At 41.5% G+C, this 72,089-nt stretch overlaps 1 protein-coding gene and 6 long non-coding RNA genes across 10 annotated transcripts; 4 read left to right on the top strand and 3 right to left on the bottom strand.

Moving 5' to 3' along the window:
* Positions 1–48,388: 48,388 nt before the first annotated feature.
* Positions 48,389–51,484, bottom strand: LOC120955523 (probable myosin light chain kinase DDB_G0271550). Its single transcript, XM_049611122.1, has 4 exons — positions 51,434–51,484; positions 50,304–50,532; positions 50,152–50,243; positions 48,389–48,849 (listed from the first exon to the last, which is right to left on the bottom strand). The coding sequence occupies exons 1-4, from the start codon at positions 51,482–51,484 to the stop codon at positions 48,463–48,465; spliced, it is 759 nt and encodes a 252-aa protein (XP_049467079.1). The 3' UTR covers positions 48,389–48,462.
* A 2,395-nt stretch (positions 51,485–53,879) lies between these two features.
* On the top strand, positions 53,880–60,149 carry LOC125906484 (uncharacterized). Its single transcript, XR_007451855.1, has 3 exons — positions 53,880–54,093; positions 58,893–59,543; positions 59,614–60,149. It is a non-coding gene; the product is annotated as an uncharacterized LOC125906484 (long non-coding RNA).
* LOC125906482 (uncharacterized) lies at positions 54,377–54,962 on the top strand. The gene is made up of 2 exons (XR_007451849.1): positions 54,377–54,748; positions 54,819–54,962. It is a non-coding gene; the product is annotated as an uncharacterized LOC125906482 (long non-coding RNA).
* LOC125906483 (uncharacterized) lies at positions 55,164–56,669 on the top strand. 2 transcript variants are annotated; one of them, XR_007451854.1, is made up of 3 exons: positions 55,164–55,847; positions 55,942–56,005; positions 56,079–56,669. It is a non-coding gene; the product is annotated as an uncharacterized LOC125906483 (long non-coding RNA). The 2 variants fall into 2 exon arrangements; XR_007451853.1 differs by having other exon boundaries at positions 56,076–56,669.
* LOC120949265 (uncharacterized) lies at positions 57,233–58,214 on the bottom strand. 2 transcript variants are annotated; one of them, XR_007451851.1, is made up of 3 exons: positions 58,086–58,214; positions 57,928–57,990; positions 57,233–57,857 (listed from the first exon to the last, which is right to left on the bottom strand). It is a non-coding gene; the product is annotated as an uncharacterized LOC120949265 (long non-coding RNA). The 2 variants fall into 2 exon arrangements; XR_007451852.1 differs by having other exon boundaries at positions 57,233–57,854.
* Positions 60,150–60,170: 21 nt separating the features above from the next.
* On the top strand, positions 60,171–61,845 carry LOC125906481 (uncharacterized). Its single transcript, XR_007451848.1, has 2 exons — positions 60,171–61,028; positions 61,104–61,845. It is a non-coding gene; the product is annotated as an uncharacterized LOC125906481 (long non-coding RNA).
* A 621-nt stretch (positions 61,846–62,466) lies between these two features.
* Positions 62,467–63,186, bottom strand: LOC120948831 (uncharacterized). 2 transcript variants are annotated; one of them, XR_005750986.2, is made up of 3 exons: positions 62,842–63,186; positions 62,681–62,746; positions 62,467–62,610 (listed from the first exon to the last, which is right to left on the bottom strand). It is a non-coding gene; the product is annotated as an uncharacterized LOC120948831 (long non-coding RNA). The 2 variants fall into 2 exon arrangements; XR_007451850.1 differs by having other exon boundaries at positions 62,467–62,746.
* Positions 63,187–72,089: the final 8,903 nt, after the last annotated feature.

The following is a 72,089-nucleotide window of genomic DNA, read 5'->3' as shown; positions in this document are numbered from 1 at the left end:
TCCATGTCCGCTGAGCACCTGCGAGAGATGGAAGTCCACCTCTCCATGCCTCCGCCCCATCCACCGATGCACGTCGGGAATCATCCTGTGCGCCCACGTCAAGTAGCGGCTGGCCGATGGTGTTGCCGCCGCACGGTCCCACTCGTCCTGCCACTCGGTCATCGTGGCCGCTCGCTCCGTCGCTCGTGCCTCCTTCCTGCTGGTGTCAGGTTCGGCCAACAGCCTACGGTGGCACCTTGCGTCTTCTTGGATGATAAGGCGGTAGGGTACCAGACCGGCCATCACCACTGCCACCTCGTAGGATACTGAGCGGAAAGAACTCGTCACTCTACGAGCCAACGGCCTCTGGACTTGGGCGAGTTTCCTCCGACACCACTGCAGGTCCGTTGCCTTTGCCCAGATGGGCGAGGCGTAGCGGATGACGGACTCAGCCACTCCAGCCAGCAATCGCCGCTTGGCTATCTGGGGGCCGCTGTGATTCCTCATCACCGAGGTGACAGCCGCCACCGCACGGAGGGCCTTGTCCGCGGCCGCTTCCACATGCGGTCTCCACGATAGCTTCGCTTGAAGCTGGACACCCAGGTAGCGGATCGACCTCCTAGTCATGCAGGTGACCTCGCCGACGCGTACCGGAACCTCCATTCGTCCTCGTCGCAGGCTCGAGATTAAGACCGCCTCGGTCTTGTGGGGGGCGAGACTAAGATGACGTTCCTCGAGCCACCCCATCACCGCGTCGATCGATGTCTCGGCAACCGTCGTCGCCTCCTCTGGTGTGCAGCCCTCGGCCAGGATGGCGATGTCGTCCGCAAAGCCGACTACACTGGCCCCTTCGGGGAGCTGGATACGCAGCACGCCGTCGTACATGACGTTCCACAGAGTCGGGCCAAGGATTGACCCCTGTGGAACGCCTGCCGTTACCCGACGTGACACCGGGCCATCATGGGTATCATACACCAACTCCCTGTCGGTAAAATAGTCGCGGAGAAGACGTTGCAACTGCGCTGGGACCCCTTTCTCGCGCAGGGCCATCGCCATCGCCTGCCAACTGGCAGAGTTAAAGGCGTTTTTTACGTCCAACGCCACAACCATCAAGCAGCGTTTATCCCGCTGGTTCGTCCTGCCGAAGGACATCGCGCGTTCGCCTGCTTCCACCACCATCTGAATCGCCTGCAAGGTGCTTCGATTTCTCCGGAAGCCGAACTGATTCTCCGCTAGCTGAGGCGACTCCGGATTCTCGAGATGCTTGTTCAGCCTGTCGAGTATCGTCCGCTCGAAAACCTTCGCTAAATTGTTGATCAGGCAGATCGGGCGACAAGATGACGCGTCACCCGGTGGCTTCCCTGGTTTAGGCAGCAGCACCAACTTTTGCTTTTTCCACTCGCGTGGAATAACGCCCGTGTCCAGGCATCTCTGGAAGATCCCGACGAAGGACTCTGGATACTTGAGGATGGCAGCCGTCACAGCAGCGTTTGGCACACCATCCAGGCCAGGCGCTTTCCGCGGATGCAGCTCGCTCGCTATCGCCTGTAACTCCGGGCGACTGATCGGACGGACTGAAGTGTCCCCTTCCGAAGGCTCGACGTCCGGCCACTCTACCGGTGGATGCTCCGGAAACAGCTCCTCCACGATCCGCTGCAGCACCGCTGGGTCACGTTCTCGCGCCGTCCAGCTGCCCCGAAACCGCAGAAGGACCTGCCGGAACCAATGTCCCGTCTCGTCCGCAGCTAAGGCCCGCAGCCACTCGTCGAACTGCTGCGCTTTGCTGGCCTTAATTGCCGCCTTTAAGGCAGCACGCGCCTCCTGGTGCTCCTCCGAAGCTAGCTCGACTGATGTCTCGTCCGAGGCCATGCTCTGCCTTTCTCGTGCCAACCGACAGCGCTCGGTCAGCTCCCCAATGGCTGGGGTCCACCAATAGACGTTGCATTTCTTCCGCTGGGAGTGCCCGATCCTCGCCATGGTAGCATCGCAGGCCTGTGTAAGCGCCCTTCCCAGGCTTGCCGCATCAAATACTCGATCTGCAAAGCGGGTTGCCTCAAGCGCTAGCTTGAAAGTATGGGGGCAAAACTGGCGAGTTCGCCAGCGAGTACCCGCCTCCCGTGCTTCGACGCCTTCCAGCCCCTGTGTGCCCCGTCCGGGCCGCTGGCCAACACGAGACTGCTGCCCGACCGCAAACCGTATATAGCAGTGGTCGCTGTAGGAGTAGCAGGCAAGGGTCCTCCAGGAGCTGATGACCTCCGCTGTTCCATCCGGTCGGCAGAGCGATGGACTTGCGAAGGCAACGTCCACCCTGCTGGGCCGAGCCACGCCCTTACCCAGGAACGTCGGCTCAGTACCGCTATTCAGGACCTCCAATCCGAGGCCCGTCGCCGTCTGTAGGAGTGCCTCACCCTTAAGGTTGGCCCGCTCGCTCCCCCAGGCTCCATGCCATGCGTTAAAGTCTCCGGCTAAGGCGACACAAGGGTGACCCCTCGCTAGCACCTCCACCCGGTCCATCTGCCGCTCGAAGTCCGGTAGGCCAACCGATGGCGGAATGTAGCAGCAGATAAACACGATACCAGCTACCTCGGCCGCCACAATTCCGGGATGCTGGACGCTTCGCACCCGCTGGATGGGGAACCGTTGGCCGCTGGTGACAATCGCCACCTTAAGTTCCTCATCAGACGCCCAATTGCCGTTATTGACCGGCACTGAGTAGATCTCCGTCACAAGCATCACGTCGACACCTTCCTCTCTCATACGCTGGAGCGCAAGATCTTGGGCGCTCCTGCTTTTCCCAATGTTAATCTGCAGCACTTCAATCATTGTTGGGCTGTAGCATTGCACGAGGCGGAGGCAATCGGGTGCGGGCCGCCACACTTCAGACAACGAACTTTACCGATGCAGGTTGCTGCTCTGTGGCCTTCCACGCCACACCGGATGCAGACCTTGCTGCGGTCCTCCCCCGAGCATTGCCCGGCGAAGTGGCCACGTTCCAGGCACCGGAAGCACCGCTTCTCCGCCAGCGACGCTTTCGGGACCTCCCACACGCAGCATGAGGTGTACCCTAGGATTAGGCGCTTCCCGGTCAGATACTCCGCTTCCGATCGAGGCAGAGTGACGCGGGCACGTTTCGTGCCGTCTCGCCGCTCCCACATGTCGATGGTGGCCTCAACATGCTCTTTGCCCAGCGCCGTCAGCATTGCCTGACGCAGCTGATCCTCGTCCGCCAGTGAGTCGATGTTAGTGACCATCACCTGGGCCATCTCTGTGCGAACGATCGCAACTCCCTTTTCTCCTATGGCAACGCGGATGCGTTGGCACAGTTCCGCGCTGTCCACGTCGCGGCTGATCGGAAGTCGCATGGTGTCCTTTGGCGTCCGCTTTCCAACGCCAATTTTTTCCTGCAAACCGTCAAGCAGAGGGCTTCTGCGGATTGTCCTGTACATGTCAGAAAAACTGACACCCTCCGCTGGCGTCACCACAATGGTGTCAGGCCGCTTCCGTGCCTTCTTTGCCGCTGCTGTCGTCGTCGTGCGTGGCTGTTGCTGTCTCTGGTTGCGCAACAGCTGACCCCTCAGCTGCCACTGCTGCTGGTGCTGCCCAGCCCCTCTGTAACTTGGCTGATTCGTCCGCGGCTGCACCTCTTGCGGACGTTGCTGTTGCCGCTGCGTCGCCTGCTGGCGAGCCGGTTTACGGCGCACCACCTCGGCCCAGGAGCCACCTTCCTGGTCCTGATCCGGAGACGTCACCACCGTAGCCGTCGTCGCACCTGCTCGTTGTTGTGGCAGCGGCTGCTGCTGCTGTTGCCGCTGCGATTGCGTATCAACCAGTTGCTCCAGCAGCCCGGAGACCTTCTCTCGCTCCAGGCGCTCCTTACGGTTCTCCTCTCGCAGGTGCATCACCTCCTTACGATGGTGCTCCTGCATCGTCGCGATGTCTTTCCTAAACTGTTCCGCCTGCTCCATGAGTTGAGCTCGGATAAGAGACAACTCATTCTCCAAACGCTCGACGAGTCTTTCCATGGACTGTTGTGGCGCCATCGCTGCTGTGGCCATACCAATACCACTTGTACCAGCAGCACCACTCGTGACCGTGGTCTGCCCCTCCGTCGGCTTGGTCCGCACTACGATCGGCTTCGCAATCACCGGTGGTCTGGCGTCGATTGATCCCGACCTCGGGCGCAGGATACGATTCGTGGACATGGTGGAAGCCTTTTCGTTGTTCCACTTGTCGTTTCCGATTTTTTTTCCACGCACCTCAACTAAAAACCGGAAATTCGAGCATTTTTGAGCTGCTCGAACTCGTCGAATCGACCAGATTCGGGCTGCCGACAACACTCCTCAGCTTCCCCGAATTTTCTGCACAGTTTCCCGAATTTTAGGATTTTTTTTTTTTTAATCGAGCAGTTTTCGAGTAGAAACGGTCACTTCAAATTTTTTGTCCCTTGGGACCTGCTCCCCGAACAAAAAATTTGTCACCTGGGTAGTGGTTGTCACTCAGATGTCACCAAGAACTAAATAATAGTTTTCACCACAAACCGCGTTGCGAAAGACCTATTTATCTTATCCCCTTTTTTTGCGTTATCGCACCGATTTTCACGCGGTTCCTACTCGTATTGCCCAACTGCACTCTTATAAACGATTTACAGTCCAGTTCGAGTCTCTCTAAACGACTTTTACACAAAAATTTGTACTCTCACTGTGGAGCAAACACACCATGACCTTACACCCATTCATTCCAGTAGAATATACAGGTGGGCTTATCCCAACGTGTATGAATTTAGAAGGCTGATTTGTATCGTTTCTGCTTCTGAATGAAAATTTTAAGAGTACTTTGAGTATTCGTCAAGTCTCCAAAAAGCTCGTTGGAGCAAAAGTTTTCACTCGTTCTGTCAAAAAGTGATGTTCAAAATCGGTTACAAAAAAATGTTATGAGACCACCTGGACTACATAAACTTTGATTCTAGATTCCACCACGTGATCTCTTTAATGCACCTTGGGGTAAATGTCTACAACGCCGTGTTTTCGAGCAGGTACTCGTATCAAATTCTAGCTTTGTGGCTAGAATAATCTAGACTGAAAATTGCAGGCTAGTTTTTTGTGTGGTTTTGTATAGAGTGTTTACAAGATTTCAGCCTCCAACTATCAAACTCCATACAAAAAACTAACTAGAATCGTGAAGGCCCCCATTGTCGGTCATCGAAGGGATAAAACAGTTGACGTCACATGGTGAAGCGATCCAGGAGAGAGATGGTTTGTTAAAATCTCCCAATAGCAGCTACAAATCAGTCGGTTTCATTCTCTCCACAATTACACTGACACTCTCATGCAGAGCGTTTAACGTATCGTCACACTTACTCCGGTCCGGTGGGATGTAAACTACTCCGATGTAAATGGACACATGATTAAGCTTGATACACGACCAGACCAGCTCCAGAGATGCATATGTATATGTTATCTGTGTACTAGAGAGCTTAGAAGAGCATGCGATCAGCACTCCTCCGCCGCGAGAGCGAACCCGCACGACAAAATCGAGCAGTTTTGTAGCTCGGGTTTTCGATCGCTTTCCGCCAAAAGCGATCGAAAAAGCGAGCAGAAATGTCAGGGAAAACGCTTGGATTCAGATCAAAGAAATATTTCAATTCAAAAATTTCAGCGCTGAAAATGTTCAAATATTTCATTTATAAATTTGCAACAAGTTTGAATGCGAAATATTTCACAGCCATGCAGACCTATTATATTGCGTTCGGCATTCGAGAAAATTTACTCGCACATTCATTCTCCCGTTCGACTCGAGGGCTTCCGACGGAATCGAATGTCATTCGAGTAAAATAATAGGCCTGATGGGCTGTGAAATATGTTTGTAGTTTGAGTTTGAGAAGTTTTCGATCGCTTTGCGCAGTGGGAAAACTGTTCTTGCCATTACGATCACATCGGTAAATTGAATAGGAATCATCAGAGATGAGAGAGTATGGTATTGACTCGTCGAGCCACGTTTCTGTTAGTGCAATTATATTATATTATATTATATTATATTATATTATATTATATTATATTATATTATATTATATTATATTATATTATATTATATTATATTATATTATATTATATTATATTATATTATATTATATTATATTATATTATATTATATTATATTATATTATATTATATTATATTATATTATATTATATTATATTATATTATATTATATTATATTATATTATATTATATTATATTATATTATATTATATTATATTATATTATATTATTATTATTTTTTTTTTAAACATATGTATATTTGCGAGTAAAGTCTAATGCTTATGAACTAATTTATGTACAAAAACAGAATGACGCAGGGAAAAAAAAATAACATATTTTATAACGTTAGACAACAATTGAGTACACCTAGATCAATCATACCATCGTTGTTACCAACGATGTGGATGATATAGTTTGCAAACAAACGCAAAACACCTATTCTCTGTTCAGTACTAACTCCGGCTAGTACTGGGAATTGCAAACAGTTAAAAGAACGAGCACAACCTGGAGCTAACGCAGTAATTTTCTGTTGCAGTAGCTCCCAAGCCGCCGAAACTCTTCTGCAACATGAAAATTTATGCTCCAGGGTTTCCACGAACGGACAAAACAAACACGAGTTGGTCACAATTCGCCCCATTCGGAAAAGAAGATCGCATGTTGGAATTTTTCCGTTGACCAACAGGAAAAGTGTCGAACGTTGAAGGGATGATAAGGCTGGACAATTGACGTTTCTCCAGATCCTTCTCCAGCTGTATTGTCGTGTCTCACGCACTATCTTAGCGTCTAGTAATCTGCTCGTAAGCATACGCCGCAACAGCCGAGACGATGGCCTTTGACCGTACTCTGGTGGCACGTACGCAAGTTGTTTAATCACGTTTCTCAGGCAAGGATATGTAGTCGGAATGCTTGAGAGATCCGGTGGATTACCGGCCCTGATGATGTGTGGCTCACCGATTGCTAGGCACTCTCGTTCTGCAAGATACCTGTTCGTCAAGAGAACATTAACTGTAACTGCTGGTATGTGCAGGTTCAGACCACCTCGCTTCCGTGGTAGTGCCAGCTGATGAAGTGGGATCCGGATTCCTCCAGTGCCATGCCACAGAAAGGAACCAATAACACTAGTGACCTTCGCAATGTCCAATGCTCTGGCGCCACATACTGACGCCACGTACCACAGCTTCGGTAGCAGGAAGGTGTTGAGAAGATATACCTTCTGCACAAGATTTAAATCTCTCATGCGATGCAGCCACACTAGAGATCTAAAGTGCTGGATTACGACGTCCCAATTCTGTCCCATGTCATCTCGGATGTTATTCGAAAATAGAATTCCGAGCAGTCGAAGCCGTTGAACACTGTGTAGCCATGGGACAGATACTATTGTGGAAGCACTAACGATTCCTACGTCGAGTGCGTTGGTTTTGTCCACGTTGAGACGAGCACCAGAGACACTTCCAAATTCCTCAAATAGTTCTCGCACACGCTCGATTTTGTCAGGAGAGGTTGTCACCACATAGATGTCGTCGGCATATGCATTGACCAGGTCATCCTGATCGCAACAAATACCTTCTAATCTTGTGATGAGGGGTTAAAGGTAGAGGATAAAAAGGTGCATGGAAAGGGGATCTCCCTGACGGACGGAACGAAGGATCGGGAAGGAAGGAGAGAGGATTCCATTGATAAGGATACGGGAGGTGGACCGTTCACCAATTGTTGTCAAAAGCCCCACTAGCCCCGAATTGAAACCCCAAGAGAGCATGTTGTTGAAGAGAAAGTCTCTATTGACGCGATCAAAAGCATGTGAAAGATCGAAGGAGACAAGCTTACCACACTTTCGTTTCCTCTGCAAATCTACCACCCTCTCCTTAACGGAAAGAACAGCCTGAAAAATGTTGCATGGTTTATTACAACACTTTTGCGCTGTCGAGACTATCTCCCACCTACCGATGATGCCATCGATTCTGTGTTTGACAATCCGCGACAGAAGCTTGTAATCTACGTTAAGGAGTGATATAGGTCGAAATGCAGACATGGTAGTCCCACCTCCCCTTTTCTTAACCAGCACTATGACCCCGTCAACGAAACTTGGAGGAATCTCTCCTAAGAGAGCCTCATTGAGCACGAGCAGAAGCTCACGCTGAATGGTGCTGAAGGCGCGAAGATAAAACTCTCTTGGTATTCCATCCGGGCCGGGGGACTTCCGCTAAGCTGATCTTTTAATTGCATCGAAAAGCTCACAAGAAGTGATCTCGTCCATGCAACGATTGTTGGTTTCACAGTCCTCGGGAATAACGCGTGTGCTTGTGAATGTGTTGTCTGTAATTGTGTTGGGTGTATCGTGTGTTGTGTACAGATTTCTAAAGAAGCCCTCAATATGAACATTTATTTCATGAGGCTCAGTTAAGTGCGAACCGTCATCTAATGTAAGCTTGTCGATCACCGTTCGCCTTTTCCTCTGCTCCTTTAACTGGAAAGTTGAAATACTTTCGCCACATAGACGTGTTTCGTTTATGCGGGCGAAGTCCTCAGAAAAACGCCTCTGGAGCATTAGCATTTTTCCTTTCACACGATTGATATCTACTAACTCACATGGGTCAGAAAGATATCTCTCGTATGCGGACCTCAACTCTCTGTAAAGGAGTTCATGATGCAAGCGGAAACTTTGATAGCGTTCATTTGTTTTCCACCGGAAAAACGATTTTATTATAGGCTTCGCGAGCTCAACCCACCACTGCATCCACGAGCCGTAATTTCTTCGCTGTCTGGTCCAATAGTTCCACTTGCATCTGAACTCCCCCAGATTTTGTTCGGATAGCACGTGTGGTCTCAGTTGCCAATAGCCGTTGCTGCGCATACGACTCGGCACGATTGGTAGGCAGAGACGAACGGTGAGAGCCTTGTGATCCGAAAAGGAAAGGACATGCATACCGGTCGCTCTTAACTGTGTTTTCAGTGAGGAAGAAACATAACACCGATCGATACGTGATCCAGAACCACTGGTGACATAAGAATACTCCACCTCGTTTCCTCGGAGAGCCTCCCAGCTGTCACACAAACCCATGTTATTAACCGCGTTTCGCAAAGAAAGGCTGAAATTTCTCGCGCCCGTCACATCCTTCGATTCCAACACACAGTTGAAGTCGCCCGCGAGAATAACATGATCACATGCATTCCGCAGATAGAATGGTAACGTTTGTCCGAAAAAATCCTCCCTCTCCGCTCTCCGCTGACTCCCTGATGGAGCGTAAACATTGCATAGGGTGGCATTACTCTCAAGCCGAAGACAAATTAGACGTGAATCCAAGCTGCGTTCAACATGAGAGAATTTTAGGTGGTCACGTAAAGCAATCGCCGTACCTCTCTCCACCACGTTAACATTGCTAATAACATTGTATCCAGGAATCGAGAGATCTGCACAACACACTTCCTGAAGAAATATGATGTCCAAGTCCATCGTCCGAATAAATGTCCTGAGGGCTTCTAATTTTGTCGCATTAGATATTGCATTAATGTTAATAGTTGATAAATTATAGCTACCATTAACAACACGATTTGTTTTGTTTGTATCCATTGCGACAAAATTAAAATCATGGTTGTGTAGTGGTGAGCCGCTTGGGAGGCCGACCAGGCTTGCGCTTGGTCACGCTCGTAAAGCTAAGTGTTGATGAACTTGAGGCGTCACTCTCGTTATCCGTCTCCGGAAATTGTTTGCGTTTTACCGCAAACTGTTCATCTAATGAGCAGATGGGAAAGGAGGAGGAAGGAATTATGAGCGGTGCTTTGAACATTACCGCCGTGCAGTCCACTCTCATGTGTTCGTTTGCCGTGGCGGCTAGAACGGTGGCATCAGTAGCGGCAGCGGCAGCAGAAGCAGCAGGTGCAGCGGCAGGAGCAGCGGCAGGAGCAGCAGCAGCAGCAGCTGCAGGAGCGGCGACAAGAGCGGCGGCAGGAACAGCGGCAGGAGTGGCAGCAGGAGCGTCGGCAGGAGCAGCAGTAGGAGCGGCGGCAGGAGCGTCGGCAGGAACAGCGGCAGGAGCGGTGGCAGACGCTGTGGCTGACGTAACTGCAGCATGCATAGCAACCACCGTAGTGCTTGAAGCAGAATAATTAATATTCGCTTTTCCTTGGGGTTGCTCTTCCCTGGCTTTTTTGTTCGGTTTCGGGCTTGACGGCCGAACGTTAGAAACCGGCACGATCGGGATGACCAGTCGGTTAGCTATTTTTGATGCGCCTGCTGGACGTTGCGGTGCTGTGTTTTGAGCAGCACTTGACGAGGGCGGTGTTGTATTAGTAAGCGTAGTGATTCTTACCTTTCATCTACGTCCGCGTCCTTTAGTGTTAGTGCCTGCCACTGATGGTGAAGTTGTAACTTCTGTTGGTGTGGGAGTCTGCCGTACGGCTCCAGCGTATGATTTTTCGTTGTTCCGAAAGTGACACACGCGGTTTTGGATGCAGCTGAGACCGTGGTGTACGGCTTCATTGCAGTGACGACACGTTTGTTGTTGTCCTCGATAGATCACCCCTGTCACCTCTCCGCACACAGTGATGAAAGATGGTATGGGCTTAGCCAGTTTAATGCGGACAATGCGCACACCCGACGGGATCCCAGCTAGCCGCGTTTCTGCGCCCCAAACGCCGGGAACAATCGTGAGTACCTCACCAAAACCGCCCAGTTCAGCAACAACATCTGCGTCGGGAATCCCTGGTGGCAGATCGCGCACTTTCACCTCTGTCGCATCATCCACCATCTCGATTGCGATCTTGTGCTGCTTCCCCTCGTGCGTGACGAAGTGTTTCCCGTTGTGCTCGTTCACTATGGCCAATGCACGTTCGAGTGTTGGCATGGTAACATATACTGCACTTTGTGCAGTGTTCCGTTGCACCATCGAGACATCCGCGCCAGTTTTAAGAACGGTAAACAGAAAATCTGCCGTTTCGTCTAGCGTTGGTCTAATAGGAGCTTCCGAATAATCGATACGGAAGGTGTTACTTCCGTACCGCTGAAACTTGCTCATGATGGCTTGCAAATTGGTCAAAACACGTCCTCTCACTTTGACGTTTACAAGCGTACTGTATTAAATTATATTATATTATATTAAATTATATTATATTATATAATATTATATTATCTTATATTATATTATATTATATTTTATAATATTATATTCTCTTATATTATATTATATTATATTATATTATATTATATTATATTATATTATATTATATTATATTATATAATATTATATTATCTTATATTATATTATATCATATAATATAATATTATATTATATTATATAATATTATATTATATTATATTATATTATATTATATTATATTATATTATATTGTAGACGTATCATAAATATGAACCTTGGTCAACCTCACCTCAAAATGTATGTATACCTTATCCTTAACTGTCAAAAGGATATGACAACGTCTGTCATTCGAAAACGGAATCAGAAATAAACAAGTCGGAAAAACCTTGCTCCGTAAAAAACTCGTTTGGAATAAAACCTTAGTTTACATCTCAGAAGTGGGATTAATCTACAAGTATGCCTACAACAGAAGAAATAAAATGGTCATTAGACGCAGCTGGTATTGAATACCCAGAGACGGCAAAGGCGACGCAACTACGACAATTGTTTGCAGACAACGTGAAGAAGACAACAAGTCAGGAAATGGCGGCTGATAAAACACGTGGAGATGGTGATGACATAACCTCAAATGACGAAGCCGCTGCTATAGCCTCACTCGAAATGAAAGTAAAACGCCTGGAGCTAGAAAAAAAACTTTTATCTTTAGAAGAAGAAATAGCTGAGCTTCAACCAACTCACCTTAAACCAATATCGATGAATACTATTCAATATATAGAAACAATAGTGCCAAAGTTCACCGGAGAAGGCGATGAAGATGTGTGTGCTTGGATTCGTTCCCTTGAGGACATTTTCGTTATGACAAACGTCCCAGAGCCTCAAAAACTGCCGCTTTTGCGTCGATCGTTAACGAGCACAGCTGTTTTATTGGCACAAACTACTAAATCAAAAAATTACGAGGAGTTGAAGGGCGAATTGCTAAAAGAATTTAACAACAAGCCTTCTAAAGAAGTCATCTATAAAAATCTTAGAGCACGCCATCTGAACGCTAACGAAACAACGCTTAGATATTTGTTAGACATGCAACACATTGCAGCGGCAGCTTCAATTCCGGAAAACGAACTGGTGCATATCATCATTGACGGTCTCGGTGACCCCATACATACTGCATCCATGCGATTCATGGCAAAATCGATCGAGACGCTGAAACCTCTATTGAAAGAGTATGAATATATACGAACACGTGTACAGACAACGGTCCAGAAATCGTCTGTTCAACAACCACGAGTCCAGATTGCGCGAGCTGAACCAAACCAGTCGACTCCCAGATGCCTTAATTGCCGGAAATATGGACATTCGGAAAACTTCTGCCGCATGCCGATTCGACTTCCGGGGTCCTGTTTCAAGTGCGGTCAGACTGATCATGTCTATCGAAATTGTCCTCAACGGGTTCAGCAGATTGCCGTTACTACAAATGGTCCTGAACATCTAGAAACAACGCCTGTGACGGAACCAGTTTTTACTCTTAACGCCAACCAAGAGGTAAGTGTTGCCTATAAGAGTCAAGATGTATGGAGCAAATCACTAAAATTAGTTTCTCTTTTGGATACTGGTAGCCCTAAAAGCTTCGTGAATGAAAACGTTCTCCCTAAATCTCTTGTTGGAGAACCTAGGACGTCCATGTTGCGAGGAATAGGAGGCCCAAATTTATTAACGTTAGGATTTGTGGAGATGCGAGTACAACTTGCCAAGACCACGATACGTCACACCTTTATCGTCCTTCCAAAAATATACATGGAATGGCCAATGATTCTTGGTAGAGATGCATTATCCAAGTTAAATATTCAACTCAATCAGATACAAAATACGTACACTATAAACACTTTATTGAACATGAATAATATGAAAAAGCTGCCTTTAATAAAAACGAATTTATATCAAAAGCTCCATACACTTGACATTGTAAAGAGGTCAGTCGCACGTCGGGAGGGAGATTGCTCATTTTCTGCTTTAGCTCATGAGTCGATCGATGTGTTTACCGATACATTTTCTTCTTTGTGTATGATAGATGTTGTTGATCAAACAAATCCCATTGATATTGGTAAAAACCTTACAAAATACCAAAGTGAAGCTGTAATTGAATCGATAACAAAAAATTATTTAGAGTTTCCTACAAATGAAATCGTACCCTCAACTTATACTATGAAAATAAATCTCTTACATGACACTCCTATTTCTACCAAACCAAGACGGTTGTCATTTGCTGAAAGAGAAAAGGTAAAAGTAATAGTAAAGGACCTGCTAGAAAAAAATATCATACGCCCAAGTAACTCACCATACGCGTCTGCCTTAGTCCTGGTTCGAAAGAAAAATGGCGAAGTTAGAAAATGTGTTGATTACAGACCATTAAATAAAGTAACAGTTCGTGATAATTTTCCATTGCCTCTTATAGACACCTGCCTAGAACATTTGGGACATAAACAATACTTTACGTTACTAGACCTCAAAAGCGGATTTCATCAGTTAGTTATGGATGAAGAATCGATTAAATATACGGCGTTCGTTACACCTGATGGGCAGTACGAATATACCCGCATGCCCTTCGGATTGAAAAATGCTCCGGCTGAGTTCCAACGCTTTATTAATTCGGTACTTAGAGAATTTATAGAACGAGGGGAAATGGTAGTGTATATAGACGACATTTTGATTGCTTCAAAAGATTTTGACCAACATCTTGAACTGATCGGACAAGTGTTAAACGCGATACGCAAAAATGGTTTGGAGTTACGACTGGACAAATGCAAATTTGCCCAAAGGGAATTAGAATACCTTGGTTACAATGCAAACTGTTTAGGAATACGTCCGAGTGAACATCATATTAAATCAATTAAAAACTACCCCTTTCCTCGTAGCAAGAAACAAGTTCAACAGTGCTTAGGCTTATTTTCATTTTTTCGGCGGTTCGTTCCATCTTTTTCAAGTATTGCAAAACCACTAACAAACTTATTAAAAGAAACAGTACCATTTGAGTTTACTAATGAATGCATTCAATCATTCGAAACCTTACGAAATAAACTTATTCAATCACCTGTGCTGTCAATTTACGACCCTAGTAGAGAAACCGAACTACATTGCGATGCAAGTTCTACTGGTTTTGGATCGGTTTTACTACAAAAACAAGATGATGATAAGTTTCACCCAATTGCTTACTTTTCAAAAACAACATCGGACGATGAATCCAAATTACATAGTTATGAGCTGGAGACACTTTCAGTAATTTACGCACTCAAAAGATTTCACACTTACGTCCATGGCATTCCCATAAAAATAGTGACAGATTGTAACTCATTGGTCCAAACACTGCAAAACCGCAATTTATCAGCAAAAATCGCTCGTTGGTCATTATTCCTAGAAAATTATGACTATTCAATGCAACATAGGCCTGGATCATCTATGCCTCATGTAGATGCATTAAGTCGAATAGAACACGTAGCAGTGATAGATGATCTGGATATAGATTTCCAATTACGGATTGCACAAGCTCGTGATGTAAATATTCAAAAAATAAAAACTGAACTACAGTCTAGGTCAGTAAGTGATTTCACTCTTCGTGATGGAGTAGTATACAAACAGTCTTCACCAGGTCGATTTAAATTCTATGTACCATCAGAAATGATTAACAATGTAATTCGATATATTCACGAAAAATAGGACATCTGGCAGTCGATAAATGCTATTTACAAATCAATAAGAATTATTATTTTCCACAAATGAAAACTAGAATTCACAATTACATTAAAAACTGTATGAAATGTGTAATATATTCCGCCCCCGTGAAAACTAATCATAAAAACTTATACACTATACCTAAAACTGCCAATCCCTTTGATACATTACATATCGATTTCATAGGTCCTCTTCCTTCAATAGATTCAAAGAAGAAACATTTGCTAGTAGTAATAGATAGTTTCACAAAGTTTACAAAGTTATACCCAACAATATCTACAAGCACCCGTGAAGTGTGCAATGCTCTTAAATTATACATGTCATATTACAGTCGCCCTAAGCGAATAATTAGCGATAGAGCAACATGTTTTACGTCCGATGATTTTTCAAATTTTGTATCATCTCGAGGAATTACACATATACTAAACGCAACAGGATCACCTCAGGCAAATGGGCAAGTAGAACGGGTCAACCGCGTCCTACGACCTATTTTAAGCAAACTTACGAATCCGACTAATCATGCTGATTGGACAGTTCAAATTCCATCGGTTGAATATGCGCTCAATAATACAATTCACGCATCTACTCACTTCTCTCCATCTGTACTTTTATTTGGAACAGAACAACGAGGACCGATTCTAGATGAACTGACAGAATACCTAAATGATCAAAATCAAGCTTCACCTAGGGATTTCAATACAATACGAACCATAGCATCGAATAATATTACCTAGCATCAAGGGATTAATGAACGACAACATGCTATCAAATCTAAACCAGCACCTGTGTTTACTGAAGGGGAATTTGTGGTCATACGCAATATAGATAACACCGTCAATTCAAACAAAAAATTTGTTGCTCGATACAAGGGCCCCTATGTTATACACAAAATACTTCCAAACGATCGGTACGTCGTCCGTGACATTGATGGGTGTCAAATGACTCAAATAGCTTATGACGGAATTTTGGAAGCTGATAAAATAAGACGATGGATAGTCCCTCTCCCTGGTGGCGATTGACTCTTTACAAACAATTTTGGGCAACACTAATAGCATAGGAATTGAGGGCAATTAATGAAGCCAGGAAAGGCCGAGCTGTAGACGTATCATAAATATGAACCTTGGTCAACCTCACCTCAAAATGTATGTATACCTTATCCTTAACTGTCAAAAGGATATGACAACGTCTGTCATTCGAAAACGGAATCAGAAATAAACAAGTCGGAAAAACCTTGCTCCGTAAAAAACTCGTTTGGAATAAAACCTTAGTTTACAATATTAAATTATGTTATATTATATTATATTATATTATATTATATTATATTATATTATATTATATTATATTATATTATATTATATTATATTATATTATATTATATTATATTATATTATATTATATTATATTATATTATATTATATTATATTATATTATATTATATTATATTATATTATATTATATTATATTATATTATATTATATTATATTATATTATATTATATTATATTATATTATATTATATTATATTATATTATATTATATTATATTATATTATATTATATTATATTATATTATATTATATTATATTATATTATATTATATTATATTATATTATATTATATTATATTATATTATATTATATTATATTATATTATATTATATTATATTATATTATATTATATTATATTATATTATATTATATTATATTATATTATATTATATTATATTATATTATATTATATTATATAATATTATATTATATTATATTATATTATATTATATTATATTATTTTATATTATATTATATTATATTATATTATATTATATTATATTTAATTATATTATATTGTAGGTGAATGTGGATCATAAACGTCAACCTCATCAACTGTCAACCGAATAATGTCCAAACCTTGTACAAATGTAAAATCTTGGCAACCCGGCCGAGCTGTCAGAAAAAGAGAATAAAAAGGGGAATTCACGTTGTGTACGCAGTTGGAAAAGCACGTGTAATTCTGTGTCTTATGTCCTTCAGTCCTTAAGAATATTTTATATGACGTTGTTTACATCTATCCCACTTCTGAGATAACATATGATATAAATGAAACATATGATATAATGTTTTTATATGTTATCGTAAAGGAGTTTCATTTTCATTTTCAGCACTCCTTTTTTAAATTAAAATATATGTATTTACATTAACACTGTAATATTTTTGGTTCTATTGGGTTTATTTTTTAAAATGGCCAGTCGTTCATAACTTATTTGTATCTGCTTGTTCGCTCTTGCAGATTTTAATTCTAATTTCTTATTAGCTATTTTCATCATTAGCTCTAATTTCTTATTTGCTACTTCGCGTTTTTGGTCCAACAGCTATAGATTTAACGCTAACTTCTTATTCGCGATTTCTCTTGTAAAACTAAGCTTTTCTTTTTGAAAATTAGTTCTTCTTTTCTAACCTCTACTTCCTTCACTTTGAGATCAAAAATTTTCTGCTGCATTTAATTATACTTTGGAATGTCTAGCGATTTCAATTGCGGCAGTGTTTTCTTTCTCGCAAGATTTAAGAAGGAATCTTGCTTTTGATCATCTTGGTGCTCTTCATTTGCTACGCTGTTTTTACCAGATAGCATTGTAGGAGTTGAGAGGCGTATAGCAGGAATTAAATATCCAAGCATCGCGGAAAGGTCAGAAAATAGGAGACGGGAAGAAACTGTATTACCTAACGGCCAGCGCATAGAAATTTGAAATAAGGCGAAAGACGGAGAGAGAGAGAGAGAGAGAGAGAGAGAGAGAGAGAGAGAGAGAGAGAGAGAGAGAGAGAGAGAGAGAGAGACCAAACAAAAGGAAAGAGACCGTGAGAGAAGCGAGCGAAAACAAAAAGCGCGGCATGCGTAGAGGAAGGATTGGCAAGTCTGTGTGCAAGCGAGTAAAAAATAAATTTGTAAAAATGAGCGAAAATCACGAAAAGCATATCATCAATTAGTGGTGGCAAAAAGCTACCATTTGATAGAACAGGTCGTTTTTCATTTTCTGTTGTTATTGTTGTTGTTGTTGTTGTTGTTGTTGTTGTTGTTGTGATGATGTTGTGTCATAACGCCTGACAGATTGACTCTACCTTTCGTTAGTTGTTAAATGTCATTCCTTGTTTCCACCTTATTAAATTCGTTTTGTTACTTTTTGCATCAACTCCTTAAACAAACCTCATGTGAACATTTCTACCTAATAAAGAGAATTAAATACATAACAATGATGTTGGTGATGATAAAACACCCATCACATGACCTTGCGTCCCTGTGGTACACATAAGCATGGTCTAGCAAATCGATAACATGCTGCTCTAAGGGAGAAAAAGTATGCAGATTGCAAGGCCCCCCTCCTGTCGCTCGATATTCTTGATGGTTGAAAGATAATTTTGTTTGAATGATGACCTGTAATCAGACCAGACCTGGAATTGAATTTAAGATTAATTAGTTTTCGAGTCACATGCAAAAAATAAATAAATAGGTCTTTCCTCCTGAGCCATCCTTGGTCGGTGGACCTAATGAATTCAATTCCTTCGACACTAATTCCCAAAATTTTGGGCTCCCCTTTGACAAATCCTTGACCACGTCAGCATTCTACTCTTTTAAAGCAACTAGTCGTTCAAACTGCTGCTTGGTTGATGTTTTACGTTCGTCCTAGAAGGGTTTAAAATGTGTCCCGATTGTCTTCGGGAAATCAGATGACCACGGGACCTCATTCGACCATCGAGCCGCCTATGCGACTAATAACTGGTAAATCAAAACGGAAATTCTATATTATAATTTTGAGCGTGATTAAAGCTTCACAAATTGAAACAATTTTAAACTAACTCAACCAAAATTGCCAACCAATTGAAGCAACTATACATTAATATTTTATGATTATAACTAACTTTATTTATTTAATTTAATTTTCCCGCTACAATTTAACCGCTCTGAACACACCCGAATTACATGCAAGCCGTCACCGAAGTGCCGCTTCTCTCCGCGATCGCTTCTGTCTCGATTCTCCGATCTCTCTCCGCCGTTCCACGATGTCTCTTTCCAATCGATCTGCGCCGATCTCTCTCACTTCATTCCCGCTTGGCAAAGAGTAACTCATTTTGATGCCTCTCGCTACCCCTGGCCTTAGATTTAAAGGAATCATGCGACACACTCGCACTCCACTATCCCATCCCATGGAAAAACGCTCCCACCATCGAGGTGTTGACCAAAATTTCGCTGTGTGCATGAGACACACACTCGCACTCCTCCAGCCCTCCACAGCTGAACGCTCCCACCCTTGCGAAGATGGGAGAAGTTTTGCTCTGAGCGTGAGACCCTGAAGCACAAGAGATGACACTATGTGTGAAAGACAGTCATAATTCGATATGGTCAAAATGCGCCGATTGTCGTTTCATTTAACTGGTAATGATGTTTTCACTTCATCCAAATTTTAAACATTAACAACCAGGCTGATAACAATAGTTGAAATGTAAATCAGAATAAAATCAATTCATTTGAAGTAAAATAAATTACATTATACTCTATTTTGACCATATCATCAACACTTGTACATAGTGCCATTTACTTTGTGTTCTTCGCTCTCGCGCTGTGTGGTGATCGTTCGAAACTCATTGCCAGAACGAATGCAAATTTCATTTTGGAAGGATCGGTGCCGGAAGATGCAGCGAAAATTATGAAATTATAATAGAAAATTGGTTAAGTTAATCGTGACAGATGTCAACGCAGGCATAAATGCAGTATGTTTTGTTACATGATCTACGGGTAAGTGCATGCATAAGAAGAAGAATCTTCCAAATGATGTTTGTGTTCTAACAATCGTACTGCTTTTAATGTTTGTTTATTCTTCTTGTTGTGTCCGCACAGAACAAGCATGAAGACGGTGTGTACGGCACAAACAGAATATGTATTTATTCTACTCTTTGGTATGGGAAATATAAACACGGGTAATAAATAACATAAACACAACACACACACACACACACGCAATGCGGGGAGAGGACGACTGGTCCTGCTCGCGCCGCGATCCTCACTGAGGACGTCACAGGATGACAGCCTTGCTGTCAACAGTGAGCCCTCAGGATGAGGCAGCGGTCTGTCCACAACACTTCTATTATTTTCCATCACACCTAGCTATTTCATTACGAAAGCACCTGATAACCGATCAAAGAAGGTGAATCGGGCTTACAGAGTCGCCGTTTAAATTCATATATCTTCGTGATCGGTAAGTTTCAAATAGTCCTAGTTTTGTTCATCATTCTAATGCTCGATTTATCTTTCATTCCTCAAGCAAACGCATCAAACAGCAAGTGTTTCTCTTCCAACAGCACGCGCTATCGGTGGAGAAAGCAGCCAACGATTTGATCGCCAGTACGCGCCATCAAGAATTGAAATATTCCCGAATAGCTCTGGGAATAAAAAACTGCACACCTACTGTCCGAATTTCCTGGAATTTTTTAATCGGCCTACGCTCGCGGGAATGGTGTGTCCGTTGAGGGAAGGAAAGAAAAGGTGGGAACGAGGATTAACCAAAAACGCGGCATTGAGAATGAGGGGAGGTGCGCTCAGCGCTCATGCTGGGACACTCAAGATGCTTGAAATAAAATGTTAACAAGCATCGATTTCAAGCATGCATGTCGCGCGACATTTTGCCAAGCGGGTTGCACAATATAGGCTAATGTTGCGTGACCGTATTGATGCCACTGTTTGGGTTGCCGAGGTTGCCGGGGTAGCTTTTTGGGTTTAGTCCCTCCACGTCGCTGAGTGTTGCTTACCACCTCGCCGGTTTTAAAGTACTTTTGTATAATTTGTGATATCGTCCCAACTTTGTGTCCCATTACACGTGCAATTTCGGTAACCCGAATTTTGTCGTGATATGCTTGGACGATTCTTAATTTCTCTTCGTGAGATATTGTGCGTCGTTTATTTGTATTCATTGTGTTAGTATTCCAATACAACAGACCAAAAAACTGATTTGTGCTAGATTTGTTAGACTTAAAATTCGTTTGGTATCACCGAAACGCACCAGGAACCTAAAACAGAAGCACGATGATAGTATGTAAATGCGATGGTATGTGTGTAGAAATAGCATGAGGCCTGAATTTAATCAGCGAATCCTACGCATACCATTGATTGATTGGATGAAATTACATGTGAAATGTTATGCGCACTAATGGGAACCAAAGTGAAAAAAATACGTACATATAAACGGGTTTCGGTTCTTCAAACTACAACACAACCGAACAATTATATAGCACTGTCAGACAAGTCTATGACAATATCCGAACAATTCTATATCTCGCTGAAAGAGTCTATTATAAGCCTGAACGAATCTACAACTCGCTGAACATGTCTATATAATCCTCGAAAACCCTGTAAGGTATATACAAAGGTATTTCTATGATCAGGTATTTTTATGTACTAAGCTCAGGGATCTCAGGGAACATATGGAGGAGAGGAAAAAAAACAAGTGTATCCGAAAGAATCGGGGATCCGACGTGGTGCCTGGCAAGAGATTCGGAAGGTAGATTCACGGATACTAATTTACATTTTATGCTATGATGTGAAAGCTGAATCCCACTACGAGGAGTGTTTTTTTTAATTGTATATGAAAATATCGCTAGACGATAACTGTATTGGGAAATTATCAACCGTTTTACGCAGATTGAACAACTCCTCGTTCGATTCGAACTGTGATCCTTCTATCGTGAAATAAGAATTAGAAACTTCTTTAGCTGATAAAAATTCTACAACATGGTTATCTGTAGTAAGAAACCATGCGTTTCTGAATCCTATCATCAGATAAAAATCGCTTTTCAAACGTAAGCCAGACCCAGTTCCTATAAGCTTCGGAAATTTTGGTGGAACAATATTTGTTGCTTTCTTTAAAGTTTCGATTTATTTATTTATTTATTTATTTATTTCATATATATAACCGACGGACCATCGTGTCTAATCGGCAAACTTATAATTAAATTAAGGAGCATATAAATAAACCTCTAGTTATAAGCAAACATTAAATGTGACGTAGACGCAATTTCTCCTTGAACGTGGAAGTAGACATACTAAAATCGAACAAATCTGACACTTCATTGAACTCGAGAGACATACGTATGATAGGGTGTCCCTGGCTATGGTTGTTGCGGGTACGCGGTACACGGATATGGAAATTGGATCTAAGAATCTGACAGGGAGCGAACGCGGGGCGTTCTAACGTCGAGAGCAGAGTGGTTCAAGTCCGAGAAGCAGACACCGCTGATGGTAGGAGAGCCGAGCGTGGTGGGATTGCCATGTAAGGAGTCGAACCGCGTACCTGGTGAGTCTCCGTTGAATGACTTCGAGGCGATTGATGTTACCAACGCCAAGCGGGCACCAGATCGGGCAGCAGTACTCCAGGCACGACCTTACGATGGCACAGAAGATCGACTTGACGTACATGGGATCGGTAAACTCGCTACAGGTCCGCGTAATTAGACCGAGTAGCTGATTTCCCTTCGCAACAACGCTGTCAATGTGAGGGCGAAATGACATCTTCTGGTCGAGTAGCACCCCCAGATCACGAATACATGTCGTGCGAACCAAAGCCATGTTGAGCATAGTGTATGTAAACGAGATAGGGTAACGAGCTCTGCTGAATGATATACACTGACATTTATCAGCACACACTTGGAGCGCGTTTCTGCTGCAACAGCTGTCGAGATTCTCAAGGATCATTTGAAGGCGTACACAGTCACTGTCGTTTCTAACTGGAGCGAATATTTTTACGTCGTCGGCGTACATTAGGTGTTGGCCTGGCGGTAAAACAAAAGATAGGTCATTTATATAGATGAGGAAGAGTAGCGATCCCAAGTTACTCTCTTGAGGCACTCCGGAGGAGCTGGTGAAGGAGTGAGAGCGATGAGATCCTATGCTTATGTAGTACGAACGACTAGTTAAATATGAACGCAGCCAGGTGATGTGCCAGTCGAGGAAACCGAGTTTTTTTAGCTTCGAAAGTAGAATATCATGAGAAATACTATCGAACGCAGCCCTGAAGTCGATATATACTGCATCAACTTGAGTACCACGATCCATGTTGTCGAAGCAGTAGCCAACAAATTCAGCAAGATTTGTGGTGGAAGATCTCCTTGGGAGAAATCCATGCTGACTAGGGCTCATATAGTTTTGAACTGCTGTGAGTAGCGGATTGTATAGAATGAGCTCAAACACCTTTGCACAAGCGCATAGGGAAACAATGAAACGATAATTGCAAGCATGAAGTCGACTGCCCTTCTTATGGATAGGAACCATTCGCGCGTGTTTCCAGGACGCAGGATACGTGCCACGCATAAGGGATTCATTAAATATTTTGGCAAGAATGGGTGCGAGTGATTGACGGCAGTGCTTCAAAATGTATGCGGGAATATTGTCAGGTCCAGATGATGTAGATGGTTTTATATCGTTGAGTGTGCGCGCAATTAATGCTTCGTCAATTGTGGGTATAATAAAATCGATAGCATCCGATGGAGTATTGCGGGTGGCCTCTGCTAGTGTGTTAGGGTTGTGAACAGGAAGGGTGAATGCATCAGTGAAACGATTGGCGAAAGTGTTGCAGATATCGGATGTATCGATACTAGTTTCGCCATTGTAGCTCATTGACGGAGGGATACTACTTATATTGCGCCGTTTGTTCCAGAAGCTCCAGAACCGTGTCGGCGTAGAAAACAGTTGCCTTTCAGTACGGCGAATGAAGGAGCGGCAGAGCACACGATTTTGTCGACGATAATTGTTCAGTGCATCGAAAAAAATCTATTTCTCTTGATCTTGTAATTACCTGTTCGGTACATCTATTACCCGAACGCATTAAACGCTTCAGTAATTGTAAATGATTTTCAAAATCATACGTTGAAATCTCCTCCATGGAGCCAAACCTATCACAATCGTCATAAATATGAATGAGATTATGAACGTTGCTTTTTATGTGTTCACGACCGTAAATATTTGCGAAACCTTTGAGGAATTCTTTAAACATCATTTTAGCTTGAGGCCAAAGGTGTTTATGAGCTTTTGTGGCAAAAATTGTATGTGCACAAAAATATAGCAAATAATGCTGAATCGCTTTTTCCCACATAACATCCTTGTATATAATAACACTAGCGTAAAACAAAAATGATCTATATTCAGTTCCTTTTCCAAAAGCCACTGAATTTTATATGTCGAAAACGCCTTTGAATTTCCCCTGGAAGCTGGATTTTCATTAGAAATGAAGAAACAGTTTCCTTTTGCGTATCCGTCCATTTACCGCATTGAGCAAAAGTATGATTAAAAATCCCTGTAGCAATTTTCTTTGACACTCCTAAATCTCTCACATGTAAACCATCGGCAATGATTATATCCTTTATCATATCAAGCTCATCTATATCCTCTAGAGGCGATTTCCAAGCTTTATGATGTTTCTGGTCCTCTCTTCAACGAAAACCTAAATCAGTACGCAACTGAGCATCTGCATCTTCAAAAACGATCTTTCTTCTTACTTGTGTCCCTTCACAAGTACATTTCAAGCAGCTGTTTCTGCCAACGTAACTTATCGTAGCTAAAATGAAAAATGAATGTACATATTAAAAACAATCATTAACCTAATACTTCACGATATTGAAATTCATACCTTTGGCAAAACAACGAGCAGGGGAATCGACAACAAACATGTGTAATTTAAAATCGCACATTCTTTTCACCGAACTGCAATCCTCTTTTTTGTAGGTCGTTAGCTTCTGTTACCAGGGGCCGCAAAAAACCTTCCACATCATCCGGCTTCTTGTGACCGCAAAATACACCTAGTAACATAACCGGTGCTTCCGGTAATTCCACCACCTTCATTAGGATTGGGCAAAGCTGCCTAGCTGAACTATTAAATAATGGGAGCCCATCTATAAATATCTGCGCTCTAAACCGGTAGTGGCTCTAAACCGTGGAGTAGTATTACTGTAAGGATAAAGAGTATTAATTTAATAGGAAGACTTAGTTGAAAAAAGAAAAAAAATAACAAATTTTACTTACTTAAAATGTGTTATCAGCACATATTTTATTCCCTGGTACCAGAAATGCCCGCCCATGATAGGTTTAATTTCTAAGCCTACTTGGGTTGGCGTTTTCGATAAAGTCCGCGCATCTGCTGGAAGTATAAACTTAAGCTTTCTGCGAAGCAGTGCCAACAGCATGTTAATCGTGGACCGAGGTAGATTTTTCGTTAAAGCAATATAACGCAGACATTCCTTGAGGATGATATTGTCGAAAAAACTGTATGTGCTGTCTCTCTCTACATACACATCTTCCACGTAGTCATCCGCGATTTCGACGTTATCATCCAGCAAACAATTCTCAGCATTTGCATCCAATACTGTATCACTATGGCCAACATCTTCACCACCACAGAATGCATCTTGAGATTGATGTTCTTTTTCGGCAAAGCTGTTAGAATCTATTTGAGCTGGGCTGTTGCTTGATGGTTCGTCAGTGAAATATTATTAGTTTCATAATATGTTTGCAAAACAGTATAATATTAGTGACGGGTGGGTAGATTCAAGAACAAGCGGATAGGTTATTAGGAGCCGTCGTAGTTGTTCAGAACCGGCAGCAACAGCCGACAAACGGCTCCGAACGGTTCCAAATGGCTTCAAACGGCTTCAGACGGCTCCCACGGTTCTGACGGCGACAGCTACAATCTACCGGCATAGCTGCCCACTAGCGGCTTCACCCGGCTCAGACCGGAACTGTCAGTTTGATACAGCGGGAATCAGGGCCGGAATGGAAACGTTCGGAAGCGCTTCGCAGTCCTCGGGATTTGGGGAACTATTCACTAATTTATGTATAACTTAAGTAACTAAGTAACTTTCCTTCAACGTTTAGATTCAGCATAGCAAATTTTCCACTTGGACCAGCAATTTGAGCTTGCCGCCACTCCTCTTCAGCTTTGCGGTCCAATTCTTCCATAATTTTCCTGCTTCTTTTCGAGAGAGTGCCATCTCGACGCATTTTTTCGAGGCCATATCTGGATCCTATAACAATGTACGGTTTATAAACTGAAAAAGAAAAAATCACCAGCAAAGCACTTTACACAACTTACCTGCTAGTTTAAACCAATTTAACGCCTTTACGCTTGCGCACACACTGACACTATAAGTCTTAATAAGCCCTTTTAAGGTTAACTGCACTTATATACGCGGTAAGCACAAGCAAATGAAACTATTCTTTACTGAAATAATATTAGTTTAACAGCATAAATCACTCCAGAATTTCACCAAACCAAACCAAGCTAATTTTTGTCAACACTGATATTTGTCAAACGAGGGAGGCGAACCGCAGATGAAGAAAACAACTTTTATCACTATGGGACAGCTTCAATACTTGTCCAAATGTTTAGAATAGTTTTGTGTACAACTTTAAATTGCCTGGAAAAAAAAATAAAACACAACACACATTTATTGAATCATTATTACTCTTAAACTAATTGTAAATTATTGTGTGTTGTATTAAATATCATTAAATTATGCTTATCTGTTTTATTTCTGTTTTGCCAAACAGAACTATGATTTGCCCATAGTTTCTTTCGCTCTCTCATCAGATTGAAAATTTTACCAACACCGCAAATGTGGAAGCATTGCGGCACGAAGTAGGTTGGCATGGCGGAGTGACCCTACTAGCAATGAGAATGAAAAAGTGTGCGACTTTCAGGCGAGGGGCATGTAGAAGCATGGGGAGACGGTTAGAAATACGCGGAATTACGCGGAGGCGCGAGCGTGTTTTGGTTTCTACACAGTTTTTGCACTCACACAACTACACATGTGTGAATGGGTGCGTTCACTTTCAGCCTGCGCGCTCAGTTTGGTTTTCTCGCAGCGGCATGCGGGTATCGGTGTCTCGCTCGCACTAGTGCAGCGAGTGTTCCTCTGTTCGCTCCCTTTCTTGCCACCACACGAAATCGTCAGTTCAGCTCAAGCGTTCGTCGAGAAAGGCCGCGCGCGTTTTAGCCTAAGTCCCAGGCGATCGAAGTTTCGCTAAGTGTTGAAGTGTTGTGCACATTGAAATGAAGCTGCGCTTATTTTTTATCATTTATCCTAAATGTGTGATTTGCGTTGCTTCATTTTAATATTTGTTTGCTGTATTGAACATCAACAACGGTATCCATGCAGTTAGACCACCGACAAACCGACGTGACACTTCGAACAAAATGAGCTTCAAAAGTTGTCTCCTTATTTCAAATGAAAATACGTTAAAAACTAGCGCTATCTCTATAATGATTCGCTTAATACACTGACACAGAAAAGAAACTGCTAAATCCCCTTTTTGGTTTTCTTCGCAAATTCCAATGCGTATTGTTTTATGTACTTCTCACATCGTTTGCATTGATTTGGAAACTTATAAAATGATTTTCCTGGGTGTTTTGTCTAATAATTCTCACAAAATCGTGCCTCACACTTCCTTCGCAATTTGTATTTAGAAAAGTTGTTTACATCGAAGCAGCAGTGAACAGAGCTTACTTTGACAAAAGTGATCGCCTCACTAGTAAATGACAGTACTTTCGTATGGGACACTTTTGTAACGCCAGTGTCACGTCGGTTTGTCGGTGGTTAGACGGCTATTTGAAAAACGATTATTTTTTTATCTAATGAATGTGTGTGGTTTGCAGCAAGATTGTGTGAAGCTATGTGTTAAAATGCCTGCAAATTTGCAATAAAAGTGATAAAATATAAACCAAGTTTGATGTGTTCAAGTTTTTGTTTTGATTCGGGTGCACCAAGTCCGAATGAAGGGAAGCGCACAGCGCGCTACGAAAGAAACGAGCGGGAGGGGGTGTCAGTCCAGCGTAGCGCAATTCGCTGGAATCAAGTGGGAGGGGGTACCAGTTCAGCGCAGCGCAAGCCGAAAGAAACGGGAAGGAAGGGGTATGAGGAAAATACGATGAAACCCCGACAGACAAAGAGAACGAAATTTTCAGGCGAGGGGTAGGTAGAAACACGCGGTGGGGGCCCGGCCCAAGATCGGATCCAAAGTCCGTTGTTTTGGGCTCGAAATTAAAAATGGCGGATGGAGCGCTCCCTGGGAGAGGAGCGCGCTCTCTCGTTTGCATTCAAAATAACCGGTACGCTCTCTCGAATTCGCGAGGTTGTTTTCTTTCATTGTGTGAGTGAAACATCGCGGATCTTGCAATGGTGTGCGTGTCGTAGCTTGCTACGTTTATTCAACCCGACAGACAAAGAGAACGAAATTTTCAGGCGAGGGGTAGGTAGAAACATGCGGTGGGGGCCCGGCCCAAGATCGGATCCAAAGTCCGTTGTTTTGGGCTCGAAATTAAAAATGGCGGATGGAGCGCTCCCTGGGAGAGGAGTGCGCTCTCTCGTTTGCATTCAAAATACACGGTACGCTCTCTCGAATTCGCGAGGTTGTTTTCTTTCAATGTGTGAGTGAAACATCGCGGATCTTGCAATGGTGTGCGTGTCGTAGCTTGCTGCGTTTATTCAAAGCTGTCAAATCAAACTTTGTTTACATTTCATATCGGCCAAATAGTTGAACGCGTCGGAGTTATTTGAATAGTGGAACTGGAAAAGGAAACAAAAGTTAGTGAAAAACATTACAAATTATTTTTAGTTTAATGGTTTACATGGAAGAATGTTGACTAACCTCTAATATAGTATTTTACAGCCGTGCATCGTTTGTGTGTTTGCCAAACAGTGATATTGTCCTGGAAAGTAAGAAGAAGTAAAAGTGAGTAATTTTATTTGTTACTATTAGAAGGAAGGAAATGAGTTAAATATGTTAATTAAACATTCATTTACTACAGATGTCGACACCCGCAAAGCATTTGTTTTGTGACCAAAATATGGTGGAATCGCAAAATGAACCGCTGGAACCTGCTGTGCCAGTTATAGTGCATGGACCAACTGTTATGCCCTTATCGAGCGTACCAACTGGCCGACCAAGATGCAAAGTGAATCGAGCTAATCGAGAATCATCCGTAACAAGTGTTGCTGAAGTTGTGTCTCCTGTTACTACGCATTCTATCGGTAACATATACGGAATGCAGCCATCGACGTCGGCAATCAATGTGAATTCTGCTGCCTCATCCGTTGTTCCTTCGATTAATTTGAATACGGCAGCTTTGCTTCCTTCTGGGACCGTGATCCGGACCATTGCACCATCCACGGCAGGTGCTGTAACATCCGTAGTAGCATCGACGGGAAAAACACCAACGTCAGCCACGTATAGCGGAGGAAATTATGGCTTGCAGCCTTCGTCGTATGCTGCTGTACCTTCAAGTATCTCGTCGGTTAGAATGCCTATGGCATTTATGTTTCCATCAGGAAACATGATCCGTTTCCCTGCACCAACGCACAGTGGGCAACGGCCATACAAACGCCGGGATGAAAATCAATTCCTCGTGCTATTGCAGTTTTTCTTCATTTAATACAATTGTTCTTACTATACAGGGTAGTCCTACACTAAAATCGTCAAGACAGCGAATAAAACTTAATAATTATCGCTCACAACATTGCATTCTTGCGTATGAGTTAACAGCATCAACAGTAAGTATTAGGAATTAAAACGAAGGTGCAATAAGTTTCTGACTGAACATGAATTTTTAAAGTATTACGCACTAAAAAAGTTGTATTTTTTATGGTTTGTTTGGAAAAGAGCTGATTCCTATCTTACGACCTTTTTTAAACGGTTTTTCCTTTCTTCAGTTTTGTTTTTGCCTGTTTGTTTCAAATGCCCGTTTATGACAGGTAGTTGGATACTGGTGGTTAATGGCTCATACAACAACACGTCAAAATCGCTCGCGCTATTTTCAAGAAAAAGTTTAATAATTTTCGGGGTCGCAGATGGTCGCAGCTAATTTCAACGTCAAAACGTAGGAAAAATGTTGATCTTTCCTATGATATACGACACACGAGTGAAATCGAGTCGAATCATAAAAAAATTCACTCTCCAAAATGAAAATATCCAAAAATTCGGAAGTGATGTTTGGTTTTCAATCATTAATGAACTTTAACAACAAGTGTTTGCAAAATATTTAGACATCACATCAAAGTATGACAAAAAACCTTTCCAATGACACATTAATTATCAAAATCTAACCCTCATATACTAAAATATGATGGTTTATGTTCGGTCGAAAAATAGCTCAAATTTGGGACAAAAAACACAAAGTTTACACTTTGATGGCCTATATCTCAGTAAGTTTAAGATAAAAACGTGAAATATTTTGGTTTCAACTAAGTTTAAGTATCTTTTTTAAGAAAATGATTATGGTGTGAACCTGCGATGAAGTTGGTTTTTCGATTTTTATACAGGCGTTTGCCCAATGTGCAACGGTATCTGTGCACGGTTCAGCAGTAGTGCCTACGTCGGGAACAAGTACGGCATGGCATATGCAGCCATCGACGACTACTACAACAGTAACATCATACTCTGAGCCTACGGTAGGAATGCCGACCTTAGCTAGGCTTCCTTCTGGAACCATGGTTCGGATCGTGACACCGTCGATGTCTGCGCATAGTGCATCCACTGTGGCTAAATCGGGAACGACAACGGCTTGGCGTATGCAGCCATCGACAACTGCTGCTACAGTATATGTCCCATCATACGCTGGGGGTCAAGTGAAAGTGGCTACAACGGATGCATTCCATACTGGAACCGAGGTTAAGCCCTTTTTAAAATCGGTGTCTTCGCATGGTGCGTCGGTAACGCCTGCGCCTGAAACACGATCCACGTCCAGTTATGTGGGGTCTGAGCCTTCAGTGTGTATAAAAACACCATGTGTGCTTCCTTCAGGAACCATCATAAGGCAAATTGGACCATCGGTATCAGCGCAAAGTGTGTCTATTGGGCTATTGCCTCGATCAACTTCAACAACGCCAGCCACTTTTCACTACAACGCTGCAGTTTCTAACAATCAAATGTCGCCCGCTGCAGAAGTTTCATTTCTTTCTTCCGCCATGCCTTCCATACAAATTATCTCTTCGGAAACCGAGATTCGGACCATACCACCAGCAGCGCCTACACAAGAAACACCGGTATTGGCTTCGAAGGGTGCGGCACCAGAAACCATTGCAGATTTAAATTATCCCGATTATTTAATGCCGCCATTGGCGACGTCTAGCAGAGCTGCATCCGATGAGTCTACGGTGAAAAAAATTTCATTCACAGAAACAGTAAACTTACCTCGTGTTACTGGGTCGCCATCGGACTTGAAAACTGCGTTTCCTTCGTCGAAAACGGCCACGGTAAAAACAAGCACATTGCCCATTGTTTCGCCGACCCAGCATGATTCCGTTGATATAGTTGATCGAACAAATTCTAATGATGAGCCGATAGAATATGATGATACAGTGGAGCACAGCAACATAACAGAACCCGTTCGTGAAAATCAGAAGCAGTGCGAACGAGTACACACATGCTGTTCCTTGTGTCGTGCGAATCGTAAAAAAACAGAAACAAGAATTTCACAAATGTTTGTAATGATTAGTGATATGTTCAATATCTTAAAACCTATGGCAAATGCACGGCTTAACGCGCTTTCGCTTGACATCGAAAAAATCAAAAGTATTGATGAATTAGCTGAGTTGGATAGCAAATTAAATGACAAGCATTTTTTCTATGCAACAACTCAGCGCATAGATGCTGATATAAATGCTGAAGATGCAAATAGTAGGTTACATCAAGCTCTTGATAGACTTTTCGATAGAAATTTTTTTGCTACATGCAGTTGATCGGGAAGAGGTAACCCAGAACCGAAACACAAATTTAGTGAATTTCAAAATGTGTTACGGCTTTTTCAATCAATAGCAACAAATCACTTTGGCATAGAGGTCGATTATTCTTATGTTGAGACTTACATTCAAGGTAAATTGAAACATGCACCGGCAAGAACGAACTTAAATGAATTTAAAACAACTGCAACGAAACGCAAGCGAAATTAACCATTAACCGAAATTAACATTAAGGTGAAGTCAACTGAACGGACTGTGATGTACATACAAATATTATCTTCCAAGTCATTAAAGCTAAATTTTAGACAATAGAGAATTAGTACAATAAGCTGAAGTCATCTGAACGAACTGTGATGTATATACAAATATTATCATTTAAGCTATTTAAGCTAAATATTAGACAATAGAGAATTAGTACAACAAGATGAAGTTATCTGAACGAACTGTGATGAACTGTGATGTATATACAAATATTATCATTTAAGCTATTTAAGCTAAATATTAGACAATAGAGAATTAGTACAATAAGATAAAGTAAACTGAACGAACGTGATGTATATACAAATATTAACCTTTGAACTATGTTAGCGAAATCTTAAAAAAGGCTGTATGTTTAACATTTCTCTTGTTGAACAACAAAAATGATTTATTTTCCAATAGGCTAAGAAAAGTTACCCGGCGCTCTAGCACCAATCGAACACGACATCGAACATGAAAAATGTATGGGATTTGACATGTTTGTCTAGTTTGTTTGTTTGTGTCTGACAGTGCACCTCCATATGATTATATGGGTTTGTTCGTGTCGGATGTCGTGTTCGATTGCTGCTAGAGCGCCGCCTTAAATAGCCGTACAAAGACCGATTATTAATGATAGAAACTGCGATATTTGTTAAAGCTATGAGCTATGATTAAATGAATTACTAATTTATTATATAAGTGAATTCAACGGATACGGGTAACATATAGAAATAAAATTATCAAACAAACCAAAATCTGTTTAATTTTTTCATATCATAATGCGTGTAAGCTTTTGGGTTCGAGCTTAACTTTATTACATTATTATTGCTTTATGCTTTATTAATCCGAACTGGCCAATTGTTGCGAGAGAAGTGGCCGAGCGATCGGCGCATCCGATCGCTGCTTCCTCATTCGTCCTGCACTAAACTAATCTAATTCTAATTTTATATACATACAAATACGCTCTGTCTATTTACTCTACGCTCTGTCTATTTACGCTCTGTCTATTTATTTACCACAAGGTGATATCCACTTTAGGTGGTGTATATGAGAGTGGCATTGAGATTGCGGCATCTGATCAGAAAAAATCACCCTTCAAGTTAAATATCAAAACAAAGGTTAGCTGAACAATAAATAGTTGTAAATAGTTATTTATTTATGTTTTTACAATAAAGTATGGAGCATAGGTACAAACATTAATCTATTATCACTTATATTAATTGCTACTAGTGTTGGGAAAAAGAGCACAATTAGGTGTGCTGTGCGCACACGCACGCACATCTCAGTGTGCGGTGCACATTTCGCACTGTGCGCGCACTCCTAATTCAATTGCATCCATTTCAATCAAAATATTATCGCAACACTCCTTAAATAAATTTGCATTTGAAAATCCCTTTTGCTTAAATCTCGGATCAAGGACCGTAGCTCTGGACATTATATTAGTATTGTCATAATCAAATCGAAGTTTCAATCCTGCTATCAGCTCTTTTAAAAAATTTTGAATTTGTGGCAAAAAAGTGTTGTTAAGCATCATGTGATCTAGTCTATTAAATAATAATGTATCTAAAACACGTACTTTTGAGAGTGTCACATTTTTTTCAGCAGATATTTCCTTGGTTAAAACATCGAAGACTTTTAAAATAATGCAAGATTGCTCCATAATGGTCCAATCGTTTTCAATGAGCTTTGATTCTGCTCCTAGAAGAGCGAGAGCAGAAACGATTGGCTCTTTGTTGGCTCTGAACCGGTCCAACATGAAGTAAATGGAGTTCCAGCGTGTGGATACATCTTGTATGAGCTTCAGTTCTTTATAGTTTAGATTTTTCTGCATTTCATTTAGCTTGTACAACGCAGTCGAACTCTTTTTGACATATTTCACTATTTTTCTCACTTTAGTAACGGTCGTTTCGATGGTGTCGTTAATCGCATCTTTAACTACGAGATTAAGAGTATGTGCGTAGCACGGAACGTGCTGGATTTCCAATAGGTTTATGGCTTTTATCATGTTTGGCGCATTGTCGGTTACAACACAGCACACTTTATCTAAAATCGCGAACCTATCCATCACACTTTTCAACCATAGTGCAATGTTTTCTGATGTATGCCGTTCCGTAAATTCTTCACACTCTAATAGATAAGATTTTAAATTAGTACTGTCGTTGACGAAATGTACCGTTGCAGCTAGAAAATTTGTGCCATTTAAACCCGTCCAGCCATCCGATGTTAAACAGACTGCTTTGGAATTCTTAAGATCCGTTTTAACCTTGTCCAATACATTATCGTACTGCTTATTAAGCATTGCATTGCTGAACGTTTTTCTGTTAGGCAGAACGTAACTGGGACAAATGGTACGGAAAAGTTCCTTAAAATCTTCTGCTTCTAGTAAGTAGAATGGTAGAGCATGGTTGCAAAAAATCTTCAGCAATTGTTCATCAATGTTTGTTTTTGAGGCAGCACTTAGGGGTTTAAAAACATCTACGTAGTCGCTTACTGACTTTTGTATCTGTTTTTCTCCACCTGTATTTTGATTTGGTTGTATTGATTTTGAACTATGTTAGCGAAATCTTAAAAAAGGCTGTATGTTTAACATTTCTCTTGTTGAACAACAAAAATGATTTATTTTCCAATAGGCTAAGAAAAGTTACCCGGCGCTCTAGCACCAATCGAACACGACATCGAACATGAAAAATGTATGGGATTTGACATGTTTGTCTAGTTTGTTTGTTTGTGTCTGACAGTGCACCTCCATATGATTATATGGGTTTGTTCGTGTCGGATGTCGTGTTCGATTGCTGCTAGAGCGCCGCCTTAAATAGCCGTACAAAGACCGATTATTAATGATAGAAACTGCGATATTTGTTAAAGCTATGAGCTATGATTAAATGAATTACTAATTTATTATATAAGTGAATTCAACGGATACGGGTAACATATAGAAATAAAATTATCAAACAAACCAAAATCTGTTTAATTTTTTCATATCATAATGCGTGTAAGCTTTTGGGTTCGAGCTTAACTTTATTACATTATTATTGCTTTATGCTTTATTAATCCGAACTGGCCAATTGTTGCGAGAGAAGTGGCCGAGCGATCGGCGCATCCGATCGCTGCTTCCTCATTCGTCCTGCACTAAACTAATCTAATTCTAATTTTATATACATACAAATACGCTCTGTCTATTTACTCTACGCTCTGTCTATTTACGCTCTGTCTATTTATTTACCACAAGGTGATATCCACTTTAGGTGGTGTATATGAGAGTGGCATTGAGATTGCGGCATCTGATCAGAAAAAATCACCCTTCAAGTTAAATATCAAAACAAAGGTTAGCTGAACAATAAATAGTTGTAAATAGTTATTTATTTATGTTTTTACAATAAAGTATGGAGCATAGGTACAAACATTAATCTATTATCACTTATATTAATTGCTACTAGTGTTGGGAAAAAGAGCACAATTAGGTGTGCTGTGCGCACACGCACGCACATCTCAGTGTGCGGTGCACATTTCGCACTGTGCGCGCACTCCTAATTCAATTGCATCCATTTCAATCAAAATATTATCGCAACACTCCTTAAATAAATTTGCATTTGAAAATCCCTTTTGCTTAAATCTCGGATCAAGGACCGTAGCTCTGGACATTATATTAGTATTGTCATAATCAAATCGAAGTTTCAATCCTGCTATCAGCTCTTTTAAAAAATTTTGAATTTGTGGCAAAAAAGTGTTGTTAAGCATCATGTGATCTAGTCTATTAAATAATAATGTATCTAAAACACGTACTTTTGAGAGTGTCACATTTTTTTCAGCAGATATTTCCTTGGTTAAAACATCGAAGACTTTTAAAATAATGCAAGATTGCTCCATAATGGTCCAATCGTTTTCAATGAGCTTTGATTCTGCTCCTAGAAGAGCGAGAGCAGAAACGATTGGCTCTTTGTTGGCTCTGAACCGGTCCAACATGAAGTAAATGGAGTTCCAGCGTGTGGATACATCTTGTATGAGCTTCAGTTCTTTATAGTTTAGATTTTTCTGCATTTCATTTAGCTTGTACAACGCAGTCGAACTCTTTTTGACATATTTCACTATTTTTCTCACTTTAGTAACGGTCGTTTCGATGGTGTCGTTAATCGCATCTTTAACTACGAGATTAAGAGTATGTGCGTAGCACGGAACGTGCTGGATTTCCAATAGGTTTATGGCTTTTATCATGTTTGGCGCATTGTCGGTTACAACACAGCACACTTTATCTAAAATCGCGAACCTATCCATCACACTTTTCAACCATAGTGCAATGTTTTCTGATGTATGCCGTTCCGTAAATTCTTCACACTCTAATAGATAAGATTTTAAATTAGTACTGTCGTTGACGAAATGTACCGTTGCAGCTAGAAAATTTGTGCCATTTAAACCCGTCCAGCCATCCGATGTTAAACAGACTGCTTTGGAATTCTTAAGATCCGTTTTAACCTTGTCCAATACATTATCGTACTGCTTATTAAGCATTGCATTGCTGAACGTTTTTCTGTTAGGCAGAACGTAACTGGGACAAATGGTACGGAAAAGTTCCTTAAAATCTTCTGCTTCTAGTAAGTAGAATGGTAGAGCATGGTTGCAAAAAATCTTCAGCAATTGTTCATCAATGTTTGTTTTTGAGGCAGCACTTAGGGGTTTAAAAACATCTACGTAGTCGCTTACTGACTTTTGTATCTGTTTTTCTCCACCTGTATTTTGATTTGGTTGTATTGATTTGCTGGAAGAAGCAGAGTTTGCTGGTTGGCTAACAAATGTTTAATTTGTTTAATTTGTTTATTACTCGTTCAATGGATAACAATGGATCCGTGTGAATGTTCTTAAGTCTAATATTAGATTAAAATAAGTAGTAAGATCATCTTAATAATTCGCTTCTAAGGCAGTTTTTACAGGATTGCACTGAGGTTCCAAAATCAAACAAATGACGAACTTCGTTAAACATCCTAATCATGGAGTTGAGGGGGTCTCTAGATCCATATCCAGTTCGACTACGGTTCAGGGCAAGTAACGGACGAGAGCGAAGCTGAACAGCAGGCGCGTAAAAGTTTAACTGCTGGAGTAGGGAAGGACAGTCGATGTTATTTTGCAGTAAACCAGCCACAAATAGTTGTTGTGCGGTACGGCGTCGGATGTGGAGCGGTTGCAGTCCGAGGAGCAGAAGTCGCGATTCATAAGGTGGTAACTGACTGCCAGGTGGCCAAGGTAACAAGCGTGTTGCGTATCGGGATAAGCGACGCTGTATCGATTCCATTCTCTCAGAAAGTCTTTGGGTTGAGGGCTTCCAGACGACACAGGCGTATTCGAGTACCGGGCGGATAATACCACAGTATAACGCTTTGATGCAGACTGGGTCTTTAAAATCTCTTGTTATCCGAAACAACATGCCAAGCAATTGATTACCTCGGGTAATCACCTCCTCTGTTTGCTGGTCAAATGACAGCTTTGAATCAAGTATGACTCCGAGATCCTTCATAGTATTAGTGCGTTCTATTGGTAAACCGTTAACTGTGTAGCTGGTATTCTTAATTTCTCGTGCGCGTGTGAGTGAAATGACTCGGCATTTTTCAATGCAGAGGCTCAGGCGGTTTCGATTGCACCATTGGTGAAAATCGAGAAGGTATTGTTGTAGCTCGGAGTGGTCTGTGTCATTTTTTATCGTCATGTAGATTTTAATGTCATCTGCATACATTAAATGATTCGCTGCTGGTACTACATACGATAGGTCGTTGATGAACAGTACAAACAGTAGTGGACCCAGGTTGCTACCTTGTGGCACACCAGATGATGCAATGAAAGACCTTGAATGGCACCGTGAGAAAGATACAGCATACGATCGATTGACAAGGTACGATTCTAACCAGCATATTAAATTTCGCCCAAGTCCCAACTTGTTCATCTTGGCTAAAAGGATGTTGTGATCGATGCTATCAAAAGCAGCCTTTAAATCCATATAAACTGCATCTGTTTGAATCCTGCTATCCATGTTACGGAGACATTGTGATGTAAAGTCAACAAGGTTAGTAATCGTCGACCGCTTTGGAACGAAACCGTGTTGTTGAGGGCTAATATAGTGATATGAAGCCGTGAGTAAACTTGTTTGGATCACTTTCTCAAAAACTTGGGCTCCAGCACTGAGTGATGTTATGCCTCTATAGTTGGCTGCATCTTCCTTGTCACCTTTTTTAAATATGGGGACTATCCATGAACTCTTCCAAATAGAGGGGAATTCTCCTTGTTGCAGCGAAAAATTAAAAATTTTGGTGAAGATCGGCGCAATGGACTCACAGCATCGGCTGAGAATGATGGCAGGAATACCATCTGGGCCGGGACTAGCTTTGGGCTTGACTGCTTTGAGCACATTTAGAACAGATTCTTGCGATATATTAGTTAAATTAAGGTCGATGACATCATTAGGAGTATTAATTAAAGCGTTGTCGGGTGTTTCTTTGAAAAATGTCGCTTTAAAGTAAACGGTGAACTGCCACTAATTGTTAACAAATCTTTGCAAATTTTACATCTGTGTTTGTTTGCAGCAGCAGTGTGACGTTCAAAATGACTCCAAATATCACATCGCGTTGTCTTCGAATCCATTGTTTGTCAGCTGCAAATCAAGAGAAATAAACTTAGTCAATCACTAGTTAATGCTAATTATTTGGTCTGGCAACCAAAGTCACGCACAACACTCTACACAACGCGTGCAATTTCCATTTAGGCTAATACGTTTGATATCGCTTTATACACCGTAACTAATACGCACCTTGTTTAATGGACTAAATATCACTACACTCCAACTAATAGTACTTTTGATAATTTTACTTTGATGTTCAATGATTAAACGTATTTCACACTTTCACCGCGGTAGGCTTCCGTTTGATTCGAAGATCACATCTGATATGAGAATTTATAGTTCGATGTCTGGTTATTTATACTCTGGGAAAAAACTCACACAAAATTCCTCGGACTTATTTTCCTAAAACTTCGACTGTGTCGGAAATCATATGCTATGTACCAGAACGAGAAAGCATGCCTGTTTTGTTTTCTGGATTGTGCAAGCGTAATCTTTCTGGACCTGTTAGTGTAGCGTAGTGTACGTGTACGTAGTGTGTGAATGTGTACGCGATAGTCTTAGGTCATTTGCACAGCTGCTGGTAAACAAAAGAATCAGACTAGGCAAAATTATCACATTGATTCCGGAGTATAACGACCAATGTTCAAAATTTTCTACAAATATTGGACAAACGGCTCCAAAGGCGTAGCTGACCCCGACCAGTGTCAGCTTTTTCTCTTAGAGTTCATTTACTCAGCCATCGGGTTCGTCTAACAGTGGATGAACTTGGCGGTCACCAGACCTCTTCAAACCCCCCCCCCCCCCTTTCGCCCGCCCATCTACGATGGCTATTATTGGTCCCAACAGAAAGCATGTGTAGATACCTGCAAATATTGGAAACTCCATCGATTTGACATACACCTGTTTCGAATCTTTTAAAGGGTATAGAAAATATTTTTTAAATCTAAGAGCCCCCTTCTACGCTGCACTTCATTCCTCGCTCTTCTTTTCCACCCTTTTACGCATGGCAAAAGCGCAGAACGCTGAAACACGCGCGCACTGCTGAAATCAATACAATTTAATCATCGTTGGCCCAAGGCATTGGGTAGAGCGAGAAACAACATAATTCTTTGCAAGTGTGGATGGCCGGTGCACGAGCACACCGAAACCGCGCGGAGACATTTGCTGCGAGAATCGAATGCACAGAACGCTGCGCTTGACCACCATCGAAAACCCGTTACACAAACACAAGGATACAACACACCCAGACAAAAATTTAAAGGCCCCGAAACACAATATCAACACAGCGGTCCGTAGCCAGAGAAATTATCAGGAAAAATCGGCTGACACCAAGCACGCGTCTCTTTAAAACAACTATGAACTGTGAAGGTCGTAGGTAAACGGCGCTCCAGTGGGGTGAGGTTTCTTGCAAGAATCGATCTCATCGATGTGGATGTGTGCGCTCCTGAATTTGGCTGAGATGAAACGTGTCTGTGCTTGTACTCGGGGCCACCGCTTTGCGATTGTGCAATAAAACAGACAGCTGGATTCACGCGAAAAATGCTATTCGCGTCGCAGGCTTGCGATAGCAGGGCATGGTTTAATGCAAAAACTACAATTTTCACTCGGAGCCCTAGTCAAATTTTGTAGTTAACTGAAGAGAAGGGAACATGGGACAGGGCGGGGGGGGGGGGGAGGGCGATGGGCATGTGTGGTATGAATGTGTGCAAGCGATTTATGGACCTTTGATTCGCCCCGACTTGAACTCGCTGTACCAACGGATCGGTGTTGCTAAAGCTAACTGAACCTACTTGTTGCTTACGGATGGCTCCGGCCCAATAGGTTCGGGTCGACCCACCGATCACTAGTATGCGCAGCGGCGCTAATGGTTTAAATTGTTACAAAAATCATATTAAAATTACAATGTTCCTGTAAGGAACAATGTGTTATGAATAATCCGTAAGGAACAAGTAGGTTCAGTTAGCTTTAGCAACACCGATCCGTTGGTACAGCGAGTTCAAGTCGGGGCGAATCAAAGGTCCATAAATCGCTTGCACACATTCATACCACACATGCCCATCGCCCTCCCCCCCCCGCCCTGTCCCATGTTCCCTTCTCTTCAGTTAACTACAAAATTTGACTAGGGCTCCGAGTGAAAATTGTAGTTTTTGCATTAAACCATGCCCTGCTATCGCAAGCCTGCGACGCGAATAGCATTTTTCGCGTGAATCCAGCTGTCTGTTTTATTGCACAATCGCAAAGCGGTGGCCCCGAGTACAAGCACAGACACGTTTCATCTCAGCCAAATTCAGGAGCGCACACATCCACATCGATGAGATCGATTCTTGCAAGAAACCTCACCCCACTGGAGCGCCGTTTACCTACGACCTTCACAGTTCATAGTTGTTTTAAAGAGACGCGTGCTTGGTGTCAGCCGATTTTTCCTGATAATTTCTCTGGCTACGGACCGCTGTGTTGATATTGTGTTTCGGGGCCTTTAAATTTTTGTCTGGGTGTGTTGTATCCTTGTGTTTGTGTAACGGGTTTTCGATGGTGGTCAAGCGCAGCGTTCTGTGCATTCGATTCTCGCAGCAAATGTCTCCGCGCGGTTTCGGTGTGCTCGTGCACCGGCCATCCACACTTGCAAAGAATTATGTTGTTTCTCGCTCTACCCAATGCCTTGGGCCAACGATGATTAAATTGTATTGATTTCAGCAGTGCGCGCGTGTTTCAGCGTTCTGCGCTTTTGCCATGCGTAAAAGGGTGGAAAAGAAGAGCGAGGAATGAAGTGCAGCGTAGAAGGGGGCTCTTAGATTTAAAAAATATTTTCTATACCCTTTAAAAGATTCGAAACAGGTGTATGTCAAATCGATGGAGTTTCCAATATTTGCAGGTATCTACACATGCTTTCTGTTGGGACCAATAATAGCCATCGTAGATGGGCGGGCGAAAGGGGGGGGGGGGGTTTGAAGAGGTCTGGTGACCGCCAAGTTCATCCACTGTTAGACGAACCCGATGGCTGAGTAAATGAACTCTAAGAGAAAAAGCTGACACTGGTCGGGGTCAGCTACGCCTTTGGAGCCGTTTGTCCAATATTTGTAGAAAATTTTGAACATTGGTCGTTATACTCCGGAATCAATGTGATAATTTTGCCTAGTCTGATTCTTTTGTTTACCAGCAGCTGTGCAAATGACCTAAGACTATCGCGTACACATTCACACACTACGTACACGTACACTACGCTACACTAACAGGTCCAGAAAGATTACGCTTGCACAATCCAGAAAACAAAACAGGCATGCTTTCTCGTTCTGGTACATAGCATATGATTTCCGACACAGTCGAAGTTTTAGGAAAATAAGTCCGAGGAATTTTGTGTGAGTTTTTTCCCAGAGTATAAATAACCAGACATCGAACTATAAATTCTCATATCAGATGTGATCTTCGAATCAAACGGAAGCCTACCGCGGTGAAAGTGTGAAATACGTTTAATCATTGAACATCAAAGTAAAATTATCAAAAGTACTATTAGTTGGAGTGTAGTGATATTTAGTCCATTAAACAAGGTGCGTATTAGTTACGGTGTATAAAGCGATATCAAACGTATTAGCCTAAATGGAAATTGCACGCGTTGTGTAGAGTGTTGTGCGTGACTTTGGTTGCCAGACCAAATAATTAGCATTAACTAGTGATTGACTAAGTTTATTTCTCTTGATTTGCAGCTGACAAACAATGGATTCGAAGACAACGCGATGTGTTCAGGCACAGCCCTGTCACTTCATATCGCGCTTAACGAAACACGAACATTCTTCGTTCAATATCGAGTGTTCGGCTCGATCGAGTAGTTTATAAATAACAGTGTATGTCGCGAATAAACTCTCTCTTCCAATTTTGCTGCACAACGAATAACTGCTGGTAAATATTAAAGGTTTGAAGGTTACACCGAAACGCGGAAAATAAATTATCCGAAATAGTGAGATTAAACACGATGTGATATTTGGAGTCATTTTGAACGTCACACTGCTGCTGCAAACAAATACAGGTGTAAAATTTGCAAAGATTTGTTAACAATTAGTGGCAGTTCACCGTTTACTTTAAAGCGACATTTTTCAAAGAAACACCCGACAACATTTGTTAGCCAACCAGTAAACTCTGCTTCTTCCAGCAAATCAATACAACCAAATCAAAATACAGGTGGAGAAAAACAGATACAAAAGTCAGTAAGCGACTACGTAGATGTTTTTAAACCCCTAAGTGCTGCCTCAAAAACAAACATTGATGAACAATTGCTGAAGATTTTTTGCAACCATGCTCTACCATTCTACTTACTAGAAGCAGAAGATTTTAAGGAACTTTTCCGTACCATTTGTCCCAGTTACGTTCTGCCTAACAGAAAAACGTTCAGCAATGCAATGCTTAATAAGCAGTACGATAATGTATTGGACAAGGTTAAAACGGATCTTAAGAATTCCAAAGCAGTCTGTTTAACATCGGATGGCTGGACGGGTTTAAATGGCACAAATTTTCTAGCTGCAACGGTACATTTCGTCAACGACAGTACTAATTTAAAATCTTATCTATTAGAGTGTGAAGAATTTACGGAACGGCATACATCAGAAAACATTGCACTATGGTTGAAAAGTGTGATGGATAGGTTCGCGATTTTAGATAAAGTGTGCTGTGTTGTAACCGACAATGCGCCAAACATGATAAAAGCCATAAACCTATTGGAAATCCAGCACGTTCCGTGCTACGCACATACTCTTAATCTCGTAGTTAAAGATGCGATTAACGACACCATCGAAACGACCGTTACTAAAGTGAGAAAAATAGTGAAATATGTCAAAAAGAGTTCGACTGCGTTGTACAAGCTAAATGAAATGCAGAAAAATCTAAACTATAAAGAACTGAAGCTCATACAAGATGTATCCACACGCTGGAACTCCATTTACTTCATGTTGGACCGGTTCAGAGCCAACAAAGAGCCAATCGTTTCTGCTCTCGCTCTTCTAGGAGCAGAATCAAAGCTCATTGAAAACGATTGGACCATTATGGAGCAATCTTGCATTATTTTAAAAGTCTTCGATGTTTTAACCAAGGAAATATCTGCTGAAAAAAATGTGACACTCTCAAAAGTACGTGTTTTAGATACATTATTATTTAATAGACTAGATCACATGATGCTTAACAACACTTTTTTGCCACAAATTCAAAAATTTTTAAAAGAGCTGATAGCAGGATTGAAACTTCGATTTGATTATGACAAAACTAATATAATGTCCAGAGCTACGGTCCTTGATCCGAGATTTAAGCAAAAGGGATTTTCAAATGCAAATTTATTTAAGGAGTGTTGCGATAATATTTTGATTGAAATGGATGCAATTGAATTAGATAGCAATAATAACGAAGAAAATATTTCCGAGCCGGTAGTGATAGCGTCAGAAAGTTCAAAAGATAATATCTGGGAAGAATTTGATTTGAACGTAGTTCACCCACAAACCATACTTCATGCACGTACGTCAAACCAAAAAGAAATGGATAATTACGTAGCAGAACCTTTGGCACATAGAAACGACGATCCTTTGGAATGGTGGAAGCTACACAAATTAGAATACCCAAAAATATACCAAATCATGCTTCGGGTGTTATGTATCCCAGCTACCTCAGTTCCTTGCGAGCGTATATTTTCCAAAGCAGGAGACATAGAGACTAGTAGAAGAAATCGCTTGAAACCCAGCAAGCTAGGCAAAATGTTGTTTGTAAAACAAAATAAAACAAACTAAAGTGGATAAAAAACTGTATATAAATGATTTCAACAAAACAATGAATACACAAACATGAATAAAACTACAAACATGACTACAAGGAATGAATAAAAAAAAGCCTGCTTATAAAGCGGTCTTCTGGAGAATGATGACGGGATTTTTCTATTATTGTTTCTTGCTGACAACCTAAATAATACTGCCCTATGCATTGCTTTAAAGTAACATATAAATGTATGTTGAAATGCTTACAGATATTGAAAACTAGGTCTCTCTCTCTCTCACTCTCTTTCTCTCTCTCTCTCTCTCTCTCTCCCTTTCTTTATCTCTCTCTCTATCTCTCACTCTCTCTACCTCTCTCTCTCTCGCTCTCTCTCTCTCGCTCTCTCTCTCTTTATCTCGCTCTCTCTTTATCTCTCTCTTTATCTCTCTCCCTCTATCTCTCTCTACCTCTCTCTCTCTCTCTCTCTCTCTCTCTCTCTCCCTATCTTTATCTCTCTCTATCTCTCTCTCACTCTCTTTCTCTCTTTATCTCTCTCTATCTCTCTCTATCTCTCTCTATCTCTCACTCTCTTTCTCTCTCTCTCTCTCCCTCTCTTTATCTCTCTCTCTGTCTCTCTCTTTATCTCGCTTTCTCTTTATCTCTCACTCTCTTTATCTCTCTCCCTCTATCTCTATCTCTCACTCTCTCTTGCTCTCTCTCTCGCTCTCTCTCTCTTTATCTCGCTCTCTCTTTATATCTCTCCCTCTCTTTATCTCTCTCCCTCTATCTCTCTCTACCTCTCTCTCTCTCTCTCTCTCCCTCTCTTTCTCTTTATCTATCTCTCTCCCTCTCGCTCTCTCTCTCTTTATCTCTCTCTATATCTCTCTATCTCTCTCTATCTCTCACTCTCTTTCTCTCTTTCTCTCTCTATCTCTCCCTCTCTTTATCTCTCTCTCTCAATCTCTCACTCTCTTTCTCTCTCTCGCTCTCTCTCTCTCTCTCTCTCTCTCTCTCTCTTAATCTCGTTTTCTCTTTATCTCGCTCTCTCTTTATCTGTCTCTCTCTTTATCTCTCTCCCTCTATCTCTCTCTCTCTCTCTCTCTCTCTCTCTCTCTTCCCTCTCTTTATCTCTCTCTATCTATCTCTCTCTCTCTCTAATGATTTGTCATTGGTTGCTTTGTGTGCGTACCACCATGGTACGAAGTGTGCTCGCACAGTGCAAAGTGAAGCAAGTGAAGCTTGCACTGTACGAAGTGTGCGAAAAGTGCGGAGTGTGCTCGCAATGTGCGAAGTGTGCGAAAAGTCCGGACTGTGCTCGCAATGTGCGAAGTGTGCGAAAAGTCCGGACTGTGCTCGCACTGTGCGAAAAGTGCGCGCACTGTGCGGAGTGTGCGAAAAGTGCTCGCACTGTGCGAAGTGTGCGAAAAGTCCGGACTGTGCTCGCACTGTGCGAAAAGTGCGCGCACTGTGCGGAGTGTGCGAAAAGTGCCGAGTGCGCGCACAGTGCGGAGTGCGCGCACAGTGCGGAGTGCGCGCACAGTGCGTAGTGCGCGCACAGTGCGGAGTGCGCGCACTGTGCGAAGTGTGCTCGCACAGTACAAAGTGTGCTGTGCAGTGCGCACATTGAAGTGTGCTGTGCGCACAGTGCGCACTCGCGCACAATGCCCAACACTAATTGCTACCATTTTACATTTTATATCTGATTGTAAAAAAACCATTTCATTTGTGGAAAGATGGCACATATTCGCTTCAAACATATCTATCATCCACCTAGAGGAGTGGTATGTGGTACTTTCATCTATTTCACTAAAAGCCTTGCCGCTAATGTACATAACTGATCCTTCCATTTTTGCACTGGTATATTGAACTATATAATCATCGTGAGTTAAAAACCAATTGGATTGCTTACTGGGATAAAGAGTAATAATCGAATTAATGTGTGCAACTACACCATTACTTTTAGATTCAATGTAAGGAAAAGGTGAATTTTCACTGCTTGACGAGCGTGTTGGAATCTGTTCAGATATCCTGTTCGCCGTCTGCACCAAAACCTTATGTCCATTTCGTAGGGTTTTACCCACATCCTGTAATTTAGCTTCATAGCGATACGAAGAAAATTTAGGAAGTGGTCCAAATTTGTTCACATCTTCGAAAACATGCAATAAATTATGCACATTACTGGTTATCCGATGTTCCCCGTAAATAGTACCATACTGTACAACAAACTGTTTAAGCATAATATGTGCAGCTGGCCAATGTTCTTTGTAAGAATCAGAAGAGAATAGTCTTATCGCACTAAAGTATAACATGAAATGTTCATACTGTTCTTTTGTTAACACCTCCTTCGACACTATGAAACTAGCATAGTTCAAAAACATAATGAATTCACTGGCTTTCCAAAAACCGGTATCTTCAATACTACGCAATTTGCGGTGAAACTCTAAAGGAATTTCCACCTTGTCAAGAAAGTTATTGATCCTATCAATTGTTTCTTTACTCCATTTCGGACCACTACCTAACTTGCCGGATTTCCAGCCGTTTATTGACGTTCGTGTAACTCCGAAGTCAATCAGATGCAACAGATCTGCAATAATAACATTCTTGATGATATCGAAATGGAGAAGCTTAATAAGTGGCGTTGTTTCCCTGTGATGTTCGCCGTAGTTACAGTTCCTAAAGTTTTCGTGCGTTCTCGGCGGTGCGTCTATGTCGGGAAAACACATCACTCTTGCAGTTTTGTTGAATTTTCCTTCAACGGTACATTTCTGGCAACCATTTTTGTGATTGAAGTATGCTACTCCTGAAAAAAAAAGACAAAAAGAAAGGTAATATTAGTTATACATGTCACAATTTTGGCTGGACCGTAATGGACATCTTTTTTTAAATAAACATGTTGTCTTTTTTACTAGATTTTCAACAACCTACCTTTAATAAAAGCTCGTGCAGGTGAGTCAGCGATGAAAGCCCAAACGCGTACTGTGATCAGCTTATTGGCTATTACAATGCCAGTCTCCATTAATTCGTTGAGTTCATTTACTAGAGGTTCAAGGTATTCCTTCAGGCTTGCAGGTTTTGATTCTCCCAAAAAATTTCCAACCATTAATACTGGAACCTCGGGCATCTCTTCAATGCTCATTAATATTGGCCAAAACTGCTTACGAGAACTTTTGTGTAATGGCAGTCCATCGATGGAGAAGTTTAATGAAAATTTGTTGACTCTTGGTTGAACATTACCAAATTGTTTCACAAGAGCTGCTTTTATTCCTGGATACCAAAATTCTCCTCCTGCTATTTGCTTTATTTCTCGTCCACATTGCTTTGTTCTAAGCAGTGTTCGTGCATCTTTGGGCAGCTTGTAACTGGTTGTATCGCGTAATATTTCTAACCGTAGCAATAGACGATGCGCAATCTCAGATTGCGCATATATTTATCTGTCAAAAAGATATATCGTTTCCGCGAAGCCAACCCTGAGCTATAAACATCATTTGCATGCGTTGAGTTGTTTTGTTTTGGTTTCCGCCACAATTGAGCGAGTTAATTCGTGAGCAGCTTCATTTTCCAGCCATGAGTGATGATTTATCAAACAACGATCATAATTACAACCGGCGTCTTCAGCGAAACCGTCGGTGGTGGATGCGACCAGTTTTCTTCCGCAGAAGACAGGATGGAAATCGTCTGTTGGACGACATCAAGGTCGAAATGGTAAACGATACGATAAAAAATTTTATGCGGATGAAACACGAAGATTTCGATCGTCTTTATGCCTTGGTCGGTCCAGAAATAAGCCGCATGGATACAAATATGCGAGAAGCGATCACGGCCCAAGAAAGGCTTTTAATAACATTGCGGTATTTGGCAACGGGGGAGACATTTGCAAGTTTGCAATACTTGTTTCGGGTAAGTATGTTTTGTTTTTTTTCTTGTTTCGGCGGTCCGATTGGAGACGGTAGCTGCGTCGGTCTTTTCCATGGCAGCACCGTGGCAGCATCGAATCTCATTCAAACCGTCTCCTCGTACGCAGGACTGATAAAACTTTTTCGGACAAAAGCAAGTGAAGAGAAGTCAGCAATCGAAAACGATGCAAGAGCCTAATGTTGAACGAATTAAAATGAAATGTTCGGATTTTAATGAGTATTGTATAATTTTAGGTTTCTAAATCATCGATTGCCAAAATTGTAAAGGATGTGTGTGCTTGTTTAAATAAACATTTGCGGAGCTATGTAAAGGTATGTTTTTGTAATTTTTTTTATTTTATTTTTTATTGTGTTCCAGATCCCACTCCAGCATCGTCTGCCGCAAACGATTAGTGGCATCGTTTTGTTGGTCTGGTGGTAAATGGATTAACCATGCCCCCACCCACTGGCCAAACATGGACAAATAATTTTCCATCGCTGGAGTGGGTGCTGGGCTTGGTGCTGGGGTCGGTGCTGGGGTCGGTGCTGGGGTTTGTGCTGGGGTTGGTGCTGGAGTTGTTGTTGCTCGGATTGGTGCTGGGATCGGTACTGGAGTTCGTGCTGGGGTTGGTGCTGTAGTTGGTGCTGTAGTTCGTGCTGTTGTTGGTGCTGGATTTGGTGCTGGGATTGTTGGTGCTGGGATTGTTGGTGCTGGGATTGTTGGTTGGGGCGGAATTGAGGAATAGGAACAAGAAGGGATTGGGTGGGCTTGGGTGGAGGTGTCTTGTTCTAGGTCGTCATCGAACTGAAAAGAGAGATAAAAAATAATGAGATAGCATAATCAAAAAGTTACAAAATAAATAAGGTTGCATTGATATCCAACGACGAGCAATACATATGAGTTAAATTTATGAAATATATAATTAATTTATCTTTGTATGTGTTATTATCATTTCAGATGCCGTCCACAGCAGAAGAATGGAAGGAGAAATCAAAAAAGTTTGAACAAAGGTGGAATTTTCCGCATGCAATTGGGTCCATTGATGGCAAACACGTACAAGTGGAAAAGCCTAGTAATAGTGGATCAGAGTATTACAACTATCAACATTATTTCAGCATTGTTTTACTTGCGGTAGTAGATGCCGATTACAACTTTTTACATGCAGATATTGGAGGAAAAGGTGGAATATCTGACGGAGGTGTATTTAAAAACACACGCTTATACCAGAGGCTGGAAAACAACAGTTTGAATGTACCGGAACCTGAACCACTGCGAGTTCCATATGCAATGCGAGTACCTTACTTTCTTTTAGGCGATAAAGCGTTTGCTTTTACCAGGTACTGCATTCGACCATTTGGAGGCATGCATGCGGAAGGGACAATTGAAAGAGTTTTCAACAAACGTCACTCTCGTGCTCGAATGATCGTTGAAAATGTGTTCGGGATTTTAGCCAACCGTTTCCGCATTAATAAAAGCCCGATTCTGCTAGAGCCAGAAGATGCTAAAACGGTTATTATGACAACAATATATCTCCATAATTTTCTTCGACAGAGTGCTTCACGCAATACATACACTCGCCCTTCATCTTTTGACAGGGTCGTCAATGGGCGTTTTGTAGAAGGCGAGAGAGCTCCAGCTACAATGAGCGGACTACAAGGCATACCCTGTCGCACGCCAAACGACTTGTTGAATATACGTTTACACATTGCACATGATCTTAAGTATAATAACCAACTTAATCATTAATGCAATACAACTCTTTGTATGTGTCAATTATTAAGCTAATTAGTAGTTATTAAATCGTAGAATGTGCGTAGATTACATGCAATTATACATTATATGAATAATATGCTAACCCACATCGTCGTTAGTACACTTGTACCTTTGCATTGTCCACCCACCATTGTTTAGATGAAAGAATGGTTCAACGTGAATCACGCTTGGCAAGTTATTCAGATAAAACGATTTATTTGCGATCGTTTGAGAACGGTCCATATGAGGCTTCAACCCATGACGGGCATGTTGTTGCTGTGCCACAGGACCGCCCTTAACTCGCAGTGAAATATAAAATTTACAGATAAATAACAAAACAACTTACCGTATCGAGATGCGTGCCGTCCTTCATGGTATCATCGAGGAACCTCATCGCGTCGAAGGCGAACCATCTTGGGTGGAAGACGTCCTCAGCCGCTACGAATGATAAAATTATGTCATTGAACAATTTCATATTATTTTAAATTTGATTAGTACCTGCTCCGCTTTGCTGACTTTTACGCAGCTTGGACTTATAAGTCCTGTAGCTGGTCAGCAGCTTCCTCCACTGGTAGCTCGCCTCTTCGACGGTGAGGTCCAAGAGTCCACCAATCTCGGTCCACGCATCCCTTCGCCGAATACCGTTTTTGTAGAACTCCGACCGCTTTTGCCATAAAGCAGGCCGTCGTTCCACCTCGGCAATTAGCCGAAGGCTTTTCTCAACATTCTGGAAGCAAATCAATAATAAAAAAACGATTAATCTCGACTCTATTCATTCACCATCCCCATGACCCCGTTATTATTTTGATGGCCCGGAAGATGCAGCAGTTTTCTTCCATTATCAGTCCTCTAACTCGGGAGAGCTGTAATATAAAATATTTAAATATACATAAACGTTCCTGTAAAAATAAGAAAGTTTTTTTTAATCGCAGCGGCAACAGCAATAGCTTCCATTGTAGCAGTTGGGGTAGAGGTTGCAGCAAAAATGGTGCAGGAAAGCAGGGCCAGCAGGAATAGTTGGTATTCCGAAATATAAGAAAGATTTCCTGTTGGAAGAAGACCAAAACCGCATAACCTACATTCCAGAATTCCAAACGATTATTAGTGTATGCGGACTAATAAGAAACATAACATCCCGTGGTACAGCCAGGTCAGTTCTCAAAGAGCTGCAATGTACAAATAAAACATTTCAGTTCAATGGTTTATTCCTGTAACAATAAAGACTAGCTAGGTACATTAAATTAGTACAATTTTTACAATTTACTATTTTTACAATTTAATTTTTTTACAATTTTTGCAATCTACAATTTTTACAATTTGACTTTTTAACAATCTACAATTTTTACAATTTTTTTTAATAAACTGCAAAGCAGCTGTCGTTTAAAAAAATTGCCGGTAGCTGGAGAAGCAGCAGCGGTGTTGTTTTTTTTCCAAGCCGGAAAATAATCTAAATTTAATAATAATTCAATTGTTGCCCATATTTCTAAATTTCTTTAGTATAACCGCATACACAAATCACAAACACTGAACATATATCATTTAAGGAAAAATAAAGCTACAAAAAAAACCCAAGCATTGCTTCCACTAAAAAAACACCGGTATAAAAAACAGAATGATTATATATTTACCAATTTTATATAGTTCCGGCGATTCGGCACGTTCGGCGATTCGTTCTCCATGGCTGTAATCAAAATTTAATTAGATTTTTGGCTCAAAAATCAACGCTCATCTCATATTTTTTCGTTTCAATACCTACCGCTATATGTAAACAAACGTATTAATCCAAGATTGCGCTAAGATTGCGCATGAATTTTCGAGATTTATATGTCCGAGATATATAAATATTTTTTGACAGATAAATATATCAAATCGGGCCGTTTGACAGATAAATATATGCGCAATCTGAGATTGCGCATCGTCTATTGCTACGGTAACAGTCCGTTGAGAGCCGTATGCGTCTGATACGTTTTCAAAGCCCAAATTCTGAGTCGTTCCGCCATCGCCTCACTGTTCTATGTTTTCTATGTTCTATGTTACTCTTCTATGTTTTCGGTGTCGTCTATATTTTCATAACTTTCTATATTGTCACACTCGTCGAAAATTATCCAATCACCAATGTATTCTTCTTCAACGATCTGCTCTTCAACTGGGTAGCTGATACATTCTTGGTCACTTGTTGACGGAATATTTGAAACACTAGGGATCTCTGCATCCGGCGATGCCATATTTTGGCTCTGTAGGTCATCGGACCTACTGCTGCTACTATCGTCAAACGTTTCTGCTTCGTATCGCTTGTTCATATTTTTGATTATTTTATACATCGAACCCGTTTCGCGCATCCTTTTATCTGAACCTTTTGGCACTCCCATCCTGTTTTCCGAACATGCTCCACGCTTCCTTTTTTCAGAATCACGATTTTCACTATTTTCACTGTTCTCAGTTTCACGGTTATCAATTTCACGATTCTCCATAGTTAAAATCCAGGCAAAATACAGTATTCGTAAGCTCCCAAAATATATCTTCAGTCTAACTTATTACAATTTGACTACACAAAAATGTTTAAAGGGAATACGAATGTTCAACTCCTTATGAAGTGACTGCCCGAATACAATTGACAGATGTACAGTATGTGTTTGTTTTTATAAGCACGATAAAAGGTAAAACAATCGATATACCGATACTTTGACAGGTATTTTTTATGACAAGGTAAGGATACTAACCGATACTTTGTTAGGTAAAAATATATAACTAAGGAAAAATAAACATCGTACCCTTATTCGTGTACCAGAGTTTTTATATGATACGACAAACCAGGTACCAGAGGGGTACAAATAACACGTTTTTAACAACAACAACAAACAATATGTAATGTACAACAAGTAACAAACAAAAACTCACGTTACTTTTTCTTACCTTTGTTCACAAACACTGCACTTTCTTAAAACGTAGTTGCACACTCCTTAAATCATTTCACATATTTCACAAAACATTATATAACTAGCAAAACTTTAAATATCGAAAGCTAAAATAAACACTATTGAAAACACTTGTTTCACGCAGACGCTAGTGGATTAAAGATAGAAAATTTTCGAAGTGTCAACTTGTCTGCGTCGCTGAAAATTTATTCACGAAAGTCAGAGTGAGAAAGCTCGGGGTACTGCGATCAAAAGTTGTAAAAGCGAGACGGAGGAACGCACATGCAACGACGAGCACACCAAACTGAGCGCGCAGGCTGAAAGTGAACGCACACATTCACACATGTGTAGTTGTGTGAGTGCAAAAACTGTGTAGAAACCAAAACACGCTCTCGCCTCCGAGCAATTCCGCGTATTTCCAGCCGTCTCCCCCTGCTTCTACATGCCCCTCGCCTGAAAGACGCACACTTTTACATTCTCTTTGCTAGTAGGGAACAGCGCGAGCGAGCGTTCTTTACAGCGAGAGCGCCTCGTGTATTTTAAAGGCAAGCAAGAGAGCGCATTCTCTCCGTGGTAGCGCTCCATCCGCCATTTTTAATTTCGAGCCCAAAACAACGGACTTTGGATCCGACTTCGGGCCGGACCCCCACCGCGTGTTTCTACCTACCCCTCGCCTGAAAATTTCGTTCTCTTTGTCTGTCGGGAAGAGCGAGGATCTCACACACAGATGTAACAATAACCCATCATCGCAATGACGGGAGCAATCGGTCATGGGGGGTTGGTGGAGTGCGAGTGTGTCTCTCAAGCTCAGAGTGGATTTTTGCTTAACACCTCAACGATGGGAGCGTTCAGGGGTGGAGACGTATGGAAGTGTGCGATTGTGTCGCATGATTGCTCGCAAGTGTAGAGCGGGGGTAGCGAGAGGCAGAGTATACAGGCGATTTCTGCCAAGAGGGTGCTATCGAGAATGATTTGACCGCGCTAGAGAACACTTTTTCAATACAAAAAAAAAACCGTTTGCAACGTGACAATGCCAGATGGGTATGATACAAGCTGTCGCACCGTTGCAAAAACCTTCACTACCCCCCCCAAACAGCATTATCGCGCGTTTTTTATGTGTATCTATCATTTTTCTCATTCTAACATTCACAAAATTTTTCATTCTGCCTCGCTCTTCTGGGTGTTGGTCTGTATTTGCTTGCGACTTGGCTGTGTCGCATCAACGATTCGCATGTTTCATTTAGCTCATCCCTTTCCATCGTTGGAGAGAAACTCTTGCGTCTCGCTTTTCTGGGACTTGTCCAAATTCGCTTGCTACACCAATCGTTCACGCAAGCGTTCTCCTCTCGCCCGCTCTTTGTATCATTGTACAGGTACTCCCCGATATACGCTATCAATGCGTACCGGAGGCAATAGCGTATCTCGAATATACAATAGCGAAAGTCGAATTTCGAGGTTTTCAGTCAAATTATAACTAATATCCGTATAACTTTGCATGAAGTGGTAGGTTTTAGCCACTAAATTAGTTATTTGATCTAATTTCAACTGAATTTTTCAATTTTATACCATTTGAAATGGTTTTTAATATTCAACCAAAAGGGAATTTATTTTGCATTTGACATTCGATTTCTAAAATTAGTACTACTTGTTCAAAGAACTGTCAAATTTAGAAAAAAAGCGTATAGCGAAATCGTGTATATCGAGTATGGCGTATATCGGGGAATACCTGTATAGCCACACGAGGAAGGCGCTGCTTCGCGTTCACATGAAAATGTGGTAGTGTGAAATCAAGTTTGCAAACGGTAGGACGCGTCGGTGTGTGTCCGTTTTTTTCTCTCGTGAAACCAGTACGGAAAAACTATTTGGTAAGTACAGTTTTTAATAAAGGGTTATATCAATCTTTATCAAACTGAATTGTATTGATAATTGTGATATAAAATCAATTTCGTTTTTTTTTTAAAGAAATCGTAACACACGCACGAACGGAAGTGAGCACGGACCACAACAGAAGCAATATTCAATTGGTTGGTAAGTATTGTGCTTGACGTTAAATTGAACAGCTGTTGGCAAAATAGTTAATATTTCCTTCTATCCCTAGGAGTGCCGAAAACAGAACAGGAGAGGAAAGAAGGCAGGAACGATCCGATCCTCCAACGTGCTAGCGCCTGGTAGAGGAGAAGCGGCAGGAAGGTAGAGACGAACATCCAGCTCGCTAGTGCAGCACGTGGGAGCAGCAAGAGGGAAGCAAGCAGGACGCGTACACACCATTCGACGAAGGCAAAGCTGGAGGAAAGGAAGAACGAGGAGAGAAGGCAGGCAAGACGGGTACGTGTGTATCCCGCACCGGTTTTTGGCAGTGTGAACCCAACCGGCATTATCGCGCGATTTTTATGTGTATCTATCATTTTTCTCATTCTAACATTCAGAAAATTTTTCGCTCTGTCTTGCTCTTCTGGGTGTTGGTCACTTTTTGCTCGCAACTTGGCTGTGTTTCACCAACCATCCTCATGTTGCATATGGTTCTTCTCTTTCCATCGTTCGAGAGAAACTCTTGTGTCTCGCTTTTCTGGGACTTGTCCAATTTCGCTTGCTACACCAAGCGTTCACGCAAGCGATCTTCTCTCGTCCGCTCTTTGTATCATCTTGCAGGTACTCCCCGATATACGCTATTAATGCGGACCGGAGGCAATAGCGTATCTCGAATATTAGCAAATGTCGAGTTTTCAGTCAAATTATAGCTAATTTTCGTATAATTTTGCTTGAAGTGGTAGGATTTACCACTTAATTAGTTATTTGATCTGATTCAACTGAAGATTACAATTGTACACCTTTTGAAATGGCTTTTAATATTTGATCAAAAGGGAATTTATTTTGAATTTGATATTCGATGTGTCAAATTAGTACAATTTGCTCAAAGAACTTTCAAATTTAGAAAAAAAGCTTATAGCGAAATCGCGTATATCGAGTATGGCGTATATCGGGGAATACCTGTATAGCCACCAGAGGAAGGCGCTGCTTCGCGTTCACATGAAAATGTGGTAGTGTGAAATCAAGTTTGCAAGCGGTAGGCTACGTCGATGCGTGCCCGTTTTTTTCTCTCGTGAAACCAGTACGGAAAAACTATTTGGTAAGTACAGCTTTTAATAAAGGATTATATCAATCTGTATCAAACTGAATGGTATTAATAATTGGTGATATCAAATCAATTTCGTTTTCCATAGCAAATCGTAACACACGCACAAACGGAAGTGAGCACGGACCACGATAGAAATAATTAATTGGTTGGTAAGTATCATGCTTCGCGTTAAATGGAACAGCGGTTTTCAAAATAGATAATATTTCCCTCTTTCACCAGCAGTGCCAAAAACAAAAGGACAGGAGAGGCAGGAACGATCATTCAACGCGTTAGCGCCGGACGAAGGAGAAGCGGCAGGAAGGCAGGAACGATCCTCCAACGTGCTAGCGCCTGGTAGAGGAGAGGCGGCAGGAAGGTAGGGACGATTATCCAGCACGCTAGCGCAGCATCTGGGAACAGCGAGGGGGAGGCAAGCAGGAAGAATTTTTAACGCGTGCACACCATTCGACGAAGACAACGCTGGATGAAAGGAAGAACGAGGAGAGAAGGCAGGCAAGACGGGTACGTGTGTATTCCGCACCGGTTTTCGGCAGTGTGAATTGTGTGAGTATGTAAATTTGTATGTGCGAGTAAGAAGGTAAAATAAAGAGCGTAAGCATGTACGGAATCGACAAATGAGAGAAAGAGCTTTGTAGGGAGAATGAAGAGAATGAAAGAAATTGAGAAGGGATGTAGCATACATAAACCAAATGTATGATACACGCTGTCGCACGATTTCAAAAACCTTCTCTATAGTTCTGCTATCGAGAACGATTTGACCGCGCTATAGAGAACACTTTTTCTATACAAAAAAAACCGCTTGCAACGTGACAATGTCGGTTGGGAAATGTGAGTATTGAAAAGTGTATGTGTGAGTAGAAGTAAAGAGGTAAAATAAAGAGCGAATGTGTGGAATGGGAAAATGAAAGAGAGTCTGTGTTTGTTTTGGGAGAGAGGAGAGAATGAAAGAAATTGAACAATAATGTAGCATACAGAAACCACATGTATGATACACGCTGTCGCACCGTTGCAGAAACGTGCTCTTTAGTGCTGCTAATGAGCACGATTTGAGAATGTTTTGAGCCCGTTTTTTCTCATACAAAATTGTAAAATGTCGCGCGATAATGTCGGTTGGGCCAGGACAACCCAACCAGCATTATCGCGCGATTTTTATGTGTATCTATCATTTTTCTCATTCTAACATTCACAAAATTTTTCTTTCTGCCTCGCTCTTCTGGGTGTTGGTCTGTATTTGCTTGCGACTTGGCTGTGTCGCATCAACGATTCGCATGTTTCATTTAGCTCATCCCTTTCCATCGTTGGAGAGAAACTCTTGCGTCTCGCTTTTCTGGGACTTGTCCAAATTCGCTTGCTACACCAATCGTTCACGCAAGCGTTCTCCTCCCAACCGACATTGTCACGTTGCAAGCGGTTTTTTTTGTATAGAAAAAGTGTTCTCTATAGCGCGGTCAAATCGTTCTCGATAGCAGAACTATAGAGAAGGTTTTTGAAATCGTGCGACAGCGTGTATCATACATTTGGTTTATGTATGCTACATCCCTTCTCAATTTCTTTCATTCTCTTCATTCTCCCTACAAAGCTCTTTCTCTCATTTGTCGATTCCGTACATGCTTACGCTCTTTATTTTACCTTCTTACTCGCACATACAAATTTACATACTCACACAATTCACACTGCCGAAAACCGGTGCGGAATACACACATACCCGTCTTGCCTGCCTTCTCTCCTCGTTCTTCCTTTCATCCAGCGTTGTCTTCGTCGAATGGTGTGCACGCGTTAAAAATTATTCCTGCTTGCCTCCCCCTCGCTGTTCCCAAGTGCTGCGCTAGCGTGCTGGATGATCGTCCCTACCTTCCTGCCGCCTCTCCTCTACCAGGCGCGTTCCTGCCTTCGCGAGCACGTTGGGGGATCGTTCCTGCCTTCCTGCCGCTTCTCCTTCGTCCGGCGCTAACGCGTTGAATGATCGTTCCTGCCTCTCCTGTCCTTTTGTTTTTGGCACTGCTGGTGAAAGAGGGAAATATTATCTATTTTGAAAACCGCTGTTCCATTTAACGCGAAGCATGATACTTACCAACCAATTAATTATTTCTATCGTGGTCCGTGCTCACTTCCGTTCGTGCGTGTGTTACGATTTCTTTAAAAAAAACGAAATTGATTTTATATCACAATTATCAATACAATTCAGTTTGATAAAGATTGATATAACCCTTTATTAAAAACTGTACTTACCAAATAGTTTTTCCGTACTGGTTTCACGAGAGAAAAAACGGACACACACCGACGCGTCCTACCGCTTGCAAACTTGATTTCACACTACCACATTTTCATGTGAACGCGAAGCAGCGCCTTCCTCGTGTTCCTATACAGGTATTTCCCGATATACGCCATACTCGATATACACGATTTCGCTATACGCTTTTTTTCTAATTTTGACGGTTCTTTGAACAAGTAGTACTAATTTTAGAAATCGAATGTCAAATGCAAAATAAATTCCATTTTGGTTGAATATTAAAAACCATTTCAAATGGTATAAAATTGAAAAATTCAGTTGAAATTAGATCAAATAACTAATTAAGTGGCTAAAACCTACCACTTCATGCAAAGTTATACGGATATTAGTTATAATTAGACTGAAAACCTCGAAATTCGACTTTCGCTATTGTATATTCGAGATACGCTATTGCCTCCGGTACGCATTGATAGCGTATATCGGGGAGTACCTGTACAATGATACAAAGAGCGGGCGAGAGGAGAACGCTTGCGTGAACGATTGGTGTAGCAAGCGAATTTGGACAAGTCCCAGAAAAGCGAGACGCAAGAGTTTCTCTCCAACGATGGAAAGGGATGAGCTAAATGAAACATGCGAATCGTTGATGCGACACAGCCAAGTCGCAAGCAAATACAGACCAACACCCAGAAGAGCGAGGCAGAATGAAAAATTTTGTGAATGTTAGAATGAGAAAAATGATAGATACACATAAAAATCGCGCAATAATGCTGGTTGGGCTCTCGCCCACTCTTTGTATCATTGTACAGGTACTCCCCGATATACGCTATCAATGCGTACCGGAGGCAATAGCGTATCTCGAATATTCAATAGCGAAAGTCGAATTTCGAGGTTTTCAGTCAAATTATAACTAATATCCGTATAACTTTGCATGAAGTGGTAGGTTTTAGCCACTAAATTAGTTATTTGATCTAATTTCAACTGAATTTTTCAATTTTATACCATTTGAAATGGTTTTTAATATTCAACCAAAGGGAATTTATTTTGCATTTGACATTCGATTTATAAAATTAGTACTACTTGTTCAAAGAACCGTCAAATTTAGAAAAAAAGCGTATAGCGAAATCGTGTATATCGAGTATGGCGTATATCGGGGAATACCTGTATAGCCACACGAGGAAGGCGCTGCTTCGCGTTCACATGAAAATGTGATAGTGTGAAATCAAGTTTGCAAGCGGTAGGACGCGTCGGTGTGTGTCCGTTTTTTCTCTCGTGAAACCAGTACGGAAAAACTATTTGGTAAGTACAGTTTTTAATAAAGGGTTATATCAATCTTTATCAAACTGATTTGTATTGATAATTGTGATATAAAATCAATTTCGTTTTTTTTAAAGAAATCGTAACACACGCATGAACGGAAGTGAGCACGGACCACAACAGAAGCAATATTCAATTGGTTGGTAAGTATTGTGCTTGACGTTAAATTGAACAGCTGTTGGCAAAATAATTAATATTTCCTTCTATCCCTAGGAGTGCCGAAAACAGAACAGGAGAGGAAAGAAGGCAGGACCGATCCGATCCTCCAACGTGCTAGCGCCTGGTAGAGGAGAGGCGGCAGGAAGGTAGAGACGAACATCCACCTCGCTAGTGCAGCACGTAGGAGCAGCAAGAGGGAAGCAAGCAGGACGCGTACACACCATTCGACGAAGGCAAAGCTGGAGGAAAGGAAGAACGAGGAGAGAAGGCAGGCAAGACGGGTACGTGTGTATCCCGCACCGGTTTTAGGCAGTGTGAATTGTGTGAGTATGTTAATATGTATGTGCGAGTAAGAAGGTAAAATAAAGAGCGTAAGCATGTGCAGAATGGACAAAAGAGAGTAAGAGTCTTTGTAGGGAGAATGGAGAGAATGAAAGAAATTGAACAATAATGTAGCATACATAAACCAAATGTATGATACACGCTGTCGCACCGTTGCAGAGACGTGCTCTTTAGTGCTGCTAATGAGCACGATTTGAGAACGTTTTGAGCCCGTTTTTTCTCATACAAAATTTCAAAATGTCGCGCGATAATGTCGGTTGGGAATCGCATGGCAATCGGATTGAACGCGCAACATTTTCCATACAATCCGTAGTGTTGCGTTTTCTTCGCGCCAACTTTGCCTGTATTTTCAATGAGCCAAGCGATTTTACCCCCTCCTACACGCATTGTATCCTACAGCACGCTTGACGCGGCAACGTTCACCACATACACACACACATCTCCACACTCAGGGTACGACATCTTCCCTGTTGCTGTTCTGGACTCAGACAAAATTTGTGTTGCTACACTTATTGTTCAAAAAAGTAGTAGCTCTTAGGATCTGAATTTACAAACAAATATCAAAATGTTATGTTCTGCTAATGATATTGCACTAAATTTAATTGCACTACATTAAGTTTTTACATATCTTTCGTAAAAGTTCGTCAGAGTATGAAAATGTCGACTCAATTTGTCATGAATAACTTGAATTTTAAGATTTTCGCGCATAAAATTATGACGCGCGCCGTCTGTGCGGCGGCGTAAGTCGCTACTCGTATAGCCGTCTCGCTTCTTCTTGTGTGTGCTTTACCGTTGCTCACCGCTTCAAGAACATTGCTGCTCACACACACGTCAGTCTGTGGCAAACAATTGGAGGGGGAGGATGTGTCGGTTTGCTCCAGAAATCGTGCGTGATTTTGGTGTTCTGGATTTGGTTCCATGCCTGTTTGTTTTGGTGAATTTGAAAAGGTAAGAATCGTCAACCGATGTAAAAGTGTGAGAGTAAGATGATGCTGATGGTGACTGATGCTTTTCTTTGTTTCTTTTCCTGCTTTCATCCACTGATGGCGTCGAGCATCGTCGAGGATGTGATCGAATGCGGAATATTCTAAACGAGGAGCTTCATTCCGGATTTTGTTTGCAATAAGGTAAGTTATGATAACACACAAAGCATACCAAAAAAGAGTGAGTAATCTTATTCTTAACTTTCATTTCTTCAACAGCGCTGAACTCATCCTCCAGCTTACAACGAACGGTCAACGGATGAGGAAGGAGAGGAGGGACGGCAAAGGTACACGCACAAACGTGTACACCTCAGCCTTGTCGGAGAACGAGAACACGGGAGGGGGAGACCGGCAACGTAGGTTCGATACGTTCTTCATTTACGCTCCCTCGTGCGTTCGTGCGTGCGTGCACGCGCGCATCTGTGTGTGTGTGTGTGTGTGTGTGCATGCCTGCGTGCGTGGCTGTGTGTGTTTTTGCCGCTTCGCTTAACGAGATCCTACGGGATCACCTTGTGAAAAACACCAAGAGAGGGGGAGGGGTAGGTGTATGTGTATGTGTGTGTATGTGTGCTTGCATGCGTACGTGGTTGTGAGTGTGTTTTTTGCTGTTTCGCGATCTCCTACGGAATCAAAAGGGGGTGGGGGGGAAACACGAGGGGGGGGAGGAGTGAGGTGTGTGTTTGTGTGCTAGCCAGCATGCGTGTGTGTGTGTTTTTGCGTTCGCGTTCTCTTACGGGATCACCTTGCGAAAAACACCATGGGGAGGAGAAGGTGTGTGTTTGTTTTCTCTTCTTTGTCGTTTCGCACTCTCCCGTGGGTCTCCTTGTGTGCGTTAGTTTTTTTGTTTTTCAAGAAGAAAAAAAAATACTTCGAAAAATACCAGTGGGGAGGGTGTGTGTATGAATGAAAGAATGTGCTTAGAAAAAGAAAGTAGAAAATAAAAAAAATATTGAACAACGGATTCGTAAGTGTGTTTGAACTCATTGCTATCCGAAAAAAGCGAGGGGGGGCTCTTGAAATGTAGTACACATGTATGCAACATGTATCGTGTCGCCGCGACGGTGTATCTCGCTCAATCCGTTAAGCCTGAAAAGTGCTTCTATCGGATCGTCTAATCGGGCGCCATTTAATCAATCCGTTAGCGAAAAGTCGCATGGATTTTGGTACCGGGGTATACCCAACCGACATTATCGCGCGACATTTTTAAATTTTGTATGAGAAAAAACGGGCTCAAAACGTTCTCAAATCGTGCTCATTAGCAGCACTAAAGAGCACTTCTCTGCAACGGTGCGACAGCGTGTATCATACATCTAGTTTCTGTATACTACATTATTGTTCAATTTCTTTCATTCTCTCCATTCTCCCTACAAAGACTCTTACTCTCTTTTGTCCATTCTGCACATGCTTACGCTCTTTATTTTACCTTCTTACTCGCACATACATATTTACATACTCACACAATTCACACTGCCTAAAACCGGTGCGGGATACACACGTACCCGTTTTGCCAGCCTTCTCTCCTCGTTCTTCCTTTCCTCCAGCTTTGCCTTCGTCGAATGGTGTGTACGCGTCCTGCTTGCTTCCCTCTTGCTGCTCCCACGTGCTGCACTAGCGAGCTGGATGTTCGTCTCTACCTTCCTGCCGCTTCTCCTCTACCAGGCGCTAGCACGTTGGAGGATCGGATCGTTCCTGCCTTCTTTCCTCTCCTGTTCTGTTTTCGGCACTCCTAGGGATAGAAGGAAATATTAACTATTTTGCCAACAGCTGTTCAATTTAACGTCAAGCACAATACTTACCAACCAATTGAATATTGCTTCTGTTGTGGTCCGTGCTCACTTCCGTTCGTGCGTGTGTTACGATTTCTTTAAAAAAAACGAAATTGATTTTATATCACAATTATCAATACAATTCAGTTTGATAAAGATTGATATAACCCTTTATTAAAAACTGTACTTACCAAATAGTTTTTCCGTACTGGTTTCACGAGAGAAAAAACGGACACACACCGACGCGTCCTACCGCTTGCAAACTTGATTTCACACTACCACATTTTCATGTGAACGCGAAGCAGCGCCTTCCTCGTGTGGCTATACAGGTATTCCCCGATATACGCCATACTCGATATACACGATTTCGCTATACGCTTTTTTTCTAAATTTGACGGTTCTTTGAACAAGTCGTACTAATTTTAGAAATCGAATGTCAAATGCAAAATAAATTCCCTTTTGGTTGAATATTAAAAACCATTTCAAATGGTATAAAATTGAAAAATTCAGTTGAAATTAGATCAAATAACTAATTACGTGGCTAAAACCTACCACTTCATGCGTAGTTATACGGATATTAGTTATAATTTGACTGAAAACCTCGAAATTCGACTTTCGCTATTGTATATTCGAGATACGCTATTGCCTCCGGTACGCATTGATAGCGTATATCGGGGAGTACCTGTACAATGATACAAAGAGCGGGCGAGAGGAGAACGCTTGCGTGAACGATTGGTGTAGCAAGCGAATTTGGACAAGTCCCAGAAAAGCGAGACGCAAGAGTTTCTCTCCAACGATGGAAAGGGATGAGCTAAATGAAACATGCGAATCGTTGATGCGACACAGCCAAGTCGCAAGCAAATACAGACCAACACCCAGAAGAGCGAGGCAGAATGAAAAATTTTGTGAATGTTAGAATGAGAAAAATGATAGATACACATAAAAATCGCGCGATAATGCTGGTTGGGTAGTTCTGCTATCGAGAACGATTTGACCGCATTATACAGAACACTTATTCAAGACACAAAAAACCGGTTGCAACGTGACAATGTCGGTTGGGCTGTAGAGCTGTCACTTTCATATCCCTTACCGTATTAATACACGATGCGCAATCTCAGATTGCGCATATATTCGTTTTATCAAAACATATGTCATTTCGCGTAGCCAACCCTGAGCTATAAACGTCATTTCCATACAATTTCAGATTGCGCCAAGATTGCGCATAAATTTTCAAGATTATATGTCCGAGATATATACATATTTTTTGACAGATAAATATATTGTAAGCTTTTAGTCGGAGCTTATCTTTATTATTCACAACTAATTAACAACGTATTAATCGATCCGAATCGGCGGATGGTTGCGAGAGAAGTGAACGAGCGATCGGCGCATCCGATCGCTGCTTCCTCGTTCGTCCTGCACTAAACTGGTCTAATATCTGTCAACTCAACTTACTCTATACCACAAGGTGATGTCCACTTAAGGTGGTGAATATGACAGCGACGTTGAGATTGCGGCATCTGATGTGCAGATGGCGCTGATCACCACATATATCAAACCGATCCGTTTCACAGATAAATATATGCGCAATCTGAGATTGCGCATCGTCTATTGCTACGGTTAGACTGCAACTTGGATCTTTCTAATCTGATAAACAAACGGTTTTTGAAAAAATATGCTTTTTTCAACTAATTTATGTATTAAACAGCTTGAGGAATGATTATTTGCTACTGTTTCGTCGCGAATAGTTTTCGGATAAAGTTTCCTTTTCTTTCGAGGATTTTTGCTGCTAATAATTACCGAAGCCGTTGTAATAAATTGCTGGTAATGAAGAGAGGGAAAAAGCCTTTTCGCCCTCTATTTATTAATTCAAGATCGATAGAGATGTCTACATAAATGATAGACCGTGCGCGGATGTGATCCGATCCGCAGTTCAAATCTACACGATTCGCGTAAGATGTTAATCGTGATTTTATTATTTTTAGGAGCGAACGAAATTGTTGAGCCGTCATGGTTTGCATATGATAGTGGAAACACCATGAATACCGTAAGTAATCTTTTTCGACAATCATTAAGCCAAACATTATCTTCCGACAATTGGATGGATGACTCGATAAAGAGGCTTGAACAAATCCTAGGAAAGGCTATGAAAGTTGAAAAGATCTGCGTACTTACATGCTTGCAAATGTTATAACGTATCCGTAAATATTGTTCATAAGGATTGGTATCAAGGCATGTGAAAAATGGTGTGCCTGTCTTTAAAATTCTTTTCGTTGTTTTGTTTCCTGTTGTTCCTTAATTTTCCATTTACGGTAAATGCACCTATAGTGGTGGTAGTACCAATAGTGGTGGTATTGCACTAAAATTTGGTTCATACGGCAAATTACAAGTAATTAATTTATTTACGTTAGTGTGAAATGTTCTTTAGCCTTTTACAAAGGGTTTAAAACTAAAATGGGGCCATTTTGTTACTAAGTGACCGAAAAATTCATTATTTTGTGAAATGTGTCAACATTTTTCCAAAATCCTTAGGAAAAAACTCGTTTTTTTGTTAACATTCTAAATAACCACATAACCACGCAATTACTAGGTTTTCAACATAACTGTTATGAAATGTTATTGTTTTACTAAAATTATTCGCCTTTTGGCCATATTTAGGCATTTTTAAGTGTTTTTTAGCATAGTGCCTTCAAAGGTACACAAAACAGGCATGTTCTTATATTGGTTCTAGTTATAAAATCAATAAAAACAGTTCGTTTTAGATGTTTTCGCGGATATTTTTGACATGTCGTACTGTTTTCACTGAAATAAGCAACAGAAATGAGTTTTATGTAGATAATTTACCAAAAACAGGCCAAAATTCGCTTATATGGCTGAATGAAAAATTGACTTCAAATCAAGCACACTCTTCCGGGTGTAGGTTGACGACAGGTGTGATGCAGTACTTTAGTCAATAGTTTCATCGATCAAATTTATAAATTTTTTACGATCAAATTACGCAAGAAACCTATATTATGGCAGTAATCCTTGCTATTCATACAAAAACAGCTTCAAAACTAAGTATCATTGATATTCTACACCGTTTTTGATGCATCTTTGTTTACCACCACTATAGGAACACAATAAGACGACTGTAAGAACCATACCACCATCATAGGTACAACGAAGCAGTCACAAGCATTTGTATTTTTTCGTAAATGTGATGTATTGCATGGTAAAAATGGTTGTGATTGCGAAGATAAAACATATTCCAATTGCTATGTGTTAAAATATTCAGAAAATGTCCTTCTGACACTTTAAATCCATTAAAACACATCGGTACCACTACAAATTGCACCACTATTGGTACATTTACCCTAGTAATGTGAGGAACACATTGAGTCTTGTAAAAAAAATATATTTTTCTTAATCAACCTAACACGTCTATCGCTGGTGAGTTACAAATCTGAACTGACTGCGAGCATCCAAATGACTGCCCACGCCCGAAGGCAGAACCTATGGCATACGATTCGATCTTTACCATTAACATGAGAGGGACAGGGTTTATACCCCGAAGGTACCCTAAAGGTGTGCATGCTTCACCCATCAGGCTCTAAAGGCAAGGATAAGGCAAAAGAGACACAGAAAAGTTTCCTCACGGCTACACATATCCTTTTGATGCGTTGTCTATGCGTCTCGCTTGGTATCACAGCGGCATACGGCAGGTAAGCAGTACAAATGCTGTTACATGATACGCACGCATGTTTAACGAACGCATAGGCGCAGAATTGTTCATGATTTTGTATGAATTTGGCTGTTTTGGACCATACGTGTAGGCGCTTGCACTTAAACTCCCTAGTCCTAACTAGATCGAGCCTAAGGCTATTGCGCCGATGCTTCACGATGTCATTTTCGAGCGGATGTTCCACGACAGTGGTCTTCGGGCGGATGCTCCACTTCGGGTAGATGCTGGTAGTCAGTGCAGAACCATGGGAGATTACTACGATGATCTTGTGGTGTGGTTCTTGTGATAGGTAGTCGATGTCTGCTTTGCTTCCCTTTAGCTGGAACTACACCCTATGTGTGTAACATAAGTATATGCTGAGCAATGTTTTGTGATTATGATTTAATCTCAGACATTTCTAAAACTATACTAAAGCACTTAAGTAGCTAGACGTTAAAAAGTGTGTCTATGTTATGTCTTTGTTATCTTTGGTTTCTTTATTAGACACGTAACAAGATAGCAGGATAATAATGTAATAATACGTAATAATTGCTTCGAATGCCGCTCTGTCTCGATTTTGAGCTTTCGAGCCTTTCTCTCAGCAGTCAGAATGATCCTCGTAATCGGTATTTTTCCGGTACGCTCGGTTCGTCAACTGCAGTATAATTGTTTACTATAGAAAGAGCGCGTGAGTGGCTAATTGCATTCTTTTATTCCAAAACGATCATAGACGCAATACAAGCTTAAATACTATGCCGCTCGCCACCGTGTCCTACCTGTGCTCCTGCTCGACCGGTTGCTCCTTACACAACCTCGTGTCTGCTCACACGACAAGCACTATGCAGTTCGCGTTTGGCGTGCGATCGATAGTGTGACACGGCCAACAACAGTTTATTCAAACCAATTATCGTGATTAATTGCCTTGAGTAACAATTTCAAAAATCGGTTTAAACAAACCCCTTGATGCAGCACATTTTTATGTACAAGCAGCTACGATTAAGAATGAAGTTTTACTGCAATGAAGCACAGCTTAAGGTAACTACCTTCTTAATTTCTTACTTATGCGGTGCTAAAAATATTTTGCCAGTTTGGCCAGTTGCTGGTATGTTATAATCCACATATGGTATTGGGCTTTCATCTGCCAATCTAGCTATGCTAGCTTTGTTCGCACTGGCTATATTCACACAAGTGCAACTGCTTTTTCTTTTTTTTTGTCTTTTAGTTGAAACATGTTTTATGTTTGTATTTTGTACCCAAGATTTTAACATTTTTGTTTTATATTAGAAGGAAGAACATATTTTATTTTTAAACAGTGGATATAAAATTCAATTCAACTATGTTGTAGTGGATAATTCAATTATGTTGTAGAAAATTTGCCATATACATTCGGATTTGCATCATATCTATGTTTGGTCGAGATCTGTTGGCATCTATACTGCGCATATTAAAATTATCTTCAACTCAATTTGGCAGAAATTGTCTTATATCTTGTCTTCTTGCATTCCCACTATGAATCCCGTATGCTGTTTCTACTGGTCCCCTGGCGATAGAGTGTCGCTGGTTAAAAATTCGCTCAGCAGATCCTCTTTCCGTAAATCCACTGAAAGGCCTAAGGTAGTAATGTGTTAATGGGAATGAATTATCTCCTAAAACCATATAAGGGACATGGATGTGAGATGATTCATGTAAAGGCGTAGGATTTGAAAATCTAATTCGTTGCGTTCTAGTTTTTTGTAGAGTAATGAATTTCTGAATCTGAAATTCTGTCTTTCGACCCAATGCCTGCATATATAAAATTGCAGTTGGAGTCAACCACTCCTAACGATACTAAAAAACTTTTTATAATTAAAGTAGTCCGATCCACTATGTGGGGGATATTTGATCATAACAAGTTTGCCATCAATTGCCCCGAGCGTATGAGAAAAGTTCCATTTGTCTTCAAAACCTCGAACAATGTCCATCCATTCGTCTGATGTTGAGGGTAGAGTACCGGACAATAAGATAGGGCCTTTTTTTTCAACGCACCATGCACCCGTTGGGACAGGTTTATGTGTGGGTTGTATGTGTTTGTGTTTGTGTGTGTGTGTGCATGTGTGTGTGTATGTGTGTGTGTATGTTTGAGTGTGTATTGGTGTGTGTGTTGGTGTCACAAGTATGTCGTTTCGAATAGAGTTGTTAGTAGTTTTTTTTGTATTTGGGTTAGGTTTTTGTTTTAATTAGCAGGACCACTGCCCTCGCGATCAGTGTTTCTTCGATATATTAACAATCTTACGGTCTTCTTTCGCCATGGTCTTCCGAGGACGTCCGGGTGACTTGCGCGTTTCGGTTGTCCAAGCGCGTTTCGGTTGTCCAAGCACGTTTCGGTTGTCCGAAGCGCGTTTGCCACAAAAGTGCGCGATCGTTTCATCACGAACTCGATCGTTTTGCGTTTAATGCCAGCAGCCGCCATTCGCTTTATAATATGGCGCTGATAATCGGTACAATGTTTACCTCGACCCATTTGTACTAACATTGCTTCTATACGCGATGAATTACATCGTTGTAGAGCAGCGAAAAAAGCGTATGGATAAAAACTATCAATGAGTACGCGAGTAAGCGTCTACCCATCAAAATCGAGAACAGGATACTGCCGCGCTCATCAAACAAAACGCTCATTGAAAAGAACACCTGCGCGCTTGCTCAATGCACACTTAAAGTTTCCCATGCACACACGAGGTTCAACGCAGAGATGCACGCAGGCCTTTCAATGGCGTGCACTGGAAAAACACCTGTGAGGGAATGCCGAGTTCATTGCTATTGTGCGCGTTTCCATTTCGCATCGCTGTCGCATGCACATTCATCAAACTGCACACCTGCGTTTTCGTCCGAGGAACAAGCCCTGCTGTCGATGCAAACTTTAGCTTTTATCCAAGTGTAAACGCACGCTGTTTCACATGATAACACACATTATTAGAATACTTTCAACTCAATGTGACATCATGTCAAGGTACGTTTCTTCAGACCCAAACCCGCGCACTCGCCAATACACTTTAAAAATCACATTCTCTTTCTACTACACTCACCCACCAACCCACTCACCCACCAACCCACCCACCCACACACACACACACACACACACACACACACACACACACACACACACACACACACACACACACACACACACACACACACACACACACACACACACACACACACACACACACACACACACACACACACACACACACACACACACACACACACACACACACACACACACACACACACACACAGACACACACACACACACACACACACACACACACACACACACACACAAACACACACACACACACACACACACACACACACACACACACACACACACACACACACACACACACACACACACACACACACACACACACACACATACATACACACACACACACACACACACACACACACACACACACACACACACACACACACACACACACACACACACACAAACACACACACACAAACACACACACACACACAAACACACACACACACACACACACACACACACACACACACACATAAGTAACGTGGTAAAACAAGTGCGCGGTGCGATGAAAAAACGCCCTATCTTATTGCCCGATACTGAAGCTGTAAAAAGAAGTACAGTAGAACGTCGATTATCCGGGGGTGGATTAACCGGCGGGCGGCTTAACCGTGCGCACAAATGTGACAGCTGTTCAAACGTACAGCAAACATTTGCAGCGATACTCAATTGAGCAACCAGTTTGTTTAGCAGCTCTGTAGTGTCTAGCGGTATTTTCTAAATTCAATTTTGTTCATGAACAGTTGTTAAACCTGTAATTATTGATTCAAATAATATTATACTAACGATTAATCGATTGATTCAAAGTTAATTATTCACAAACCTATTGAATTTTATAATTTTTATATCAATGTGACATTTCTTGGACCATTATCCGTGCAAATCGGTTAACCGGCATTCGTCCGGTCCCGAGCTGCCCGGATAATCGACGTTCTACTGTAAAATAATAAATTAAATTGTAGTTAATTGTGACAACATAATGTCTAATTATGTTCTTGTGTTTCAGGATGCTGTTTTGGAAATTGAGGTGTTAGGATATAATGACCCTCAACTTGGGTTGTCCGAAGCGGAATTCCCACATTCTGGTACATCGCGTGAAGGGTAGCCACTTTCGGGATCGTCTGGTGGATCGCTGTCACGTTAAGAACTGTCGCATGAATTCACAACTATTGTCGGAACGTTATCCAGGACCGTCTAATGGATCATCGTCACGTTCAGAACTGTCGAATGATTTCACAACTATCGCCGGACCGTCACCACGTGAACAGCCGCAGAGCTCAATAATGTATAGTGGATACTCTCCGCAAGCTTTGCCAAGTCGAATGCCGCGCCGCTTCGCTGAGGTGTGCAGCTCGTCCATCTACTCCGCAGAACCAAACATTAAAGAACCGAAAAAGGCGTTTGAAAGATAGTAACAATGCATTTAACGAAGAGATGATGGAAACATTGCGGACGGTAGGACAGACGACAAATAATCTAATAGATCAGCAGAGTACGTCAGTGATTTTTATAATGGTATTCGTCAGACCGCGAAAAATTGGACCCCCGAACACCAACGTACAATTGAAATGCGCATACGGCGCATGGTTGCTGACGAAGAGGACGACAGATTCCAACAAAGTTTTGGTTGCAGGGCTTAAAGCTCTAATAAGAAAAAAAACAAACATGTTTTTTTGGTATATATTATGAAGGCTGTTTATGAATTTAATGTGATATAAAGTACAAAACAAGAAAATGAATTAACTATCAATTTTGAATAAGTAAATATTCAGCGTAAGTTTAATTATTTAAATATTTAACCAATAGCACTAATAACTAGAACTAATAAATGATTGAAAGTTAAAGCTGATGAAATCCACATTCTGTAAACATTTTGCCCAATATTATCTAATTGCCAATTTTGCCATCCAAACATGTATTGCATCCAAACAGTCTCGCAGAAGAAAAGAATTTGCAGAATGCAATGTTCAATTAAAAAAAAGAAAATTACACTCTTAAATATACAGGCTTGGATAGATAAAAACTAGATAAATCTTATTACGTAGTACTGAGGGACAATATAGGTAAATCTAAACACCCTTTGCCAATCAGGAATTATAAACAAATACCGGGCGAACAATTTTAAACCAAACAATTAGCAATGCTAGGACTTTGTAGTAAATTTTCTGTAGATGATACTGTGTAAGTTTTAAACAGATGACATATGCTCAGCTCAACATGAAGTTACATGTATTAACTCAGTTGAGCTGAGCAAATGCCATCTCTTTACAGGGTTTCACACTTTATCTCAAGACCGCGGGACCCCTTCCCGAATCTGTCTTAGCCAAAGCCAAGACTGCGGTATGATGCTTGAAAACGTTGATGATACCTGAATTCATCGGGTGCAATGCTGAATCTGCGGCACATTTCTCGAAACACACTGGCCCGCGCCGAGGACATGCGGTCGAATATTTTTTTACACGGATAACCTTTGTGTATATGTACAGTGTACAGTGTACTGAAAACAGTTAATTATTTTTTCGTGTTTTTACCAAAAAAGATTATTTAAACAGTTCAAACTACTTTCTTAACACTTGTAAATATTTTAATTAAACAAATATGCGCAGTTAAAAATATTTCACGACCTCGGTTAAAAAAACTACCGA

The sequence above is a fragment of the Anopheles coluzzii genome, chromosome 2, assembly GCF_943734685.1.
Source record: "Anopheles coluzzii chromosome 2, AcolN3, whole genome shotgun sequence".
NCBI lineage: Eukaryota > Metazoa > Arthropoda > Insecta > Diptera > Culicidae > Anopheles > Anopheles coluzzii.
Note: the sequence above shows the minus strand (reverse complement) of the source record. Positions and strands in the feature narration are given on the sequence as shown.

Coding starts and splice junctions, on each gene's coding strand:
- LOC120955523 (XM_049611122.1), bottom strand. CDS start 51,484: ATGGAGAACGAATCGCCGAACGTGCCGAATCGCCGGAACTATATAAAA. Junction 50,533..51,433: donor GCCGGAACTATATAAAATTG/GTAAATATATAA, acceptor ATTTGCTTCCAG/AATGTTGAGAAAAGCCTTCG. Junction 50,244..50,303: donor AAGTCAGCAAAGCGGAGCAG/GTACTAATCAAA, acceptor TATCATTCGTAG/CGGCTGAGGACGTCTTCCAC.